At 39.1% G+C, this 60948-nt stretch overlaps 2 protein-coding genes across 2 annotated transcripts; one reads left to right on the top strand and one right to left on the bottom strand.

The window, feature by feature from the left end:
* Window positions 1-16935: 16935 nt before the first annotated feature.
* On the bottom strand, window positions 16936-19326 carry LOC141614411 (uncharacterized). Its single transcript, XM_074433157.1, has 3 exons — window positions 19221-19326; window positions 17824-19109; window positions 16936-17256 (listed from the first exon to the last, which is right to left on the bottom strand). The coding sequence occupies exons 1-3, from the start codon at window positions 19324-19326 to the stop codon at window positions 16936-16938; spliced, it is 1713 nt and encodes a 570-aa protein (XP_074289258.1).
* A 5254-nt stretch (window positions 19327-24580) lies between these two features.
* LOC141612105 (UDP-sulfoquinovose synthase, chloroplastic) lies at window positions 24581-27980 on the top strand. Its single transcript, XM_074430816.1, has 3 exons — window positions 24581-24760; window positions 26004-27084; window positions 27408-27980. Exons 2-3 carry the CDS (start codon window positions 26041-26043, stop codon window positions 27807-27809), a joined length of 1446 nt encoding a protein of 481 aa, XP_074286917.1. The 5' UTR covers window positions 24581-24760; window positions 26004-26040; the 3' UTR covers window positions 27810-27980.
* The last annotated feature ends 32968 nt before the right edge of the window (window positions 27981-60948 follow it).

Here is a 60948-nt window from a genome sequence, read left to right as displayed (position 1 = left end):
ACAACGACATCACTACTCTTTCGACATAGGTCACTATTCCCCTGAAATGCCATTCCCCTATGTCATCATCATCAACTGTCACTCTATATAGGTCGACTCATACAAGATATTACTTGAAATACTCAACACACTACGAGTTTACACTCTTCTCACTTAGCAACCACCAACAACGCGTAGCAACTACCATCAACGCGAAACATGTCACTTTAGCACCACTAAAGTACTCAACAACGCGATTTTATTACGACACATGGCACCACGACTATCAACTTCCACTTCGATGCACAAATTACTCAACGAACTAAAGTAACCAATTACAACTTCCTACAAGCAATGTGATCAAAGTAGTACAAAACTTTGTAAATAAACAACAAAACATTTTAAACGAACAACAACATAATCTCAAAATCAGCCTTTTTATTTTGCGACATTACTCTTCCCCTCTAAAAGGAACTTCGTCCCCGAAGTTCACCACCAAATTACCACACATGTTACCTATTATTTGCATCGTAACATAAATCAAAACCATATTATTCATTGTTGACATTACTCCTATTACTCGTACAACCAGTCAATCATAAAGATATATACAACCCTATTCGAACAATTAGTCACCGCCAAGCATGTATAAGTATATCATTTGAATTTGTATATACAGAATTCAGTGAAATACAACTTGTAGACAAAACGGATGTAAAATGAATGCAATAAGAATAATTACAACTTCACTATTCGTTGCAAATACGCCTTTAAAACCAAGCACGACCTCCAACAATTGAAATGAACGGTCCGAACATGTTACTACTCATTAATAACCATGTTAAACATCAAACATGCAATTATATAACAATTAAACAATTTTAATTTCTCAAAAGTTCCTGTAACAGTGCTACTCGATCGAGTAACTAGTGGTACTCGATCGAGTGCCCGCTACTCGATCGAGTGTCTTGGCTACTCGATCGATTAGTCCTGAGATCAGAATGCGTCAATTCTGTCATACCTGTAGCTACTCGACCGAGTATGGGGTACTCTTATGATTCGTGACTAAGGTCAAGTTCTCCCTCAACATGCTACTACCAAAGTTATAGTAAGTTGATCGCAAGAACAAGGTATTTGTATTCAAAGTTATAGCATGGAACCCCTTAAGAGATTAAAGATGTTGACAAGGAGCAAGCTTAGGCAATAATTCAAGTCATACGATTTCTTCCCACAACTACAATTCCAGGCAACTACAACGCCCCTTTAACAACGTTTATGCACGAAAATCACAATAGACGTTGTAGAATGTATGGCGCGATTTTTACTAAACTTAATTACAACGGGTATGGTTATATAACCGTTGTTATAAGTTTTAACAACGGGTTAAATTTGCACAACCGTTGTTAATAATTTGGCGCAAAATTGGCGCAAAGTTAGTGAAAAGTAATCACAACGGGTATTTTTAAACCCGTTGTTAAAACTTATTTAACAACGGTTGTTATTTTACAACCGTTGTTAAAACTTATTTAACAACGGTTGTTATTGAACAACCGTTGTCAATACTTTCAATACCATAAACCACACAAACACATATCTCTTACTGACCACAAAACACATACATAACCTAACACAAACACAAAACACAGACAAACACAAACACAAACACAAAGAAACACACTTTCTCATCGTCTCTTTCTCTCTTTCTCATCGTCGCTTTATCATCTCGCCGTCACTGTTGGTTTCATCGTCTCTTACTTTCTCTAATTATCAGGAAAATCTCGCCGTCACTGTTGGTTATTTCATCGTCTTTCAGCGTCATTGTTTTCTTTTTTTAATTATTTCATTTAATTTGCATGTATATATGATGGGTTTTTATCGATCATTATTATGTTATTATTCGCTTAATTAGCTCGTAAAACAAATTAAATAAAATAAAACAAAGAAGAAGCAAGATGATAGAGAGGAATGCATGATAAACTTAATTAACAATTCATTAATATATATATATATATATATATATATATATATATATATATATATATATATATATATAAATACATAAATTAAAAAAAGAATTACATTTCTAAAAATGCAATTCTTATATTTTCATAAAGAGTTTTATTCTCTTCTATGATATCCCTCCTCTCCTCCTTAGCTATTTGGAGGTTTCTGTTGGGGTTGGTGTCCTTAACAGTTAGTGCAAGGACTTATAAATCTCTAAAAGGATCAAAGGGCATACTTTTGGTATTATTATCAGTTGATCCACGTTTATCAATAACGGTTGGCTTGCTAGATAAATTTGACGTTATTGTCATACAGATGGCGGTGATCAACTGGTCCCTAAAAGTCACACCTATAGGATACGTTTGAGAGACGTGACAGTATGAAAATACAGTCATGTAGATGCCAATTTTGACTAACCAGTTAGTCCGAGTCATTTGACTAGTAATTAGTCAAAATGTGATGTTGAGATATTATATTTAATACGGATTAAATAAAATGGGCTAAGGCGAATTAAACAGTTAATTCGTAAATTAAATATAAATGGTTATATTTAATTAATGTATATTGAATAAATTATACAATATCGTCTTTGTCGGACATGGATTAATACTTCAACTAACCCGTGTTATTAGTTGATGTTTTAATAGCCGATAACCGATGACGATTTATAAAAACCGCGTCATATACATTTTAGCGATTTACGAACCGGACCATGAGCTAAAAGGAAGTGGAAGCCCACTTCCCAAGGCCCCTCTCGGTTTTGGCCGAGATTAGGAGAACAAAAGGAGAGCTTCTCCTATTGCTTAACCTGATCATTCATTTGCTAAAAATCTTTAGGGTTTCGAGAAAAGTGCCTCTCGAAATTCGGATCTCTCATCCAACGAAAACTGACAAAACCATCCTCTCAATATTGCAAGGCAATTAGAGGATTGATTCTAGCACAAGGGCATTTCTCGGACAATCTTGGGTGCATCATTTAGGAGGAGGTCTACTTTGATCTCTCATTGCCATATTGCACTAGGACCGAAGGTTATTACTTAATCTTTATTGTTTGATTGTATTTATGTTTTATGACGATAATCGCATGTTAAATTTACGTTATAATCCTTAAGTTTAAAGGGCATTATACGGATATTACCCTACAAGTGGTATCAGAGCGAGGCCACGTAAATTTTCTTTTTGGTTTTTTTCATAAAACGATTTTGAAACGATTGTATTTGTCTCAAAATCCGTGCCTTGTATACACGGCAGAAATTTTTGAAACCGTGACATGTTTTACACGGTTGTTTCATCTTATTTTCGATTTGTTTTTGTGCATATTGTTGTTTTATACGGAGATTATAACAATATTTCACGTTCTGTCAGATTATAAAATTGTTTTTATGCGTATTTCATCAAAATTGCTTTTGTTTTGGTTCGGCAAAACAGTTTTCACGAGGGTTTTGTTTTTCCAGAAATTTTTATTCTCGATCGAGCATGTTTTTGATCGATCGAGAGGTTTTTCTGTCCTGTTTTTACTCGATCGAGTCCTTGCTATACTCGATCGACCACTTTCAAAACCCCACTGCTCGATCGAGAAGTCCTCGTACTCGATCGAGCAGATTTGCTGATAAAAGTACTCGATCGACCACCAGTTTAGTCGATCGAGCACTTTCTGTTTGGCAATCCGCTCGATCGACTAGCAGTTCAGTCGATCGAGCCCTTTTTGTTCCTCGATCGAGCACTAATGTCCCTGGATCGAGGGTTTTTGTTTTGGCAGCTTTGAATTTTACTCTTTTTGTCTAAAAATTCTCTTTTGGCCATAAAATGTACATTATACGGATATTGTACACTCGCTATGATTGTGAAACGGTTCACACACGTACCATTAAGTTATTTTAAAGCGTATTTAAAGTAACGGATTGTATTAGATTAAAATTGAATGATAGAAGCGGTTTTATCACATGAATTTTAATCATTAAAAGGTGGTTTGGATAAATTTAACATAATTACGGAATTATGTCACGAATGAATTTGTTTTTTTTAGTTGATGCATTTTTATTTATCGTTAATTTTGAATGCTTGTGAATGCCTTTTATTACGTATTTATTTTTTTACAAACGGTTGTAACTTAGTGTGGCCTTAGTAGAACGTGTTACCGTAATGATGGAACACGGTCTTGGTTGTATTTTGAGATCTCGTATCTCCGTTTTGAATTTTTCACTAGTAATTACAGTTTTTAATTAGAATGTAAATAGGTTATATTTTGTAATTTTAAATGTAATTTTTGAGAAGACCAAAGATGGAGACCGGATGCTCACTCCCGCTACATGGATCAAGATGGAACATCAAGACAAGCTTCTCGGGTCCAACGGTGGATTCCAAAGTTGTTTTATGTTCTTTTTATTAGGATAGGCCACACTAGGAAAATTTTATTTACGTATTGCATTTTTCTTATTTATTTTGTAACGATAATATGCATCATATTCCGCCTAAAAACCAAACCACCTATTTATTGCATGAAAACTGACATATATAGAGGTCTCGAGTTAGTTTTCTTTGACATTCTCATGTCACACGTTTTAAAGCCATCATCTAAATTAATTTATTCACGCAGTTGCTAGTTATTCGTTCACTTAAAATGAATTATAATTTTGTTGATGGGATCTTCCTCGTATAAACCAAAATTGAGAACGGTCTTTATAGGTCAAACTCCAATGAGTCCCTTCTTCGTCGGTAGGCATAATATGACCCCTTCTACGTCGGGTAAGTTGGAACCGATTGACCTATTTTATCTCAACACTATGGTCACTCGTACGATCCTGTGATTATGGTGGACTATAGATAGGATTTACGGAAATCTATCGACCAAGAGTTCTTACGGAAGAATTAGCTAAACAGTTGGCTTATCAATTTACAGAAATTGAGTCTTGGGATCACTTGTATCATTCTTGAGGGAGATCAATTATGCAAGTGCGAGAGTCTACATGTTAAAATGAATTTTAAAATAGACTTAAATCACCTCGATGAGTTGCTTATTTCGTTCTTGTTTTTCTTTCTTTTTCGGTGTAGATCACGAACTTTTAAACCGCTAATAACAAATGGTGGTTCTACCGATAACCCAATGCCAAGTGCCACATTGGACCGTGAGTCCCGGCTTCGGATCTTCATGAATCAGATGAATCAGTCTACTCGATCAAGAATGATGGATCAAACTTCGCGGACCGGGAGGCGGCATTACGGAATCTGCCGCCGCCGACGGAAGCTCAAATATCTATTAGAGCCCATCCCGGCAAACCCAGGTCCCACGGCTAGAGCTGTTGAAATCACCAAGTTTAATGATTTCTGTATGGAAGCGGGTGCGATTAAAAACGTCCTCATTTTTGCAATGGAACCCAATTTGCATAAACGCTTCATAGCCCATGGTGCAAACAAGATTTTCACCACGCTCACCAAGGAATTCTCGAAAGCACCGAGAATAGTGACCTATGAGCATACCACTCGCTTCTTTGATGCGAGACTCGTAAGGGCCAACCAAGTTAGCCCACACATTCTCAAAGCATGATTGAGAATGTCGAGAAGTCGGAGACCTTTAATTGTAACATCAGCGAGAACATTGGTATCGACCGCATGCTTCATTCACTCCACGATGGTTTTTCGCAATTTAGAGCGAATTACTATATGAATGATTTGAAGAAAACCCCACATGAATCGCACTCCTTCTCGTGCAGACCGAGAAGGACATGAAGTTCAAGTTCAGTGGGAGCTTGAAACAGGATGTTCTCGTTGTGTCAAACAAGGGGAAAGGTAAGGGCAAAGCTCGTGCAAACCTAGCGAGAGGTAAACCGAAGTTCAAGAAGTCGGGTTCGGGTAAGAGTGGGCCTGGTGAGTCGAGCACCTCATCGGGCACGACAAAGAGCAAGAATGAAAACATGGAATGCCATCATTGCCACAAGACTGGACATTGGAGGCGTACATGTCCTGTTTATCATGAGGACTTAAAGGCAGGTCGTGTTAAACCCGTTGGTATGTCTTCTTCTTCTTCTACTTTATTCATATGATTGAGATTAACCACGCAAGTTACGGAACTTGGGTACTTGATATTGGTTGTGGTTCTCATCTGTGTAATCATGTGCAGGGGCTCCGAAACATCGAACCCCTCGTAAAGGGTGAGGTGGACCTGCGTGTCGGGAATGGAGCACGAGTGGCTGTCGTCTCGAGGGGAACATACGTGATCCAGCTTCCTAGCGGATTTGAGTTATTTTTATATAACTGCTATTATGTACCCAGTCTTTCAAAAAAACATTATTTCGGCTCGCACTTGACAAACTTGGATTTTCATTTGTAATAGAGAATAATACTTGCATTTTCTCATTACACGATATGATTTATGGCAAGGCAGTATCCATGAACGGAATTTATGTTTTAGATTAGACCACCGAAATATTACACGTAATGAATAAAAAGTTAAAGGTTGGTGACAAAGATCAAACGTATCTATGGCACTGCCGTATGGGACACATTAATGAGAAACGCGTAAAACGGCTCATCAAGAATGGAGCTATCTCGGCCTTTGATTTTCAATCATTTGGCACGTGTGAATCATGTCTCATCGGTAAGATGACTCGGATTTCCTTCAAAGGTGTTGGAATGCGCGCTGCTGACCTATTAGGACTCATACACACGGATGTATGTGGTCCTATGTCGATCACCGCACGAGAAGGCTATAGGTATTTCATCACTTTCACGGACGATTTAAGTAGATATGGCTATGTCTACTTAATGAAGCACAAAAGTGAATCCTTTGAGAAATTCAAGGAATACCGAGAATAGGGCTGTAACCTATTGGGTAGAAAGATTAAAACACAGCGTTTGGATCGTGGTGGCGAGTATCTTTCTCACCGAGTTTAATCAACACCTTAAAGATCGTGGGATTGCCCTACGCTTAACTCCACTGGAACACCTCACCTGAATGGTGTGTCCGAACGGAGAAATCGAACACTACTTGATATGGTTCGATCCATGATGAGTCACACGATATTACCTGATTCATTATGGGGTTATGCTCTTCTGTCAGCCGCTCTAATACTTAATCAAGTCCGTCTAAAGTCTGTTGACAAGACTCCATATGAACTATGGAAGGGAACGGTCCCTAACTTGTCCTTTATACGGGTTTGGGGCTGCGAGGCTTATGTCAAGTGGAGACACGAGGATAAGCTCGGCCCGCGATCGGTCAAGGTTCACGTTCGCGGATGAAACGTACTCAGTTGCAGGGGAAGCTGTGGCTAGATTGAATCCTTCGCGATGGAAATTCCCTGATAGGTTATCCTAAAGGAACACTTGGTCATTACTTCTATTCGCCAACCGAACAACGTGTTTTTGTTGCGGCTAGTGCGACATTCTTAGAGAAGGAATTTCTCGAGAATGCAAAGAGTGACAGAACCTTCGAACTGTCGGAAATTCCAGAACCAAGTACCGAGCAATCATTGGAGGAATCTATTCCTTCAATCCCGGCTTACCTGCTAAGGTTCGTCCCCTTCAATGCAAATGGCTTTACAAGATAAAGCATTCTGTGGAAGGTCAACAAGATATCTACAAAGCACGACTAGTTGCTAAAGGTTTCACCCAAGTGCCAGGTTTGCACTACGATGAGATTTTTGCACCCGTAGTCATGCTGCGTTCCATTCGGATTATCTTAGCGATTGCCGCTTTTCATGACTATGAAATTTGGCAAATGGACGTGAAAACCGCCTTCTTAAACGGTTTTTTGGAGGAAGAGTTGTACATGGTACAACCCGAAGGTTTCATCGATCCAGAACATCCTAAGAAAGTGTGCAAGCTTAAGCGTTCCATCTATGGACTTAAGCAAGCATCTCGGAGTTGGAATCATCGCTTCGACCAAGTGATAAAAGAAAATGGATTCACTCGATCGGTCGAGGAACCATGTCTATATATCAAGTCGAGTGGGAGCAAGATTGTCTTCCTAATATTGTATGTTGACGACATACTCCTGATTGGGAATGACATACCTCTCTTAACTTCGGTGAAAGTATGGTTGAAAAACCATTTCCAGATGAAAGATCTGGGTGAGGCACAAAGAATTCTGGGCATCCGTATCTATCGAGATAGATCACGACGGATGTTATCTCTCAGTCAGGAGTCTTACATAGACAAAGTCCTAGAGAGATTCAGCATGACTAACTCCAAGAAGGGGTTTCTTCCTATGGCTCCAAGGGTGCATTTGAGCAAGTCTCGGGCACCAGAGACACCGGAAGAAAAAGAGCGCATGACACGGATTCCTTATGCTTCGGCTATAGGATCAATCATGTATGCCATGATATGCACACGTCCGGACGTGGCATATGCATTGAGTATGACAAGTCGATTCCAACAGCATCTAGGTGAATCACATTGGCTGGCTATCAAAAACATTCTTAAGTACCTACGGAGGACTAAAGATTGGGCATTGACTTATGGAGGCGCACAAAAGCTATGCGCAACCGGTTACACAGATGCTAGCTTCCAAACGGATCGTGATGACTCAAAATCTCAGTCTGGATTCGTTTTTACTCTTAATGGCGCTGCAGTCAGCTGGAAGAGTTCAAACAAATGCATAAAGAGATTCTACGACCGAGTCCGAGTACTATGCCGCGTCTGAAGCTACAAAGGAAGCGATATGGATGCGTCAATTCTTACATGGGCTATCTGTAGTGCCTAGTTCGAATGACCCGATCACCATCTATTGCGACAATAGTGGTGCCATCTTCCAAGCTCAGGAGCCAAAGTCTAGCAACAAGTCTAGACATGTACAACGGAAAGCTCATCTAATCCGAGATTACGTGGAGCAAAAGGAAGTAGTGATAGAAAAGATTGCTACCGATGATAACATAGCAGATCCTCTCACTAAACCATTACGACAAGATAAGCATGAAGGGCACGTAAATTCCATGGGAATCAAACGTGTTCCTGAGTTGTAGTACTCTTTTATGGATTAGATTCATTCTCTTTTGTACTCTATACAACATCATCGTTTTGATATTTATATATTCTGTTTTTCATGTGGAATTGTACGACAATTTTGAACGCCACAAAGTGAACTGAACAAACATTATAATTTTAGTCCTTAATTGCCCACATGAGCTGATAACTCTGGCCATTATTTTGTGACGTTGGTTGATGGTGGGTTCAACGAGCCATAAGTCAACCGGTTGACTGACCAATCACAGAGGCGATTTATACGGATATTTCGTAGGATACAATTGTGACATCGACGTGGAGTCCTAAATGTTTTATAACATTCGGTGCCCGGTCGTGGATAGGACCTCCATGGTGATCCTAAGAGTCGATTCTTTTGACTATCGACTGTCTCTTGAGACTACGGCAGATTTTGGGTGACTTTGGTTTCTTTCTCACGGTCATCCGTAACAGGGGGCCAAGTAGATTTTTTCTGGGTCATTTCATGCTGTGCTTAGATCGGAAGGAGTCGAGTTGAAGGAAATATTCAGCCTTTATCGGGTACTCGATATTTCTCAGGGCCACTCGAGGAGTCAGAATCGAAATGCATGGCCATGATCGGATACGGATTCGTTTTATCAGTTAAGTTACTCTCTAGTCGGGGAAACCACTCTTGATACAGATCGATTGTAAAATACGACCTTTGCGGATCCGGATCTGCAAATTGTTTTACATTGAGTGGGAGAAATGTTTAAATGAATATGAGAATCGGTTATCGCACATACACTTGTACGGACAAGTGGGAGTTTGTTGGAGCTTGTGTCCTCCAGTTAGTGCGGATAACGTCATTGCACATACACTTGTACAGACAAGTGGGAGCTTGTTGGGGTTGGTGTCCTTAACAGTTAGTGCAAGGACTTATAAATCTCTAAAAGGATCAAAGGGCATACTTTTGGTATTATTATCAGTTGATCCACGTTTATCAATAACGGTTGGCTTGCTAGATAAGTTTGACGTTATTGTCATACAGATGGCGGTGATCAACTGGTCCCTAAAAGTCACACCTATAGGATACGTTTGAGAGACGTGACAGTATGAAAATACAGTCATGTAGATGCCAATTTTGACTAACCAGTTAGTCCGAGTCATTTGACTAGTAATTAGTCAAAATGTGATGTTGAGATATTATATTTAATACGGGTTAAATAAAATGGGCTAAGGCGAATTAAACAGTTAATTCGTAAATTAAATATAAATGGTTATATTTAATTAATGTATATTGAATAAATTATACAATATCGTCTTTGTCGGACATGTATTAATACTTCAACTAACGCGTGTTATTAGTTGATGTTTTAATAGCCGATAACCGATGACGATTTATAAAAACCGCGTCATATACATTTTAGCGATTTACGAACCGGACCATGAGCTAAAAGGAAGTGGAAGCCCACTTCCCAAGGCCCATCTCGGTTTTGGCCGAGATTAGGAGAACAAAAGGAGAGCTTCTCCTATTGCTTAACCTGATCATTCATTTGCTAAAAATCTTTAGGGTTTCGAGAAAAGTGCCTCTCGAAATTCGGATCTCTCATCCAACGAAAACTGACAAAACCATCCTCTCAATATTGCAAGGCAATTAGAGGATTGATTCTAGCACAAGGGCATTTCTCGGACAATCTTGGGTGCATCATTTAGGAGGAGGTCTACTTTGATCTCTCATTGCCATATTGCACTAGGACCGAAGGTTATTACTTAATCTTTATTGTTTGATTGTATTTATGTTTTATGACGATAATCGCATGTTAAATTTACGTTATAATCCTTAAGTTTAAAGGGCATTATACGGATATTACCCTACAGTTTCGTTCAGCAGTTGCTATATCGTCATATAGCTGCAACAACTGCTGCTCTGTCAAGCCATTTCTTTTAGCGTCCTTGAGTGCGGCTTGAGCATCCACAAGATAGCTCCTAAAACTGTCCTCGATGTGGAGCAACCGGCGGATGAAGCTGTTGTTGTTCTCGGTCATAGTAAGAGTTTTAAGGATGTAATCGTTCATTTTGTTGATGAACTTTGGAGTTGTTAGTTGGAAAGATTAATTAGGGGTTGGAGATTGTTTTAGCCGTTAGGGTTTGAAGATAGTGAGATAATGGAATGGTGGTTGAGATAATGTATGTATTTATACTAAGTAATGTGTCCTTTGAGTTGTTTTTTAATTAATATAATATATGCATGTTGAGGAAGTTGTGCCATAATCATCATATCTCCCTGCTTCAAATCTAATGTAAACCCTTCTCATTCCATATATTATCCATTCATATGCACAGTACAGGAGAGATGGCAGTAATAATGCATGCATCGGAATTATAACGGGCCCCGTAATTATGCATGCATCTAGTAATATTTAATTTAATTTTTTTTATTTTGTAAAAACAAACAACAACGGTTATGTAGAAACAACCCGTTGTCTTTAGTTATAACGACGGTTCTTTGTAAATTAACCGTTGTTATAACTTTCCCACCAAAATTGAATCACACTTTCCACAACGGGTTTTTATACTTAAAACCGTTGTTAATAGTTTTAACAACGTGTTCCTTAAGAAAACCAACCGTTGTTAAAACCTTTTACAACGGACGCTTTAACAACGTCCGCTTTTTTATATAACAACGGTTTTTAACCGTTGTTATAGCATGTATCTGTAGTAGTGTCCCCCTCTTGACATCATCGAAAAGAAAAGAACAAGAAATAAAACAACTAGAATAATATAAGTTGAGGAAAGTTGAGCAAACACAAATTAAGAAAACGAGAATAATTAGTCTAAGCACACAACATAAGATTATCCAAAACAAACCATATGAGCCGAAAAAGAGAAGCCACAATGGGCCGAATAAACAAAAGCTAAAATGGGCCGATTGGTGAAGCAATCAAAATAAAGTACTTAGGAAAACAAAAGGAAAAGGGAGATGGGCTTATGGGTGTTGGACTTGGGTAGGGTCAATATAACCGGGTCGAGTCCGGTACTCGAGAGAATAAAGACGATCAAGACATGAGCGCACATTATTTGCTTGAGCCACCAAGAAAATGTCGAAGTTGGTCATCTTCAAAGTCAAAGCCCGAGTAACTTCATAAAGTTGGCCCATTTCTTCCCTTATTTCACGCCCAATTTGCAACAAAGCTCCGCCTTGAGTTGCAAAATCCGCAACCGTGTTTGATTGACGATCCGTAGCTTTGAGAGTCACGACCAATTTTGTTTAAAAGGCCGGTTGCTCGACAACCTAACACCCTTTCCCGTTGCAATTCCCAAGACCAAGCTCTCAACCAATTTGGATTGAGCTTCCAATTTTTCATTAACCGACATTATAAAGGCATCAAGCTTTTTTTCCATGGCCTTCAACCCCTCCAATTTCTCATCCGTGTTACCCTTTGATAGAAATACCAATTCCGGACCATAAGCAGAAATTTTAATCAATTTGAAATGAGTCGAGACTAACCACCCCCTTATTCTCCAAAAGCCGAGACACCCACATACCGTAAGGCAAGTCAATAGTTGTATAAACCTTGTCCTCGGTTACTAGCATAGAGGTTTGTATGATACGGTGAAAGACTAATAACGGGAGACTCACTTTCTTTCCCTCCATCCAATGATAGACCACAACCATCTCATAGGTCGACAATTTATCCGAACCACCACGGCGAGGCATGGCGGTATTCCATCAAAAATTAAGGAGGAATTTCAATTTTGGTGACAAATTACCCGCCAACAAACGACTACCACCCTTAGCATCAACCTCAAAATAATTCTTAACAACCTCCTTCTCACCCTCGGTCAAAGGTACCCCATTCTGCACTCGGATTAATTTCGGCCCCATCATTAGGAACCGAAAACAGAGCACAAAAATCATCAATGGAGACCTTGACTTCAGTTCCACTCACAACCGCACACAGACATCCATTCTTAATCGACACAGTTGCATAAAATTGAATGACTTCAATAGGGTAAACAGGACCCGAAAACTCACTTATTGTAACCCACCCTTGAAAATTCAAGAAAGTATCAAAGAACTTTAAGGCTTCATACTTACCATACCATTTTTTGGAATAAGAACATCTGGCATGAATGTCGTAGCCAGATACATGATGAACCAGTTCCCGTTCCTCCTTGGTAAGGCGAAGACGATCAAGACCCATAACAGTAGGTTTTGGCATAGAGTGCCGAAACAGGGTCCTCTTAGCACCGTCACGAGTTATTACTTCTTCAATTTCTTCCACATCGTCTTCCTCAACATGTGCCTTATTTTTACCCTTGCTTAATCGCCTTTTCTTGCTCTCGACTTCCGGCGGACTCCGGTTTTGGTTGGGATTGAGCGGTTTCGGGTTGGCAGAGGGAGATGGGTGAGGAGATGGGGCATTGGAAGTGTTGCATGTGGGTTTGGATGAGTGTGTCTTAGTGTTTGATCGGGTTGTGGGTCGCATGGTTGATGATGGTGATGATCGAAAAGAGGAAGATGAAGGTGGAGTGTTTTGGTTTTTGAAAAGTGATGGTGATGTGAGATGAGGGAGGTGAAGGCTTTTATGGGATTTGATGAATAAGACTTGTGGTAGGTTATAATTACTAGGGTGCCGTGTGAGATGAGTTTGTTTACTTTTTTTTCTTAAAAAATAAAAGGAAATCTAATAAGAAGATTTGAAGAGTCTATATTTAGGGAAGAACATGATCGGGTAAATCTTTTGAGGAAGATAGGGTAAGATATAGTGAAGATATTGCTTAAATTTTACCAAGTTTATAGGATGCAAGATAAAAGGAAGATTTTTAATTGTTTTTTGGTCAAAGTAGAACAGGAAAATATTGTGTCGATATTTTATGGTTTGCATATGGATAAAAATATATTATACACAAAGATAGAAAATTCACGTAATATAATAAGATATTTAACATAAATATTCTTGCAACAAAATATACGGACACAGTCATACAATCTTGTCTATTTCTAGTCAGTCATTTGAGATAATAAAATAGGTATGACGAATTTAACTGCCACCGATTAAACCAATTTCCAATCGCAAAATCTCAAAATGTTTTCTAGCTAAAGCCTTTGTCAAAATATCCGCCCATTGATTTTCCGTACTACAAAATTCTAGTTTTATGTTGCCTTTATCAACATGGTCACGTAGAAAATGGTGTCTAATATCAATATGTTTGGTACGAGAATGTTGTGCGGGATTTTTAGATATAATAATAGCACTTGTATTATCACATAAAATAGGAATACATCCTACATCTATACCATAATCACATAATTGTTGCTTAAGCCATAATAATTGAGAACATACCAGTCCGACAACAATATATTCAGCTTCAGCAGTAGACAAGGCAACTGAATTTTGTTTCTTTGAACCCCATGTTATGATGCAAGGTCCAACAAATGTAGCGAATCCTGACGTACTTTTCCTATCTAGAGAGCATCCTGCATAATCTGCGTCTGAATATCCAATTAAATTGAAATTGCACTCAAGTGGATACCATAAGTACAGATTTTGTGTACCAATTAAATATCTTAGAATCCGTTTAACTGCAACCATATGTGATTCCTTGGGACACGACTGAAATCGTGCACACACACATACACTAAACATTATATCCGGGCGACTAGCAGTTAAATAGAGAAGTGAGTCAATCATACCTCGGTAAGTGGTTTCATCCACACACTTACCATCTTTATCCAGGGTTAGTTTCTTATCAGTAACCATTGGAGTATCCATGGGATTGGCATCTTGCATTCCAAATTTCTTGATTAATTCTTTGATATATTTTTGTTGATGTATCATGATACCTTCATTTGTTTGTTGAATCTGAAGTCCTAAAAAGAACTTTAATTCACCCATCATGCTCATCTCAAATTCTGATGTCATCAAATATGAAAAATACTTACAAAGTTTGTTATTGGTTGAGCCAAAAATGATATCACCAACATAAATTTGAACAACTAATAAATCAAAACCTTCTGACTTTAGAAACAAGGTTTTATCGATTGACCCTCTGTTAAAGTTACTTTGAAGTAAAAATTTGGATAGTCTATCGTACCAAGCCCTTGGGGCTTGTTTTAAACCATATAAAGCTTTGTCAAGCTTGTATACATGATTTTGAAACTTGTGATCTAGAAAGCCAGGAGGTTGCTCTACAAAAACTTCTTCATTCAGATAGTCGTTAAGGAATGCGGTCTTAACGTCCATTTGAAATAACTTCATCTTCTTTTGTGTTGCAAAGGCAATTAAGAGACGAATTGCTTCTAGCCTTGCCAATGGGGCAAATGTCTCATCATAGTCGATTCCTTCTTGTTGGTTGTAACCTTGTACCACTAATCTTGCTTTATTTCGAACTATAATCCTTGTATCATCTAATTTGTTTCTAAAAACCCATCTGGTTCCAATGATTGAACGATTTCAAGGTCTTCGTACTAAATGCCAAACTTTATTACGTTCAAATTGTTGAAGTTCTTCTTACATTGCTATAATCCAGACAATAACCCAGTCAGAGTCTGCAAGAGCTTCTTTAATATTGGAAGGTTAAATGGTGGATAGGAAGGAGTAAAATGAACAAAAGTTGTTCAACTTTCTTCGAGTTTGAACTCCTTGGTCCAAACTTCCAAGTATACTTTCCATAAGATGTGATCCTTTGTATTTCCACTTTTTGGAATTTTCAGGTACATTATCATTTGAACTTGGTTCTCCTTCTTCAAACGAGTTAGAAATGGTTCCCCCTGAATCCAGCCCTTGGGTTGTAGTAGATTCAGGTGTAACCGTAGGATCTATATTTGTGGTTATAGCTTCATCAGTTATAACCGTAGATTCCAATTTTTCTTTTTGAGAAGAATCAATAGTATCATCAACTATTGTTTCAGTTCTCTTATTCTTCTCATTTGAAGGGTTCCCTAATTCATCATTAGTACCTTCGATTTCTTTTTCTTCTTCTTCTAGCTCTGGAAGATCATCTCTAGAAAGATGTAAGTCAGGTTTATTCATATCTTCTTCCTCATCCTGTTCAGCCTTATCAAACATTATTATTTTCATCAAAAATAACATGTACACTTTATTCTATACATAGAGTTCTTTTGTTGAAAACTTTGTATGCCTTGCTATGATTAGAGTAACTAACAAATATTGCTTCATCGCTTCTAGGATCAAATTTTGTTAAACGATTTTTTCCATTATTATGGACATAACATTTGCTCCCAAAGCAACAAAAATGTGATATATTTGGCTTACGTCCTCTGAGTAATTCATAAGGAGTTTTCTTAATGATTGATCTACTCATAGCACGGTTGTGTACATAACATGCAGTACTAACAGCTTCTGCTCAAACGCTTCTAGGCAAACCACTACATAATAACATGGTTCGTGCCATATCTTCCAGTGTTCTATTCATACGTTCAACGACACCATTTTGTTGTGGGGTTCGTGGTGCAGAAAAATTATGTTCTACACCATTCTCCCTACAATATTCAATAAATGCTTGGTTATCAAATTCAGTGCCATGATCCGTACGAATAGAACCCAGATTGTGTTTATATTTGTTTTGAGCAAGCTTCATTAGTACAACAAATTCATCAAAAGTCTCATCTGTAGAACTTAAGAAGATAGGCCAAACGTACCTCGAGTAATCATCTACCAGAACAAATACGTACCTTGATCCGCCTCTACTTCTTACTTTCATTGGTCCACATATATCCATGTGCACCAATTCCAAAGGATTGCTTGTGCTAATTACCCTTTTAAGCTTAAAAGATGATCTTACATGTTTACAACGAGCACAAGAGTCACATAAGCTCTCTTGATCGAACATGATTGTGAGTAAACCCTCTACCAAGTCCCATCTTTTGAGTTTGTTTAAAATGGTTGAACTTATGTGTGCAAACCGCTTATGCCATAAACATGGATCATCTAAAGTTACTTTCATACATGTAAAAGAGTTAGTAGGAATAGCATTTAAATCAATCATGTATACATTTCTCTTTCTTTGTCCTTAAAGGATAACATTACTAGTTCCCTCAATTATGATTCGACAACCATATGAATGAAATATGACTTTGTTGCCTTTATCACATAATTGTGAGATACTTAGTAAGTTATGTTTTAGACCCTCTACAAGGTATACTTCACTAATTGCATGAGAAGGAGAAATACCTATTTTGCCAATTCCTACTACTTTACCTTTCTTATTATCTTCAAAAGTAACCTTGCCGCCATTAAAGGGTTTGAGTGAAAGAAAAAGATTTTTATCTCCAGTCATATGTCTTGAGCATCCGCTGTCGAGATACCACTTATTGTTTTCTTTCACCACGACCTGCAAAATAATTTAAAGGCAGTTTTTAGGTACCCACGCTAAGTTGGGTCCTTTGATATTAATTTCTCTATAAACTAGGTCTCTCCGAACCCAAACTTGTCTAACGGTTTTTTTCTTTTGAGGCATTCTATGATAAGATCTAGGCTTCTTAACATCATTCGTTTGAGTTTTATATGTTTCATTTGTTTTTTGTTTAGGGACATTCTTTTTGCTTTGAAAATCAAAACTCATATCATAAAACCATTGAAACTCATTATTTCGTTCTAAATTATCATTCAGTTCATCAACGGTAGAGTAATCGTTTTCAACTATTACCTCACATGTTTTGTGGGTCTCGACATTTTTACGAATATCATGTGCATGTTTTACACAATTAACTTTTATGTGACCTTTATCGCCACAGTAAGTACAAATTAAATACTCGGGTAAATCAGCATACTTTCGTTTTCTAAAATCTCGATCTGAGGGAGTAGCCTTGCATTTAGAATGATCCTTGCGACCATAACATTCATGCCCTAATCCCATTTTCATATTTTTATCTGATTGTTTTGTTAAGAAGTTTAATACCTTTGTACTTCCTTCCCATTTATCATGAACATTACAAGCATGAAGAAGTAGTTCTCTTAAGGATTGAATTTCTTCATTGCATTTTATATGATCAATCTTAATTTCCGTAGAAAAGCTACCTTCACGGAGATTTTTTAATACATCAATTTTCTCTTCATATTGTTTTGAGATATTTGCTTGATTAATCTCCTTTTCATTTAGTTGCTTATTAAGAAAATCAATTTCCTTCTTATGATCTGAGATTGTACCATTTTTGGCTGAAATCTCGGATTTTTGAAGTTCATTAAGTTTCTTCAATTCTATGATTATAGCTTCATTGGCTATAACCTTGTCTTGAAGTTGCTTAATGTTGAGTTTCAGCTCTTTGGTTATAGCTTCATTAGTTATAACCTTAGATTCAAGAGCCTTCTTCTCATTTGCCATTGCATTCAAAGCTTCGGTATCATCAACTGTAGCCTTAGATTTCAATTTTTGGGCCTTTGCCTTAAGCAATTGATTTTCTTCAGCAATGTCCATAATTTGCTCTTTTAATTCTTTTAACTCAAGACTTTGCTCATGACAATGATCCAACGATTGTTCAAAAAATTTAACTAAAGCACATTTAGATAATTTCTTAACTTGTTTCTTAAGTTCAAGATAATTTACCTCATCTTCGTCTTCATCGGAATCGGATTCTCCCATGAGACAGAATTCTGAACTTGAATCATTGTCTATATCTAAACTTATATTGCTTAAGCATAGATTTGCAACTTCTTCATCTTCGTATTCTTCATCGTCCTCTGTGTCTAGAGCTCCCCAGCATGAAGCCATCATGACTTGCTTGAATTCTTTCTTTGTTTTGTCTCTTTGGGTTTTGTCTTTTATTTTCTTCCATGTGGGGCAATCTTTGATCTTGTGATCAGAATCACCACACTTGAAGCAACCTCTATTTGCAAAAGAATTTTTTGAATCAGAAGACTTTTTGTTTGAAGACTTATTGTTGTTGAACGTTTTATTTTGTTTAAAATTGAAAAACTTCTTTCTAAACCGTTTGGCAAACAACACAGTTTCATCCTCTAGATCGGACTCATTGTTTTCACTTGCGAGCGCCATACTCTTTCGAGTGCTGGTTTCTGCTTCATCAGAATTTAAAGTGAGTTCATGAGCCATTAGGGTTCCAATGAGTTCTTGATATGAGAGGTTAGTGAGGTCACGACATTCCTCCATAACAGTGACCTTAGAACACCATTTTTTTGTTAAGCTTCTAAGAACTTTTCTAGCTATGTCTTCAGTCGGAAAAGTGCGACCTAGATTTTTTAGTTCATTTATGATACTTAAAAATCATGTTGACATGCTATCAAGTGTCTCATTAGGCTCCATAGAAAATAGTTCGTGTTTTTGTATCAAAAGATCAATACGATTTTTCTTAACAATGGACGTTCCTTCATAGGCGAATTCCAATCCATCCCATATCTCCTTGGCAGTCGTACAAGAAGAAACGTGATCAAACTCAGTTGAAGCCATACCATTTTGTAGTAGACTTATCGCTTTTGAATTTTTTTCTGCCTTCTTGTAGTCAGCCTCGATATAGTCTTCTTCTTTTTTCTCATAGGAAGGACCTTCAGTCGTTCCTACCAAAATTTTGATAGGACCATTCTGAACAATTCTCCAACATTCCCAATCAATACCTTTAATGTAGTGTGTCATCATGTTTTTCCATAAACCATAATTCTTCCCATCAAAGACGGAACATTTTAGGTATTTGGAATCCATTTCACACGTATATAGCAGCGGAAATAAAGAGACGAAAAAGTAGATCAACCCCTAGCTATTAGGCTATCAAGAGCACGAGGCTCTGATACCAATTGAAGAGTCTATATAACGATATACTCAAGAGGGGGGGTGAATTGAGTATGTAAAACTCTTGCCCACTTTTTCGACTTATTGATAATTTATTAATTACTCGAAGTTTATTAATTAAACTCGACTAATTAATTTATCGTATGTGTGAAAATGAAACAAAAAATGCGTAAATAAAGGTGACACGAAGTTTTGAAGTGGTTCAGTTTCACAAGTCGAAACCTACGTCCACTATTCTCGATTAATAACTTTAGTACCTTACTACGGATTGCAAAATTATCAATCTAACTCGTACAACTAACTATAGTTGTAACTCAATTTGAGTATCGTTAAATACTCAATTTCTATCTTACGTTAATAAGAAAGTACTACTAGATTCTACTAGTGTTCACGTTAATGAACGAGTATGAATACAATGAGTACTATTATCCTATTAATGAAACAAACAAGAATGATTGACTTAATGAGGCACACGGTTTTAGCTTTAGACACACTCAGGGTTTCGAAAATAATTTGCAAATATGAAAAGAACGAATTTGAAATATACTTAATATTTTTGCAAAGGTTTTTCTCAAATTAGTGTCACACTCTTTCTAATGAAATGCTTTAGTATTTATAGTAGTAGAAAAACCTAAAACTAGGTTAAAAGCTCGAAACCCTAGCCGCCTGCTTAGGTTCGAAAATCCTTGAGGTGGGCTAGGTCAAATTCTTTATCTTTATCTATAAAATACCCTAATTACTACTAGGATATTTTCGACTAGAAGGTGATATGGCCATAATCCATTTCACTCTAATTGAAACCCTAACAATAATTAGTTTTAATTTATAAAACTAAGATAATGTGATTAGAAACCCTAGATTACATAACAACCCATAAGTTGTATGATAAATCAGTAGGATTAATATAATCTATATTACCAATTTCATTTAGAAAAGATGTAGTATAAATATCATTTTGATTTTTGAAACACTAAGTAAGTTTAAAACATAGATTGTGCTCTCTTAAGTCGTTCATGGTTATAGGTCAAATGGCTATAACAAAGAACTTTGATAGGTAAGGTTAGAGATGAAATAACTATAACCATACTTTCTCAAAAACCATTTTGTTCATACCATTAGTAGAATGAAATCCTATATCCCTAATCTTCATGAGATCTTCAAATATAGGTTTCTTTCTTCATCTTGATCTAGAAGCTCTTCATCTTGAGCTTCCATCAAATAATATATCGTTTTGCTTGATTTAGTCTTCTGAGGTTATGAGCAAAACAATCATAACCAAACTTGATTGCCAAGCTTCAATTTCATCATGAGAATTCCATCATATGCTATAACCATAATTAGTCTTCACGGAAATTGTCAACTAAAATGTGCACCATTGAACAAACAATTACACGCACAAGTGTATAACATATTACAAATCATAATACTTGTCATTATCAAAACTTATATAAATACGGTCCAACAGTTTCAAAACAGTGTACTGTTTGAAGGGTACTCGATCGAGTAGGTGTCACTCGATCGAGTAGGGGCACTCGATCGAGTAAGTCGATTTTACGGGTTGTTTCGCCGGGTTTTGATAGCAACGTGAGAATGTTATTTAAAGTTATTTTATCAATCTAAACTATTTACACAAAAGAAAAGTTACGTAGCTTCTTCTTCTCTAATTGTTATCAAATCCTAAGGGCTAGAGTCGTCGGATCTTTGTGTTCTTTACGCCGTTGAGACCGTCACATCGTGGGTAAGATTCTAGTATGATTTTTATGACGTTTCATTGCTTTGGGGTTGAAACCCTAATTGGGTATTTTGGGGGTTTTGGGAGTATTGTGATTGTTAGATAGTAATTATATGATTGTTTGATTATAGGAGGTGATTTCGTAAAAGAGTGGTTTTGAATAGCTGATTGTGACGATCTTGGTGAATTGCTTTTCCAGGTAGGGTTTGCCTACTCGGTTATTAATTACATTGTATTTGATAGTTGATTGGTGATGGTTGTGATATTGTTGATCTTTATCATATTGGTATTGTAATTGGTAATTTTTGTTGTATAGTTGGTTGGATGTGTTTGTCTGTGGTTCGCGAGGCGCGTCCTCGGCTGAGTGGAGTCACTTGCGGGAGTGGCTTCACGCCCTTGATTTGCCCCTTGTGGTTCCCGTCACAAGGGGGATGTGCACATTAAGGAACCTGGGTTTCGCTCGGAGTTGATGAGCGGGATTTGGTGGGAACGGCTGCGATCCCCCATTGGCGGTGTGGAATATCTGTTGCGATGGATATTCTGGCAGGGCTACACACTTTAGTGTGTAGTCAGGTGTGTGGAGATGTGACGGAGTTGGGTGATCGTATATATTGTTATCTTGCTTATCTTGTATTGTGTAATCAGTAACTGATCCCGTTAATTGTTTTAAAAACTGTGATGATTCATTCGGGGATGGTGAGCAGTTATTGAGTAGGTATGAGATTGATTGCGCGAGGGATAGTTGGGATGGAGTCGCCACGTGTCACTAGAGTCTTCGGCTGTGTCATTGAACTTATATTTCTCTTTAGTTGGTTTGATATTTTGGAACAGTTGTATTACACTTTACAGTTTTGGGATTTTGTTATGTAATCACTTAAACTCATTTATTTAAGTATGTTCTTTTATGGTCAATTTGATATACATTGTCTCGGGTAACCGAGATGGTAGCACTTCCATGCATTAGGTGGTCTTGGTAAGGCACTTTGGTGTATGGGGGTGTTACACAAACACCAACAACCACCGGACCATTCAGGCGAATCCTACGACCGCCTGTATATCTAACTCCTTCAACAACAAAATAATCAAAACCCTAAATGTATATTTCCTTTTTCTTTAAATAAATATTCGTTACATCGACTAAATGACATGTATTAAATAAAAATTATTGATAAAACGTCAAAATTAATTCCGATATTTGCGAATTAAGATCCAGCCTCCTTATACTAAAAGAATAAGAGATCTCCCAAATTTTCTCGCCTAAATGAATTTGGCTATAATTAGGCTTTCATTATATCATATCTGTAATTGGGCTTTTATTATCATATCTGTAATTGAGCTTTCATTATATGATTTTGGTTTTTTTTTTTTTCAAAAACTGCCTTACATTTAAGGGTCTTTGTAAAAGTAACTACCTTACTTTATTTTTTTTTGTCAATTGCTACCTTTTGTATTTTTGATTTGTATTTTTAGTACCTATTTTAACTTTCCGGCAAAAAAAAGTCAATACTCAGGCATTGACTTAGTTCACACATGAGAGCTTATGTTTATGTACTTGTTTTCTTTATATCCCTCCTTCCCCTGCTTTTCTAACTCCTATTTCCCCTCTTTTTTACTTTCCTTTTTCTCCCTCCTATTTCATTTTCCCTTCTTCTCTTCAAGATAGAAAAACTTTTGAGGAGAATTTGTGAAGACTTGAATCCAAGTACAATGACACTTATAAAGACTTGGAGATATTGAAAAAGGAGATGAAGAAGTACAAATTACTTATTGTTAAAAGTAGGATTTTTCTTAAAAATTAATACCTGTCAAATGCTAGAAGTAAACTCGAGTAGCTGAGAACGTGGATGATGATGATGATCAAGACAAATGCAAGGACTTGATGAATGATTAATAAAGGTTTATACTTGTTTTGTTGAGAGAGAGGTAAGATGAGGGAAGTGTAGAGTTAGAGGCGACAATGAAAGAGTGAAAGTGAAAAGGGGTTGATTAGGGTTAAAAGGTCAAAATGTAAAACAAACACATAAGCTCTCACGTGTGAACTAAGTCAATGCCTGAGATTTGACTTTTTTTGTCGGAAAGTTAGAATAGGTACTAAAAATACAAATCAAAAATATAAAAGGTAGCATTTGACAAAAAAAATAAAGGTAGTAATATACAAAGACCCCTAAATGTAAGGTAGTTTTTGACAAAAAAACCCTATTATTTTTACAACTGGAATATACTAAACTTTTCCTTTTCCACCGATTAATACAAAACATTAATAATAATAAATTTTACAATTAAAATTGATTGTATAATTGTTATTCGTAATTGTTAAATCCTACACACGATTTTGCTATATCCCGCACATTTTTCTGTTCTTTTCCACTACTGCCCTTTATCATAAAAACAATAAAAAATTAAAAAAAAATAAAAATACCCCAATCCCATCCCGACACCCCCTCCCCTACCCTTGCTCCGGCCACCCTTCCCCCAACCTCCTCGCCCAGCGGCGACCTCCATCGCCGTCGACCCCTTCGCCCATCGCCGACCACCCTCCTCATGTCTTCGACCCCAGCCCCGTATCTTCACATGACCGTCGTCGGCCACGAACGTCGTTGCTCCAATCGCCTTCTTTCTTCTCCGTCACTAACAACCTCCCCTGACTTCATCGTCGTCGACCATGCTTCTCCGCCGCCGATCAGTTGGTGGGGCGGCTGATGGGTGCAAATAATTGGGGTAGGGGATGAGGGTGGTGGTCCATCGGCTGGTAACTAGATTTGGGGTAAATCTTTTTTTTTTAGGGTTTTGATTTGCCTTTCATGTAGGTGAGAAATGAAAGAGGTAGACTCGGAAAATGCGTAAAAATGTGCGAGATTAAGTAAAAACGTGTGCGGGATTTAGCAAGTCCCTTGTTATTTTCTATTCCTATCTAAAAACGCGCGCATTCGCGCGGGATCGACACTAGTAATTAATGAACTATTGAAGAATTGGTTTAGTTTTGAGAGGAAGACAAGTTCTTTTGATTTGTTTTTAAGAGGAAGGGTAAAGTTGGAATATAAAGACAATGTGTGCAGGATTTAGCCATTACTTCTATATTTCTAATATGTATATCCGATCCGAACTAACAATTGAATTGGATATCCGATTCGTGATATGCCTTGGGTGACACAAGATTATGCCGGGAATATCCGGGTTATGATGGTTAGATACCTGCGCGTATTATCAACAAACACAAGCTCATAACTCACGCACTTCTTGATGTTATTTTCCTACCATTATCGATCACTACTTTCAAAATTCAACTCACTTCCTCTATCCTTTATTTTTAGGGACACTTACTTTTAATCTCTCTCCCCTTTAACCCCCTCCCCCATTGAATTACAGGTACGCTAATTTTCTGCTTTAATTTTATGGTTCAACCATATAATTAGCTCCTTAATCCTCTTTATTTTGCTGCATTTTTGCTCTTATTTTGCTGTAATTGCACTCAAATTAGCTAGATTTGAAATGGGTTACCCAATGATTTCATATTTAGTTATGTCTGTTAAATGTTTGATGAATTTATGAGTAATTGTATCTTGTATATCTGCTATGTGATGTCTAGTGACCTTGCAATGCTTTTTGTCTGTAATTCGAGACTCCCTCCCTCTCGTTCATTTGTTTACCTTTGATTAAAATACCCGATCACAGGTAAACAATTGATTGGGACGGCGGGAGTCAAGGAATATATCAGGGTATATTTATGAGTGCACATAAAAAGATAAGTAAGAGTAAGTTTTTAACTATCTCGGGTAAATTCTACAAACTCTACTGGATCCTAACCCTCTTATGTCTTTTCAAAATGTTGTAGTGTCTGCAACAATAGTTCCTATTCAACTATCACAAATTCTCATTTAAGACGGGCATATCCGTCTTAAGTTTTGTTTTAAGAGGCTAGATTGATTTGAAATTTGTTGTAATCTGTTTCTTAAGACTGAGTTTATGTTTCTGATCCAAACTGAATTTATTGTCTCCATTTTAGTACGGTGGTTAGTCGATGTCAATCGTGACCATTAAAGTCTTTTAACTTGGAGATGCAATATAACGTTTGCCTCTTTGCTCAATCAAAAGTTCAAAACAACTATATTCATATTATCGCTTTCAAAAACTTGCAACTGTTGTAAACTGTGTGGAAATGTTGGTCAGTTGATCAATTGAGTCATGTATGTGCATGTTTTAAAGATTTAGTATAAGGCACAATTGAAGGAAGGGTTCCAAACTATGATGTTAATGATACTTATCATTTATTAATATCTTCCTTCTTTTCACCTCAAGCCTTGACCTGATATCCTGTTCTTGAACATTATATGCTTGTAAATCTCCTTATATTCAGACAGTTCTGCGGTGTCCTCTCATAGTAGCTCATTTGATGCAAGATCGATGAGAGTTCATCAATAATGTGACTTGTATTTGTTGGATAATCCTGTTGTTCTGAATTGAGTTCGTTGATTAATCACAGATAAGATCAGCTATAACGTAGAAGTGTCACTACCCTACTTGCCTATAACGAATGTCTCGCTCAAAGCCTTAATTATATCAGTAGTAGTTAGTCTTTTGTGAATGTAATTGAAATTTCTCCAATATGCAGATATAGCTTGCTCATTGGTGGACTATTAAACCTTACCATGGCTCATCTTCTTTCAACTTCTTGCTCGGCAAAACTACCGCCGAGTCATAATTTTTCTTCCAAGTGTTGGAATATAGGATCAGTGAAACTCCGCTTACCAATTACTCTTTCTACTTCAAAATCCTCGTTTCCAAGTCTTGTCCACCGAAGAATGAATTCCCAAAGATTAAACACTGTTCAAGCAACCACTCTTCCTCTAGACCAAGCAACTACAAGCCAATCTGGGTCTTCCAATAAAACCATTGACAATGCTTCCGGTCGCAAGCGAGTTATGATTATTGGCGGAGATGGTTATTGTGGTTGGGCGACAGCCCTTCACTTGTCGAATAAAAATTATGAGGTCGCCATTGTTGACAACCTTGTTCGTCGGTTATTCGACCATCAACTCGGTCTTGATTCCCTAACACCGATTGCATCTATTCAGAATCGAATAAGGCGTTGGAAGTCCTTAACTGGTAAAGACATTGAACTTCACGTTGGTGATATCTGTGACTTTGAGTTCCTCGCAGAGACCTTCAAGTCATTTGAGCCGGATTCTGTTGTCCACTTTGGAGAACAGCGGTCAGCCCCATACTCTATGATTGACCGGTCAAGAGCGGTATACACTCAGCACAATAATGTAATAGGAACACTCAATGTTCTCTTTGCTATAAAGGAGTTTAGGGAAGAATGTCACCTAGTTAAGCTTGGGACCATGGGGGAATATGGAACTCCAAATATTGATATTGAAGAAGGTTACATAACTATTACTCATAATGGAAGAACTGATACCTTGCCTTACCCGAAGCAGGCTAGCTCTTTCTATCATTTGAGCAAGGTCCATGACTCACATAATATTGCCTTTACTTGCAAGGCTTGGGGTATTAGAGCTACTGATTTAAATCAAGGCGTGGTTTATGGAGTGAGAACGGACGAGACTGCCATGCATGAAGAATTATCTAACAGATTTGATTATGACGCTGTTTTTGGAACGGCATTGAATCGGTTTTGTGTTCAAGCTGCTGTTGGTCATCCATTAACTGTCTATGGAAAAGGGGGTCAGGTATAATTCTTTCACTTGAGTTTTCTATTAAGCACTCCGTAGAATTAATATTCAAGGTTTGATTAACAGTTCTCTCCATTTCCAATAGAGCCATAAAATCACTATTCCTTGGTTTTGGATTGCCGCGGAATGAAGCATAATGACTCATTAACTAGCAGCACAATGCTTTTTTACATTGTGAAACAGCAGTTATCTGATGCTCTTGTTATGGATCAGAAGTGCATATTAATTTGCCAAGTTATAACATATTTTCCCTGGTTTACATCCATCTCAGTACAAACTATAAATGCCTAGCTTCATGTTTACTCTGTTGATTTCTACAGACAAGGGGATATCTGGATATAAGAGACACTGTCCAATGTGTAGAGTTGGCTATAGCAAATCCGGCCACACCTGGTGAATTCCGAGTCTTCAATCAATTTACAGAGCAGTTTTCAGTAAGAGAACTTGCTGCCCTTGTAACAAAAGCAGGAGAAAAGCTCGGATTAAAAGTAGAAACCACATCAGTACCAAACCCTAGAGTGGAAGCTGAGGAGCATTACTACAATGCAAAGCACACTAAGCTGATAGAGCTAGGCCTGAAGCCTCACCTTCTTTCAGATTCGCTCCTTGATTCTGTCCTCAACTTTGCTGTTCAGTACAAAGACCGCGTGGATACTAAACAGATTATGCCTAGTGTATCATGGAAAAAGGCGGGAGCCAAGCCGCAAACTCTTCGTACTTGATTTTATAAAGAATGATAAAGTATATCGCAGGGAAGAGTGTAGATTCAGAGTTATCAGTGGGTGTATGTTTGCAGTTTAGTCCCTGTAGTTGCATGTCTTGTTACTTATAGTCCCGAAAGAAATTTGCAAGAAAGACTGATGGTTTCTAATAAAAGGTCATTGTTGCAATAAGAGTATGCTGTAACTTGCATATAATTGTGGTTCTTCTGCAATATCTGATATACGAACCCCTCTGGCCAAGTGGCCAGCAATGTTACTTGTAACTCCTCAATAAAAGACATAAGGCAGAAGCTAGGAGATTTGAGCTTGAGTAGACTGGCTCTTGAAGCTCATCGAGCTTAGAAAATTGAATCTCGAGACCGACTCGAGAAAAAGGATCAAGATCTATGTGAAGCATCATTCTATCATTGTTCTTTTTTTCATTTTTCCAATCCAACCGCAAAAGATATATTGAAATAAAATATAATATTTGAAATGATATCCAAAAGTTTTTTTTTTTTTTTTTTTTTTTTTTTTTTTTTTTTTTTTTTTTTTTGCAACCGTAAAGAAAGGGGTTATATAGAATTTGCATAAATGCACTTACACAAAATCTCATTATAGACGACACATATCCGTCTATAACTAAAGATGAGCCAAATACAATACCACATTCCTAATAGGACAAGCAACAAGTGGGGTAGTGGGGGCAAAAAATGTAACCACTTTCAAGCTATTTGACCTGTCTTTAACTATAGAATGATATATCCGTCTATAGCAAGACTAGCTGATGCACTTATACTACTAATATCGTAAGCTAAGACAAACAAGTAACTACATCGGTTAACAGACGCGTGTTGGTGGCGTACGGCTGACTGAACACGGAAATCAACATCTTCATCTTCAACCTTCTTGAAGGGATGAACCGAGCTGGTCAAATGATAGACCAAATCTTCATTTTCTTAATAGACAAAGATTCGGAGAAATACCTGCAACAAGACCCAAAAAAGTGTCTCGGAGGCTATGGTACACATCATCCGGACCCCAACGGGACCCTTGATCCATCGAGAGAGAGCCAAGTACACTTACGCCACACGGACGTAGAAAGGGAAAGCGGAACACGGACCAGGGAAATCTGCCTCCAAAGGAAAGAAAACTCCTGCACTTTGGGACACCATCACTTCGGACAAGAGGCTCGTAGCCCAGTAAAGCGAGTAGGAAAATAACTGGTAATAACGAAAAACACATGGACATCCCCTGACCAAAACCATCTCTGAAGGCAGGGTAGAGATGGGCACAACACTAACCCGATGTAAAGTTACAATCGTCATTATTAACCTAACAAATAAAGCAAACAACCCACAGATGAGGGGACAGGACACCCCCAAACAACCATGAAGGAGTCGGAAAGATAAACCTATAAGAGGTTATTACTCGGTTTAAAGAAACACGAGAACACAAAGATAAACCATTCAAAAGACGAGAAGACCACCGCCTCCGACCCCAACCAACGTCACCACCAAAACCCGAAATCCACCCTACCCAACACGCCTCAAACAGACAGAAACGAACCCACCAGCCATGACCTCACTCCAACCAAGAAGAAGACGAACTCGACAAGCCATCCTCGAAAGACACGACATACCCAACATTCACCATAGCCTAATAACATACCGAGACTCCAAATTCCAAATGAACCCCCCAGGACCATCGGCAGACATGCAATACTACCAACCAAAAAAACGACACAGACTGACACTAAAAACCGGAAATGGGACCGATTGGTGGGGGAGGGGGCGAGGGGGAGGGGAAACACCAAATCGTCCCAAAACCACCACCACAAACAGAAAACGCCACCAAGATGAGCTATACTCATCGACCAGTCCAACGACCTTTCAAGAAAACGGGAACTTACCAGGGTGGGGAAAGAGGTGAGGGAGAGGGAAAGTGTAATACTTCAGATTTATGAGCTGTTAGGTACTCTATCGAATAGGACTTCCTCTGTCGATTAAGTTAGTTTTGCATTCTTTAGTACATTCTGCCTGATGGGTACTCGATCGAGTAGGCGGTACTCGATCGAGTAGGCGGTACTCGATCGAGTACCTTAGTTACTCGATCGAGTAAGTCGAGTTTTACGAGTTTTTGGCCGAGTTTTGTTAGAAACGCGTGAAGAGTATATAAAGAGTTTTCGTCACTTCCTTTTCACTTTTACCTTATTCTAAACCTTTATACAAAAGAAAAACAATACAACGTCGAAATCTCTTCTCTCATTGCTATCAAATCAAGGGGCTAGGATTGTCGGATTTCAGAGTTCTTTATATTTTTGTGATCGTCGTATTGTGGGTAAGATCCTTGTACTGTTTTATGTCAATTAGTTAATGTTGATCTAACCCTAATTGGGTGATTTGGGGGTTTTGGGTAGAAATCGGTTTATGATGTGTAATTGTTAATTATTGTTGTAGGTGACGATGTGGTACTTTATTATATTTGTGTGATTGGCTGTAGTTATAGTGGATTGCGAAAAGGTAGGGTTTCCTTACTCAGTTATTGTGTAAATGATTATAAGATGGTTGTTGATTGACTGGCATGTATTATATTGTAAATTGTTTTGGTATTATTGGTATTGTAATTGGTTGTTGTTGATTGTCTGTGGTTCGCGATGTGCGCCCTCGGCAAAGTGGAGACACTTGCGGGAGTGGCTTCACGCCCTTGATTTGCCCCTTGTGGTTCCCGTCATAAGGGGGATGTGCACATTAAGGAATATCGGTTATTCGCTCGATGGAGATGAGCGGGGCTTAGGTGGGAACGGCTGCGGTCCCCCACTGGCGGTGTGGAATATCTTTTGCGATGGATATTCTGGTAGGGCTACACACTTTAGTGTGTAGTTAGATGATTGGTGATGTGACGGTGTTGAAGAATTGTGATTGTGTATCTGTTTGTTGTATTGTCTTATATTGTTTATGGAGTAACTAACCCGTTTAAATGTTTTGAAAACTCTGTGGGGATCCATTCGGAGATGCTAAGCAGTTGTTTAGCAGGTACCTCTCGGATGTGCGCGGGATTGGCTGGGGATGGAGTCACCACGAGTCAGACAGTAGTCTTCCGCTGTTGTGTCATGACATTTTGTTTACTTAGTTGGATTTTTGGTTTGGAACAGTTGTATCGTACTTTTCAGTTTTGGTTTTGATGTAATCACTTTAAACTTATTTACTTAAAGTACGTTTCTTGATGATAACTTTTGATTACTGATGTAAAATCTACTCGAAACTATGGAATAGAACTGTTTGTGAACTGTTCGTTTTAGATTATCAAGTATGCAACGGAATTTAAACTGTTTATTTTGTTTTTTTATATGATTTGAACGAAAATATAAAAGGATATGATGTGATCACTCTCTCCTCCCTCTCAAGGAACTTGATTGCAACACACGACTGGTTTTGTGACTCCTGATACCATCGTTTCAGTACCAAAAATAAATACCTAAGTACTACTAACAGAAGTTAGCGGTAAGTAGGGTCAATCTCCACAGGGAGGCGGTCACTATCTACTTGTCTACTCGGTCTGTCTAAGGTCACAAAGGGGGTTTTGATTGTTTTGACTAAACTAACGAGATTAAGGCAAGAGAAATAGAGATAAGAGAAATTAAGTAGAGGGAAAGGAAACTAGGATGTCGGTTCATCAATGAACGTCAATTAATTGCAGTTAAAGTCACAGATTAGTCGATGTGTCAGTCTAAGGGGCAATGAATATCTCCTTCCGGTCTCAATTCGCCCTAAAATACTATTAGCTTAGCTTCCGCCCTCACCAAAGCATTCTATTGTTCACTGCGGGTCTCACCGCTTCCAACCTTCCGGTCTAGGTCAAGGCTTACCAAAATTAAAAAGGCTAAAGGCATCGATTCAATTAGCAAGATACAATTATAAGCAGTGATTAACAACATAGACATAGCAACAACGACAAATCTATGAACTAATTAGCAATTAACACCGGTCCATTGAATCCCCTAATCCTAGCAAGGAGAAATTAGCTAGACATGATAAAGGAAAGAACAGAAATAAAGGGAAGAGAAATAATGAACATTAAATAAAAGAGAAAAGGGAAAGATAAAATTACAGAGAAAAGATCCGGAAAAAGAGAAGAACAAAGTATCCAACAGCAAACAGAAGAAAAGTAGTGTATGTCATGGTGGGAGAGATACAAATGACGTCTCATCCTTTCTATTTATAGAAAATGGGATTTTTATTTGACCTAATAACGAATTAAGACTAAAAAGCCCGAGCCCAATAGCAAACCACTCGATCGAGCCATTTGAAACTACTCGATCGAGTAAAACCAAGCTAAAACCTCTCGATCGAGTACTTTAGGTACTTGATCGAACACTTATTAAATAAGCACTACTCGATCGAGTAGAAAAATGAGTCGATCGAACATAATTGTACTCGATCGAGCACTTTCCACTGCACAATTCCTGCTTCGCGCACTGAACTTCAAACGGCTGTCATTTCTTCGTTACTTGGGAAAACAGGGCGTTTACGGTGGAGTTGGAAAGCTAAGAGGACAAGATTTCATCTCCAATTAGAATCACCTGAAAATCAGTTGTAGAACTCGAGATATGGCTTTTCAAAGTGGGCACTAGTAATTTGAAGTTCTTCCTTTGCTCGCCTAGCTATCTTACTCCTTTGCGCATCTCAAAATAGTAGTTTACAAGCTCCGACTCAACTCATCTCCTAAATGCATGCATAGGGAAATGTTTTAGGCTTGAATATGTTCATTTCCAGTTCATACCTGCAAATAATACAAGACAAACCAAAGTAGACAATTCGGGGGACATTTGTAGCTAAATACTACAAAAATGCATAGAAATGCGTGCAAATGAAGTATGAAATACCTATATAAAATGCACGCATCAAATCTCCCCAAACCAAACCTTTCATTGTCCCCAAGCAAACTATATGCAAAACTAATGGAACGGAAAAAGAAAGCTCAGAGTTAGCTATAACTTGTCTACTTATACCAATTTAATGCAGTCAAAAATTATGAGTTATAGCCACAGCAGTCAATACGCAAACGAGTTATAAGATGTCCATAAATAAAGTTGACCTATCGACCTTGCAAGACCAACAAAATCGGACTCTCACGGGTCACTCTTATCTCATGAAGCAAAGGTTGAATTATATATGTAAGAGAGAAAGAGAATACAGTCACTCACCTAAACTGTAACCTACATAGCATGCATGCAACAAAAATGATAGATGATTCAAGTATTACACATACATTTCAACCAACAATGTCCGTCACAGCCGAGGGCTTACAAAAAGTATAGGAAAGTGAGGTTAAGGTGAGAAAAGGTAAAACAGATTATGGAAATATGGAGGTAAAGCGTCAAGCTAGCTCCTAAACATGACCATATAAGACCATCCAAAACCCAGCTGTCTAGAAAATAAAGCTCAAGTGCCCTTCATTGTCACACTTCTCACTATCCAATACACTATCTCCTCAAAAATATAGAATAAAACGGAGGAGTGAGACCGTCACAAGGTAAAAGTGAGCACATACGGTCTCATGGTCAAACCAACTCAAAATAACTTATAACTTTTTTCTTCTTTTTCTTTCACTGTGAATACGTGAATTTCAATTTTTTTCATTTTTTTTTCATTTTTTTTCTTTTAATCCACGTTTTTTTTTCAATTTCTCTTTTTTTTTTCATTTCATTCTTCCTTCCTTCATTTTCACCAACTCCAACAAGATAAACACGGGCCTAACCGCAGACGGAAAAACATATCGCAAAAGACATACTAAACTAGCTTGACTAGGCAGGCTCAGTTTTGGATGTAGCTAATGGGTCAAAAAGACTAAAATTGGCTTAAGTGGAGCTAAATGGGTGAAAAATGTAAGAAGAGGGAAAATTTGCTAGCACCTCCCTGCATGTGACACCGACCACAAACCCGAATGTATGCGATTGACAAGAAATCGAATGTCATAAATGTACAAAAAATGATAAACATGTTATGCAAGGAGTACTACTCTCAATTACTATGCAAACTGGTCATGGATGTCACCAGTTATATGGCTCTAAATCTCAGAAATTATAGAGTAGGTTGCCAATTTATCAAGTCAAGTCTACACAGTCAGCTATATTTTTGACATTAACTCGTAGATATGCGCAAGACTAAACTAATAACTGTTAATTAGATGCAAGGCTCAAGTGACAAGACAAGTTAATGTGCACTTTCATCACGGAAATCTACCATTCCGACTCAACCTATGTGCAAAAATAAACGTGAATATTTTTGATTTTTTGTCAAATTTTTTTAAAATTTTTATGAGATTTTTGATTTTTATGAAAATAAACAACAATACAAACAGAAATTAAACGTGACAACAGAAATGCAATAAAAACAATATGCAGACACAGATAGGGATGCATAACCTCCCCAAACCAAACCGTACAATGTCCTCATTGTACCCAAAAAAATAAGGAAAGGAAATGCAAACTAAAAAGAAGAGAGTGGAGATGCGGAAAACTCAAAAAAATACACGAAGAAGGGACCTCCCCAAACCAGCCAGCAACGTGGGGGGGTCACAAACAGCTGCAGGACATCATCACAGGAAGCGAATCAAGGCAAACCAACTCAATCGAGAGAGAAGATTGCTTGATCGAGTGCAATGGGTACTAGAAGTGTTCGATCGAGAAAGTATGGCACTCGATCGAGAAGACACATTATTAAACACACAACAAAAACCGAAACGTTAGAAAAACAACTAAAAAGCGTAAATTCCGGGTTTTCTCCCGGATAGCGCTAGTTTCAGACAGGTCCCAGCTCGACCTTCTTTTCTTCCTCCAGCCATCTTAATCTATCCCAGTCAAAACAGCTCAAAGCGCGCAGTAGCCGATCAAACAGCTGCGCATGTGCTACACAAAATTGTAAGTATCACCATAGTATAACAGTAGCATAGGAAAATAAAATATATAAACGTTTGAGTCTAACAAATTTCCTATGACAGCTCCTAAATTTGTCAACAAAATAAAGGAGCTCGGGAGCAATTATCAATAATTTAGAGTATCGTTTCAGATTAACAAAATTAAGATGACACGAACGGTGAAAAACTGTTAAATTAACTAACCAACTGGGAGGGGGTATAGCATTAAAAGAAAAAACACGAGTCATACGAGGTAGTGTACTATTAATATTAACAACAATAAAATTATCGCTAACTACCTCAGGTGGGTTGCTCTCAATGTGGGAATGATTGACAAAAGAATATATTACCTCATCCGTGCTAGGAGCAATTACCGACTCAGCTGTCTTCTCGTCACCCTCCTTTGTGGATATCGTCCCGTAAATCGCAGCCTCAAGCGCATCCAGCTCGGCCTTGAAAAGGGGCGATTCACCGTAACCATTATCATCATCAAAATCGTCATCTAGAACAAGCCTAAGTGACGTTGCATTGCTCTCTCTGGCCAAATCAGTCGATCGAGTGGAATTATTACTCGATCGAAAGCTTTCCTCTTGATAATCACTCGATCGAGTACATGAAAAAGCTCGATCGAGTACTTCCTCTAAGCAAATTGTTCGATCGAGTGGTATAAATCATTCGATCGAACATTTCTTCAGGAATTTCACTCGATCGACCAATATAATCCATTCGATCGAGTGATTCTTGCTGATCAGTGCATAAATCTTCGTGTAAGGCTTCATTATCTGATAGAACTTCGTAATCCGAGTCATCCCAGTCATCAGCAACACTAGGCAACGCGGGTCCTTCGTGGGAAAAACAACTCTCTGCGTAGGTAACGCAGACTTCCTCTGGCTGCCCAATATTCGACTCAGCAGCTAACTGAGCTATTTCAGACTCGAGCTCATCAATTTGCGCAAAAATTTGTCTATCATGTTCTTGCACTTGGAGTGCAAGCGCCTTCACTAAAGACTTCAACTCAGCAATCTCTTCTTTCCGCTTATCAGGAGGAGGCGCTTGTTGTCGCGGTGGCCAGATAAATGGAGGCTGTTGATAGCCTCGTTGATATGGTAGATGTGGCGGCGCAATTACAACAGATTTATTAGCTTGTCTATGTTGCTTGAACGCATAAACCTCGTCATTTTCAGCTAAGCAAAGAGCTCCATTGTGCTCAGCAACACCACATCTCCCACAATAAATCACCTACGGCGCCATATAATGGAACATGGATGACGGGTCAAAGGTGCTCATGCCTTCCCTTTGACGATCTTTTACCTAGAATTGTCTAGGTAGGACCTGTGGGGCCTATCAAAACAGCACTAAAGGAAAAGATTAGAACGGCCTCAAGGGATAAATCCCTTGAGGCTAAAGACAGACAAATTAAACAAACAAATAAAGTAGTTGCCTCCCCGGCAACGGCGCAAAATTTGATACCGTCGTTTCAGTACCAAAAATAAATACCTAAGTACTACTAACAGAAGTCAGCGGTAAGTAAGGTCGATCTCCACAGGGAGGCGGTCACTATCTACTTGTCTACTCGGTCTGTCTAAGGTCACAAAGGGGGTTTTGATTGTTTTGACTAAACTAACGAGATTAAGGCAAGAGAAATAGAGATAAGAGAAATTAAGCAGAGGGAAAGGAAACTAGGATGTCGGTTCATCAATGAACGTCAATTAATTGCAGTTAAAGTCACAGATTAGTCGATGTGTCGGTCTAAGGGGCAATGAATATCTTCTTCTGGTCTCAATTCGCCCTAAAATACTATTAGCTTAGCTTCCGCCCTCACCAAAGCATTCTATTGTTCACTGCGGGTCTCACCCCTTCCAACCTTTCGGTCTAGGTCAAGGCTTACCAAAATTAAAAAAGGCTAAAGGCATCGATTCAATTAGCAAGATACAATTATAAGCAGTGATTAACAACATAGACATAGCACCAACGACAAATCTATGAACTAATTAGCAATTAACACCGGTCCATTGAATCCCCTAATCCTAGCAGGGAGAAATTAGCTAGACATGATAAAGGAAAGAACAGAAATAAAGGGAAGAGAAATAACGAACATTAAATAAAAGAGAAAAGGGAAAGATAAAATTACAGAGAAAAGATCCAGAAAAAGAGAAGAACAAAGTATCCAGTAGTAAACAGAAGAAAAGTAGTGTATGTCGTGGTGGGAGAGATACAAATGACATCTCATCCTTCCTATTTATAGAAAATAGGATTTTTATTTGACCTAATAACGAATTAAGACTAAAAAGCCCGAGCCCAATAGTAAACCACTCGATCGAGCCATTTGAAACTACTCGATCGAGCAATACCAAGCTAAAACCTCTCGATTGAGTACTTTAGGTTCTCGATCGAACACTTATTAAATAGTCACTACTCGATCGAGTAGAAAAAGGAGTCGATCGAACTTAATTGTACTCGATCGAGCACTTTCGAGCGCACAATTCCTGCTTCGTGCACTGAACTTCAAACGGCTGCCATATCTTTGTTACTTAGGAAAACAGGGCGTTTCCAGTAGAGTTGGAAAGCTAAGAGGACAAGCTTTCATCTCCAATTGGAATCACCTGAAAATCAGTTGTAGAACTAGAGATATGGCTTTTCAAAGTAGGCACTAGTAATTTGAAGTTCTTCCTTTGCTCGCCTAGATATCTTACTCCTTTGCGCATCTCAAAATAGTTGTTTGCAAGCTCCGACTCAACTCATCTCCTAAATGCATGCATAGGGACATGTTTTAGGCTTGAATATGCTCATTTCTGGTTCATACCTGCAAATAATACAAGACAAACCAAAGTAGACAATTCGGGGGACATTTGTTGCTAAATACTACACAAAATGCATAGAAATGCGTGCAAATGAAGTATGAAATACCTATATAAAATGCACGCATCAACTCTCAGCTCGCAAGGATTGACTCACACTCTAATCTCTCCCTCGCAAGAAAGAAATAAGACACTTAAAACTCGCAAGCAATAAGCAACAAGAAAACTTGTATTGATTCTCAAACTCGGATGATTGTAAAAACTAAATACATAAGACCCCTATTTATACTAAATAGACCGACCTTAAACACCCTAAACTTCCCTAAATCACACGCCTAAACTGATAATGAAACCGACCCTTAATATGGCAAATTGCCTTATTATAATCTTGATAAGAATAGGAAAGAAACAATAAGGAAATCACAATACCACCTTAAATTTATTGACTAGAATTAGGAAATCAGAAATAAGGAAACTAATAATCCTAGAGTTTCCATCAGAACCGACCTAGACAGCCCTCGGGTTGCGTGTTGGTTAGACCGACTCCAACCCGTCTCCATTGCTTCTCCATGTTATCATATTCACGATACTTGAGCCTATTTTGAAACCTTCATAAATGTGAGTTACATTTCGACTAATCAAGACTTTATTTTCATTTTCTTCAAGTGTCTCCCGCATCATTCTCCCCTTCTTTTTGAGAATTTTACCTCAAATTATCGTCATCTAGGTATGGTGATAGATTTCCAACATTGAACGTCGCACTTACACCTCCATACTCACTCGGCAATTCTAGTTTGTAGGCATTAGTCCCATAGCTCTCAAGTATCTTGAATGGTCCATCGGCTCTCGGCATCAACTTATTCTTCCTTTTGGATAGAAAACGTTCCTTCCTCAAGTGTAACCATACTAAGTCTCCAACTTTGAAAACAGATTGCTTTCGATGTTTATTTGCCTTCACCTTGTATCTAGCATTAGCTTTCTCGATTTGTTCTTTAACTTGCTCACAAACTCGAAAAAATGCAGCTTGTCTTTCCTTTGCTTCGAAACTCATCACATCCTTCTTTGGTATAGGGACCAAATCAACAGAAAGATACAGATTCACCCCATAAACAATCTCGAATGGTGATCTTCCAGTAGTCATTGACGGCGTGCGATTGTATGCAAACTCGGAATGAGCTAATTTAACATTCCAATCTTTCGTACTCTTGCTAACCAAACCCCGTAACAAGCTTCCCAAAGTTCTATTAGTCACCTTGGTTTGTCCATCTGTTTGTGGATGATGAGAAGTACTAAACAACAACTTCAGTCCAACCAATCTCCGTAATGTCTTCCAAAAGTAGCTTAAGAACTTAACATCTCGATCCGACACAATAGTAAGTGGAATACCATGTAATCGCACAATCTCTTTGTAATAAAGTTCAGCAACATTGCTAGCATCATCGGTTTTATGACATGGGATGAAATGCGCCATCTTTGAAAATTGATCCACAACAACCATAATCGAATCCTTTCCTCTTTGAGTTCTAAGTAAGCCAAGTATAAAGTTCATACTTACCTCATTCCACGGTTGTGTTGGTACGGGCAGGGGCGTATAAAGTCCCTTATTGAACGTACTCTTCGCTTTTTGGCACACCAGACACTTAGCCACAATCTCTTGCACATACTTTATCATATTTGGCCAATAAAAATACTCACTCACAATGTCATTAGTCTTGTTTACTCCAAAGTGTCCAGCTATTGCAACACCATGAGCTTCACGAACAAAAAGCTCTCGAATTGAACCATTAGGAATACATAGTCGATTGTCCTTGAATAGATAACCGTCTTGAACAGTATATAACCCCGTTGGCTCTATAATCTCCTTAACAAACTCTGGATCAGCTTTGTACAGTTCCTTGATATGTTCAAATCCAAGCATTCTTACATCCAACTCGATCAATAAAGTATGTCTTCGGGACAACGCATCCGCAACAACATTAGAAGCTCCCGTCTAATACTTTGATGAGAAAGTAAAAGATTGTAGAAACTCAACCCATTTGGCATGTCTTGGATTTAACTTTTGTTGCCCATGAATATGCTTCAATGCTTCATGATCCGAATGTAACACAAACGGTTTAGGCCGCAAATAATGACCCCAATGATCCAATGCTCTCATAATTGCATAGAACTCCTTATCATAAGTCGAATAATTCAATCGAGCAACACCCAACTTCTCACTAAAGTATGCTACTGGTAGTTTATCTTGCACCAAAACAGCCCCAATCCCAACTCCACTCGCATCACACTCAGCTTTGAACAATTTATTGAAATTAAGAAGTGTTAAAACAGGTGCGGAGCTTAATTTAGATTTTACCTCTTCAAATGCCTTCTCTGCACTAGGAGTCCATACAAATTCACCCTTCTTCGTCAACTCGGTTATAGGTGCCATGATTGTACTGAAATTTTGAATAAATCTTCGATCAACCGACGCCAAACCATGGAAACTACGAACCTCAGTTGTTGATTTAGGAACCGGCCATGCTTTGATTGCCTCCACCTTGGACGGATCCATGCTCATACCACTTTCATCCAGTATATAGCCTAAGAACACCACGCTTGGCACCATGAATGTGCACTTCGCCATCTTGCCATATAGCTTCTGTTTTCATAGCATTTTAAACACTTCACGGAGGTGTTCAATATGTTCCTCCTTGGTCTTGCTATAAATAAGAATGTCATCGAGATACACCACAACGAACTTGTTTAAGAATGGCCTCAAAACTTCATTCATCAACCTCATAAATGAACTAGGATCATTGCAAAGACCAAATGGCATAACGAGCCACTCGTACAAACCTTGCTTAGTATTGAATGTTGTTTTCCATTCGTCACCTTCACGAATTCTCATTTGATGATAACCACTTCGTAAATCAAGCTTCGAAAATACTTGTCATCCACTCAACTCGTCTAACATATCATCCAACCTCAGCATAGGAAATCAACTCCTATTAATCAACTCTTGCACTTGCCTTTGTAATTCTTTTGCTTCTTCGGGATTACAACGATAAGATGGTTTATTTGGCAATTGAGCTCCTGGAATTAAGTCAATTTGATGTTCAATACCTCCCAAAGGAGGTAATCCAACTGACAACTCTTCGGAAAATACATCGCAAAACTCTTTTAACAGCCCTTGAACTTAACGACAACTACTTTCATCATTGGCCTCCAAATCTTGAACCATAAGAACATAGGTTTGTTCTCCACGTGATAGAACCTCTTGAACCTCATGATCCTCCATGAACAAGCTCCCCTTGTTTGATTTTAGCTCCTTGATTTTATTAGGTGATAAAGGCTTCAAATTGAATGTGGTTTTGCCCTTGGTCACGCTATATATTTTAGTTCTTCCATCGTGCTCAACCTTTCGATCAAACTGCCAAGGTCGTCCAAATAGAATATTGTGAACCCCCGCAATATCGCTAAGAAAATACGATAATAAAATGCGGAATTTAAGGAAATTTTTGAAACTTTTAATGTTTAAAGCGCGGGTTCATAAAAACCTAAAACATAAATAAAGAATGCGGAAATAAAATTAAGCTTATACAAACGTGATAGTCAAAGGTGAGGGAAAATATATCCCTCGAATGACAAAACGATAAAAGGTGAGTCTAAGCAATTCTAATAAACCGACTACTAGTCCAAGGTGCTTGCTAGCTCACACGTCTAACCCCACGAATGCATCTTCACAACCTGTCATTCATGTAAACATGAAAGCCACAGTCAGTGGAAGTAACTCAAGGTTCTCCCAGCCACAAAATGTCAAAATGAACATAACAAAGAAATCAATTAAGTACGTCATGTAAGATATTTACAAAAGATATGAACATCAAGTTTATATTTAAACATGGCAGTTAAATGAGATAGAACAAGATAGATCAACATTAGCATAATAGAGACTCAACTATTCATGTGAAATGATTAAATAATATGAAAGACAAGAATACAGTCATTTATACAAAAGCACGCATTTTAAGGAAATATAACATAGATATGAGGTTTAGAATCCGAATCATATGAAGTAGATAAATGAGAGATCAATCAATACAAAATACGAAAATGGGAACTAGCTATATATAACCATTACTTTTAAAACCTCTTTAACAACCAATTGCACTGGACGTGGCTACTAAGGACACATTCATACTTATGGCTTGCATCTCACCATAAGAACGGATGGGAACATCAATCCCGGTGATCATATCGCAACTAGAAGGCTAGCATCTCACCTCTAGTATCCGATAGGACCAAGACTCTCACATCCAAACAATGACAATATCTATAACCATGGAAGGCCTTTACTACTCATTAACTATAATTTCCCTGGTAGGACGACAATGATAATCACAAAGACTCAGTCCTAGTCTAAATCTGGCCAGACTCTCGAGAAGTACAGTTCCCGATTTGACATGCGGCATGACAGTTCGCATCCAAGACTCGTACAACAGATCCGGAAGTCGAGAACTCACAATCGGCCGGACAGTCCGAAAGAGACGGAAGATATGAGCTAAAACCATACTTGGCAGATCGGCACAAGTAGGGCGTAAAGATAAGTCAAGCAGTAAGGTATAGCATAAAGGCATTATTACAAGAATACGACTCTTCACAAGTAATTATTTATAATGATTATTTCATACTTGTAACATATAAATAAATATTTCATTTCATAATTAAACATGCCGGTTAAATAAAATATAACAAGCGGTAGTTCATAATTTACGTCATGTGAAATTACGGAATAAAATGGAAACAAGCAGAAGTGACTCATTCATGAGCCCACTACAAAACATAAGATTGGCCCAACACTTAAATCATATGACAAGTCCAACAAATGAGACATAATAACCCAACAAATAAATCAAATGAGCCGAACTTTTAAAGTCAAATGAGCTCAACTTTGGGTTCACATAAACCCGCCCCAAGCACCCATTTTGGGACCAAAAATTACGACGGAAAAATAATTAAATGACGAGATTCCACAATTATAAATCATGAGAGAAAATATATGTAAAGAAACGATATTTAATGAATTGCGTTATATAAAACACGAGACGAAAATTCAAATATTTCAAATAGCTAAATTGCGCCAAACGAACTATGACACGACTCAAAGGACTATTTGGGCAGCCCCCATTTCCCGCCTCAACAGCCACCATCACTCCTCCTAATCAACCACCCAACCCAGCCACTGTAACCACCCGAGTCAGCCACCTAAAAACCACCAAAAGCAGGCCAAAAGAGACGCCAAAGCAGACCACCAGACCCGCCAAAAACAGACCAAAATGCATGCCATAACGGGTCACCAAAACAGGCTGCAAACACCCTTCCACGGCTGAAAAACAGAGTACAAGACAGACCAAACAACTCTAAGTTAAGATGGAATCGAAAGCAAAGTTGAGACAGAAACAAGCACGAATAAAATGTGAATAATAACCATTTAATCCATCCTAACCATACTCGAGAACTGTCGTGTAAAACAGGTCATTTTCTGAGACGGAAATTCAATAGATTACATGTTCTAGCAACCAAATTTTACCCAAATCGCTAACCAGCTCAACCGTCCAAAATAGCCATTTCGTGACACAATTCGACTCAAATTTCCAAGCATGAACAAGTCGGAGATTAATACTTTACAAACTCTAGCAAACCCATTCTTTTCCTTTCCAAGCCGTCCTCAGCTTAGCCGATCAAAACAGCCCGTTACGAGACAAATTTAAGACAAATTTCTAAGCATAAACAAGACAGAAATTTCCCATGTAAACCACCCCAATGCATACACATACACGTCCATGTGACCATAAGGCATAAACATTCCTCAAATAAACATGGAAATCTTTTAGCAATCCGACACATTCAACCCGCCCAAAACAGTCCAAGAAAAAGATGCAAAGATTCACACGTTAACACTACTAGTAACAACTACAACATATACACATCAAATCTTGACATAAAGTCGGGTAACCTATCACCGTTACCTCGAAAGCTCTTTTTGTTCACCTAAATGGTCCAGAAGGCACAAGTCTTCCTCCGGGTCTTCAATTCCTTCACCTAGAACGAGAAAGACGGGATCTTTAAGCTCGAAACCGAAATTCCCATAAGACGGATCATTTTGAAAACTCAACAAAAACGGGACTTTCTTACCTAGAAAGCTGAAGGACAGAAAGAGGAAGAGATTGGTGCAAAAATCAAAGGAAACGGTTGAGAAATGAGGGAGAAAAATGAGGTTGAAGGAGGAGTTTTAATGAAGTCTACGGTTTGTATGTATACTGCATTATTGTAGCTGATATTTGAAAAAAAATAGAAAGGAATGGGCGAAGGGGTTCACCGGGTGACTGAGTGAGGATGAGTGAGAAATAAAAAAAAAAAGATTATTTAAGTTAGGTGTAAAAAGGTAGGTATGTGTTGTCGATTTTTAGTTGATCCGGATTAGACTAGTCTCACATGAGAAACGTGACGGTCTTTTGCTAGACGGAAATACGTCTCAAGTTTACTACTATAACTTAAGACGGAGTTTATTATTATTATTACCACGAATATTACTATCCGACTATATATTTATTTTTATATAAATTAAACCTTAAAAATATAATTTTATAAATATTAGGCTTAAAATATAATTAATTAAAATAATAATTTAAAAATATAAATAAAACAATGGAATGGTCAATTAAACTATAAATGTTAAAAATGGAAAATTCGCGGGTGTTACATATATGGCACGCACTCATAGGAATCACGTCGCACCAAATATCATCATTATAAGGTCCCAAGCTTAAAGAAACCAATGCTTGCTTCCTTACTTGAATTCCATTGTCTCCATTCAACCAATGCAATTTATACGGTCTATCATGATTCTTGGTTTGTAATTTCAACTCATCAACTAACTCCTTTGATACAACATTGGTACATGAACCACTATAAATGATTAGATTGCAAATTTTAGCATGTACCTTGCAACGAGTGTTAAAATATTTGCTCCCTTTGTTCAGCTTCAACCGGAATTGTTTCCACATGAAGATTATGAATCACCAAACACTCATCTTCACTCAATGGATCAACATCATAGGACTCGCCTTCTTCTTCGTTCTCCTCAATATCAGACAGTTCTATGGACTGTTCAGTTTGAACAAATTCTGGAACCATGTTGCGCAATTCTCGAGCGGTGAGTGCTCGCTTTTGTGGGCATTCACACTACTAAGTAAATGCGGATTGGTGACGGATGAATCCGTCAGTAAATAGCTTTTCCCGTCACAAAAGCGGGTTTGTGACGGATTACCCGTCACAAGCCGTCGTCACTCCCTGTGGTCACAAAGAGCGGGTTTGTGACGGAAAGTCCGTCACAAAAAATTTATGTGGCGGAGTTGTGACGGATAGTCCCTTACATACTCTCCTACAGTTCAAACCAAAATTCAATGAAAAGTCAATGTTTGTGGCGGACTTCAAATATCAATTTTTGTAACGGACTTTCCGTCACAAATTTTTTTGTGACGGACTTTCCGTCACAAATATCAATTTATGTGACGGACTTTCCGTCACAAAATGTGATATTTGTGACGGAAAGTCCGTCGCAAAAATTGATATTTGCAACGGATAGTCCGTCACATACTAATGTAGTATTTTAAAAAAAACAGCAGCATTTAAATAAAAACAGCATTGTTTCAGAAATGAACCTGCAATGTATCATACAAACCCGTCGACCGTAAAGCGGGAATCAGTTTCAAGGTCGACCGCAAGAGCGGGAATTAATCAACAACACGTTTCATACCAACATCCAACCATAGGAAAGTTTCTCTTTTATATAGAAATTTTATGAAATCTAAAACAACATTCTAACTACAAAAAAAACTATAAATTTTATCAAACCCGCCTCTTGATACGGCTCTCCCACTCAGCCCTAAGGGGGATATCCAGGTTGTTCGGCCCAAACACTGTCCTGAATTTTTTTTTTTTAAAAAAGTAGTTATTAGTAGATTATAAAAAAAAATTATAAGCTAGTATGATCCGAGGATGGGGTCCAATATTAGACAATAAAAAATTATAACCATTGTCGTGTAGAAAGTGTATAAGATTAACTTGATTCATAATGATAAATACAAAAGGTATATATACAAACTAGAAGGAAGACTAACCTATAAAACCCTAGATACACAATATATAAAAGATATGATACACAAGATATATGCTAAATATTACAAGCAAGCCATATCAAAATAATATCATAATCATAGATTATGTATTATCTCTAACACGCTCCCGCAAGATGGGCGTTCCGAAGGAAAGACCAATCTTGTGCAAAAGAGGAGATAAACTGGGACGAGCAAGAGGCTTGGTGAGAGCGTCGGCGAGCTGATCCTTGGCCGAAATGTGTTGCACCCGTAATAACCCTTTATTAACCTGTTCACGCACAAAGTAAAAGGATAGGGCGACATGCTTCATACTAGAGTGAAACACCGGATTTGCCGAATAATTAGTAGCACCCAAATTATCGCAATATATGACAGGGGGTGATGTTACTTGAAAATGCAGCTCGGCAAGAAGAGAACGAAGCCACAGGAGTTCAGTCGTGGCAGTGGCGACGGCACGAAACTCAGCCTCGGTAGAAGACAGAGCAAGAGCTCGCTGTTTTCGAGAGGTCCATGAGATTGGGTTCCGTCCAAGATACACTATAAAACCGGTGGTAGAGACAAGATCGTCTTTATCACCAGCCCAGTCAGCGTCACAAAAGGAGTGCAGGGACAAGGGGTGTCACGGTGAAGATGAATACCGACTGAGAGCGAACCAGATAGATACCGAAGAAGCCGTTTCAAGGCGAACCAATGAGACTCTTGAGGGTCCTGCAAGAATTGGGCAAGTTTGTTTACGGCAAAGGCAATGTCGGGGCGGGTGAGGGAAAGGTATTGGAGGCTTCCAACGATGGCACGGTAGTCAGAAGGGTTCGAGATAGAGTGGCCAGTGGTGAGAGTAAGGGGCGGGTAAGGGCTCATGGGGTTGGTTGTGGGTTTACAATCTAGCATATTGGTGCGGACAAGAATGTCATAAATGTATTTGGTTTGAGTTAGACGGAGGCCAGACGAGGTGGGAGTAACTTCAACTCCGAGAAAATAAGACGAGAATCCTAGATCTTTGAGAGAGAAGCGATTAGAGAAGGAAGTAAAGAAATGGTCAAGGTGAGACGATGGAGGGCCTGTGACGATAATATCATCAACATAAACCAAGAGATAAATGATAGATGAATTTTTGTGATATAGAAAAAGAGAGGGATCATTAATTGATTGAGAGAAACCAAAGGATAGTAAATAATTTTTCAGCTCGGTGTACCAAGCTCGAGGAGCTTGTTTGAGACCGTAAATAGCTTTAGATAATTTACAAACATAATCGGGGTATTGAGAATTAATAAAACCGGGAGGTTGAGACATAAAAACGGTTTCAGTCAACGTACCTTGAAGGAAAGCATTGTTGATATCGAGTTGTTTGAGGGACCAACCACGGACGAGTGCTAGCGTGAGAATGAGGCGAACCGTGACGGGTTTGACAACGGGACTAAAGGTCTCAGAATAGTCAACACCCGGGCGTTGGTGAAATCCTTTAGCAACAAGACGAGCTTTGTATTTGTGAATGGTGTTGTCCGAGTTATATTTGACCCGAAAAACCCATTTACAACCAACTACATTGTAGGATGGATTAGGGGGAACTACAGTCCAGGTCTTATTTGCAAGAAGGGCCGAATGCTCATCGGCCATGGCAGCTTGCCATTTTGGGTCAGAGAGAGCGGATTTTAAAGTGACAGGAGGAAGAGAGGAGGCAGACAGCTGAGCAAGTTTCGCATATTTAGGATTGGGGCATCTAATGTTGTTCATAAGACGAGTGGTGACACGAGTATCGGGGGCAGCAGTGGGAATGGTTTCGTGAGCAGAGGGAGAGGGGAGGGGGTCCGTGGTGGGAGAAGTAGTTGCAGGAGAGGTAGGGGTGACTGTGGGAGAGACGTGTGGAGTGGGAGTCGGTGAACCAGGAGGTGTACCAGGGGGCGTACCAGGGGGTGTTCCAGGGGGTGTTTGAGGGGGTGTAGGGGTGGACGAATCAGGTGTTTGGGTGGAGGAGGTGGGCAGGAGAGGGATGGATATGGAGCACCATTGTGTGGGTGTGTAAATCGTGGAGGAAGGGGCAGGAGAGCATAGGGAAGTGTAGGGGAATGAGGACTCAACAAACTTAACATGACGCGATGTGTAGAGCCGATTGGTGGTCGGGTCAAGACAATGAAAGGCACTCTGTGTAGCGGAGTACCCAACAAAGATACACGGAATAGATTTGGGGTCTAGTTTGTGAGTGGTGTAGGGGCGAAGCCACGGGTTGCATAGACACCCAAAACTTCACAATTTTGAATAGTTGGGAGAGACACCAAAGAGTTTAGCATAGGGAGAGATATGGTTAAGGACGGGAGTGGGCATACGGTTGATTAAGTAAACCGCAGTGACTAGAGCATAGGTCCAATAAGATAGGGGAAGGGAAGCATGGGAAAAAAGGGCAAGGCCCGTTTCAACAATGTGACGATGACGTCGCTCCGCCATACCATTATGTTCGGGGGTGTGGGGAGGAGACGTGAGATGGGTAATACCTTGATTGGTAATTGTAGGTGTGAGTTTTAAGTACTCACCTCCGTTGTCGGAGAAAATTTGGATTATAGAACGATTAAAAAATTTCTCAACAAGTGCACGAAACCGTGTAAAAACAGTGAATGTGTCGGACTTTTTCTTAAGGGGATATAGCCATATATAACGAGTATAGTGATCAACGAAAACTACATAGTATTTGTAGCCATCAATCGAGTGAAGTGGGGAGGTCCAAACATCAGAAAATATTAATTCAAGAGGATTACTGGAATGCAAAGTAGATTGAGAGAAAGCAAGTTTGTGACTTTTATTGATCGCACACGCATTACAATTGAAATTTAAATCATGCTTAAAACGAAGGGAAGCAGAACGACTAATAGACTCGAGGATAGTAGAGGCCGGATGTCCGAGCCTATGATGCCAAAAGGAGCCAGGGGTGATGCGTGTGAGATGGGCAGAAGGGGAGGACGGGACACACCATTCATAGAGGCCATCTTTAAGTCGGCCTTGCAGTAGCACTCGACCCGTTAGTTGGTCCTGAAAAGTACAAAGAGTAGAGGTAAAATTAGCAATTGCATTATTGTCAACACAAAATTGTGATACTGATAGTATATTTTTAGATATGGAAGGGGCATGAAGAACATTATTGAAGTGGATTAAAGTAGAGGAAGAGGAGACAATGAAAGAACCAATATTAGCAATGTGAAGGGGAGAGCCATCGCCTATCAAAAGATCATCATTCCCGTCATAAGGAGCATGAAGGGCAAGGTTATTGAGGTCGTGGGTGATATGGTGGGTAGCCCCACTGTCAACAATAAAGGTCGAGGCAGGGTTGGGGTTCACAGCAGCGGTATTAGCACGGGGTTGGTAGGTGCGGGTTTGGTTCGAGGGAGTGGAGCGAGGAGGGACAGTAATGTGGGGATAAAGAGATTTAAAGGTGGGACAAATTTCAAGGAAGTGCCCAGAGACATGGCACCATTGACACTTCCCCTTGAAAGGTGGGGCAGAGGTGTTGGAGGCAGGGGAGGCAGCGGAATGGGATGCGGGTGAGGGGAGGATACCAGGGGCAGCAGAGGGGGGAGGGCGAGTATGTGGGTAGGAGCGATTTTTGTGGTGGTAAGCAACATGGGCAGAGGCAGGGGTGTGAGGGGAGGAGGAGGCAGTGGTGGTGTGTTTAAGGGAAAGGTCGAATTGCAGGAGTTTCTCGTGGAGAGCGTCAAACGAAATGGGGGTATCACGATTTCGCACAGCCTCAATAAGGGATCGATAGGTTTCAAAATCGAGTCCATTGAGAACCTTGAAAACGACATCTTCGTTGTCCATGGTTTTCCCCAAGCTAGCAAGCTCATCGACACAAGAGCGAATGGCCCGCATATACTCGGTGGCAGAGAGAGTAGCTTTAGAAATCGAATCGAGCCGATCCTTAATTTGAAGGATATGACCTCGAGACGGATTGGCATAGGTGGACTTAAGAGTAGTCCATATTTCGGCAGTGGTGGTGGCACCAAGGAGCAAGTTGGTGATGCTAGTCGAGATAGTTCCTCGAAGAGCACCACTGAGAAGTTTGTCCTGACGGAGCCAGGTGAAGTGAGCAGGGTTAGAGGTGTCGACAAGTTTGTCGTCCTTGATTGTGACGGGTGGGCATGGATGGGTTCCATCCAGAAATTTGATGAGATCGTAGCCAATAAGCAAGTCTTCGATTTGACGAGACCAAGCGCGGTACGTCGAAGGTGAGAGCTCGATAACATTGGCGAAGTTAACGGCGAAAATTGGATTTTTGGGGTCGGCGGGATTAGGCAAGACTTGTGCTTGTCCGGCCATTGAGAAAGGAGGAAAGTTGTCGTGAAGAGGAGAGAAAAGAAGGGTGGATCTTTTATGGCTCTGATACCATGTAGAAAGTGTATAAGATTAACTTGATTCATAATGATAAATACAAAAGGTATATATACAAACTAGAAGGAAGACTAACCTATAAAACCCTAGATACACAATATATAAAAGATATGATACACAAGATATATGCTAAATATTACAAGCAAGCCATATCAAAATAATATCATAATCATAGATTACGTATTATCTCTAACATGTCGTTGATATACTTTTATTTTCAATCACCATCGTGTTCAACCATTCAACTATACAGAATTTCAGACACTAATCATTAACATCTATGAACATCTTAAGGCCCTTATCCTTAGTCGGTTGTAATCACTAACAGATGTACTAATTACATTGCACCACTACTAAACAAACCCTAAATCATTATCGTGGAGCACCTGTGACATGCTGAAGAATAAGCATATAATTCTCATCCGACCACAAACAAAGAAAAATTAAGACTCCAACCAATGGGAAGATTCTAATGTAAATCCTAATTCCTACATGAATGAAAACAATGGAGGACACAACTTTGATTGCATGGCCAGTCCATTATAAATGAGCATCATCATATTTTGCTGATGTCAATGTAATATTCTACTATCTTGTACTCCCACTGTCCCGGTCATTTGTTGTCCTTTGATTTTGGCACAAAAACGAAGAAAAGAGGAAAGGGCCAATAGCTAAATGACAAGTGGAACAAATTGAGTGTGAAAGATAAAATTACTCATCAAGTTCATTCTTAAAATAGAAAGGACAACAAATGACTGAGACACCCAAAAATGAAAAAGGACAACAAATGACCGGGACGGAGGGAGTATGAAACATGACAGAAAAAAAAAAAAAAAAAAAGCCTTAGACTAAAGTAAGGAAGTGGAAAATAAGTAAGAGCACACGAATGTGAACACAGTGATTTGATACAATGTTCTTGGTTGCATGTTACACGATTAACATGGTATTGTAAACTATCAATGCTTTAGTTGAACAACAGATCTTACCAGTTTAACAATCAACGCTTTCTCATGGCGCATATGAGATATTTTATCACGTAACTGCTCAGCGGTAACAAATTGCTCCCCTTCGGCATAGCCTCTATTCCCACCAAGTAATCATGTGTCCATGTGATAGAAGTTTGCATCTCCCACAAAGAACGGTTCTGAGCTGATGATGCTTCTTTTTCTATGTCCAAAAGAGAAGTAATACAGTAAGTTTGGAATGCATTCGAGTAGTACATGACAAGCACATCATTTCTAATATTCGAGTAGTACATGACAATGTCAATCTCACATTCTTAACCAAACCCCTACATTAGCTGGCCCTAAATCATCTTTAAACTAAATCATCTTTAAACTAAAGCTTTGCTATAATGCTACCATATCAAAACTCCTACATCAAATACCAAAAACAACTACAATCTTCTTGTCTTATGACTTGAACTATTACTGCTACTTGCGAATCCGTTTTAATGATCAAGCCAGCAATTCACTTCGTCACCAACTGATATTATTTGAATCTATACTTAAAAACTAATCAAAACCCTCCTACTACCCTTTATATATAACTTATTGATCAAACATTATACAAATGCATCCTTGTTAAGAAATATGACAAAACCAAGCTTCTAACTACTGACTTTGCAACAGGAATCATCCTCGCACCGATGTCGGTACGACGGCAACAAGCAACTCAAACCATCATCAACGTAATTTCCTTCAACAAGTAACCACTAGTATAAAACATAGCTTATAAGACGCACATGGCCTCGACAACCTTTTGTCATAACGACAACAAAATAGAGGTAAAGGACGACTCAAAGCCAAGCCTCAATCCTAACTTGATTTCAAGACCTGACACTACTGACTACTATGACACAAAGTCAATCCATGGTACTTGAGTTAATCTCTACTGTTACTCACATAATGAATACGGATATAAATGCAAGCTAACTATTAAATCGAGACCGATAACAAACGAGGAATTAAATACAATACAAAATCCGATCTTAAATCGCCATATAACCAAAGCTCTCATTCAACTCAATCTGATTCCGTTAATATATACCATCTCACTTATCCAACCATATTTCTAATTTTACCAGAACTATGGAAAACTTTTGCACTACTATAATTAAACTCTGACTCACCCATCTCACAATCAAACCTAGCAATATAAAATAAAATAGTAGTACTTGTTAATCATAATACGATAAAACAATCATTGTTTACTATAATCACTACTACAAACATTGTTTTGTTATCAAATCTACACATAATAGCATATACCCATACATCCTCAAACAATAGTAATAGTAATAGGAGCGGTAAAATCGTGTTACCTTTTAACACTCTAAATAATTAGAAATTGCTTGAAGGTAAATTCCAACCACTGAAAGTATAATTTGACAAACTGGTCTCGGATAACTAGCTAACTGGAACAAGAAATAAATGGATTTGCCCAAGGTGGTGAACAACACCAAGGCAAACTGGTCTCAACACTTTATCAAACACAATTTTGCAACAAAGTTACCAAACTTTCACACTTAATTAACACAGAAATTCTCGCAAATTGCAAGGTAAGGGGGCATGGGCTCCACTCAGCCGAGGGCATGAAGCCACTCCCGCAAGTGACTCCACTCAGCCGAGGGCGCACCTCGCGAACTATAGACAAACAACCACAACCAATTACAGAATCAACAATACCAAATCAATTACGATATAACCAAATGCCATTAACCAACAACCAACAACCATTTCATAATCATGTAAACAATAACTGAGTAGGAAACTCTACCTAGAATGCAATCGCCACAATCGACACAACAGCAGATCAGAAACGCTCCTCTATGAAATCACCTCCTATCAACATATAATCATACAATCACGATTTAATACCAATAATACTCCCAAAAACCTCCAAATTGCCCAATTAGGGTTTAAGCCAAAGTTAACGAAACAATATAAAAACTGTACCAGTATCTGACCCACAACACGATGGTCTCAAAGGTGTAAAGAACTCTGCAATCCGACAATTCTTGCCCCTTGGATTTTATAGCAATGTGAGAGAGGATTCAACGTAACTTGTTTTCTTTTGTGAAATGTTTAGAATAAAGTAAAAAGAAACTGGTGAAAATACTTTATATACCAATCTCACGTTGCTTTTAAAACCCGGCCAAAAACCCGTAAGAACCAACATACTCGATCGAGTAACTGAGGTACTCGATCGAGTAGCCCCTACTCGATTGAGTACCCAACAGACAGAACACTATCCAGAATGTAAAACTCACTTAGTCGACAGAGTAAGCCCTATTCGATGGAGTACCCAACAGCTCATAAAACTGTAGTATTACAAGTAACTTATGGAATAAGAGATGTTATTTAGTGTGGACACGGGGGGCCCACGGGGTCACTTGGGAAAACAAACGTTTGCATTTGTGGAGTCGCCACCAATTTATTGTAGAAAATTGGAAACCGTTCGAATACTTCGCGTCATGTCAAGACACAAAGTAATGACATAGACACTAAGAACCCGTTACCCTTAGCATTCTACGTCTAGAATGACTCTCGTAGATGCCAATGAACACGGATGTTCACAGAGATCTGGAGTAAGGGGTGAGGGTACGTATTAGGAAGCCCTTTTGATCGAACACCTAATCCCAACCGCCTCGATAGCGGCCTCTACTAATGATGAGGGAAAATCATCTATAGCTGATATGTTGTCGATTATATGCATGCAATGCAACATCCAACAAATTAATCCTAGCATGTGAAGGTTAACTAAGTCGGTGGACACATAATTAAACATACATTAGGGTCGAAGTAGGGATTTAACGTTGATTACAAGTGGAAGCAAACAAACAATAATTGTAGATACCCGGTATCTACTGAGACTCCAACAAACACCCGATGATTATCGGACTACAACATGTTTTGGAATCGCGGCGTTTGATCGACAGTTTGTGTACAACTTTACGTCGGAAAACTTAAAACGATTTCGAAAATAAAACATCTCAAAACATTTCAAAAATACCTGGAGTGTTTAATGCACAACGACGGGGTCGCAATGACACTAACTTGAGTCAAAACCGACACCGGACCAAAAACCGACTCGAAAATTCAAATCCTGACACCAACAACGAGTCAAACTGAGTCAACCACAAAAAACCAAACATTTCAAACCTTCTACCTTAAGTTTTCCCGGATTCATGTTGGTCAAGTACCAAACATGTGACTACAAAACCTAGGATAGAACAAATCATGATTGCGTTTGTTGTGAAAGTGACAACACAACTCGAAGAACCGCGACGTGGCTCGCGCCTCTTTGAGCAGCCCAAGTGGCCACGTCACTCAAAACTCACACAACCACTCATTCTCCTATAAATACCCCTCAAATGCCATCCATTTGAGACTTATGCGAGTGTCCGCCCCCTCTTTTCTCCCTTAAAATTCTCGACTCGACTTCTTAAGTCCCAATCCGACGCGTATTTACGACCTACCGATCGTAAATAAGAGCCTTAAACATTGTTTGGTACCGTCATCGTGCATTAAATCACTTGACCGACCACTTCGACCACTACACCATCACTAAGCTTAAAACACTCTTTTTACTTACCAAAACGGTTTTAAACCGAGTTTTTTCCGATCAAACGAGTTGTACACTTACGTCGGTCACTCGCCATAACCAAACATGTAAGTATGAGGGTGTAAAAATCCTCATTTATTATGTTTTCATTTGTTTCATGACTCTAACATGCTAAAACATGCATAACATGAACCAAAACATGGAATAAACGAGCCAAAACTGATTTTTGGTCTGAGGCAGAAGCCCCTTAGGTCGCCAACTAGCCCGCGCCTAAATGGGGTATTCAGACCAGAGATCAACCGTGTTTGTTCTCGTCATTTCCCTTAATCCATTTTCCATATTTGTAATCGGTTTTCACCATTTCAAGTATTTTCGAACCCTTTTTATTTTATTTCACATATTTTAACCATAAAGCATTTTTCACCCTTGGTTCCTCATACCATGACGGTTAAATCCGTATTTCGGTGATAATATTTGGTTAATGACATTTAGAAGGTATTTTAAAGCCTTTTATTTCATTTCTTTACATTTTCAAACAAACATATTAGTCACTAACACAAAGTCATCCTTGGTTCTACATACCATGCCGGATTTTAACCCGGGTACGATGATGAGTATCGACTAATTACATTTAAATGGACTTAAAACAATTAGTCCATAATTATTTTCAAAACTATTCATGTCAAGTTTGTCAAATCGAACCCGACACCGAATATTATCAAAATAATGATGATTATTCGAGTCTAGTTCTTCAAATCAACAAATGCGGTCTAAACGACCCCTTCAAATCAAACTGGGTTCAAATACCCATTTTCAACACGTTTTACAACGTTTCCTAAAAGGTCAGAACACGGCACATAAACCGTGGGCTAACCCGCGCCTGAACAGGCTCTCCGTTTCTCATTTTCAAAACCAGAGGGAGGCCCCTTACACCGTCGGCTGGCTCGCGCCTCATATAGTCGTCTGGTACAGGGCCTGTTCCCTTCCAGCATTAGTCTAGGACGATCCCGACTCCAGTTAACTCGGATATAGGACGGATTAGATGACTCATCAAAACCACACTTGCAAAATGCCTTACTAAGACAAATGGATCATGTTATGCACCCTAAACCTAATACAGTAAATGGATGTTTAATTTCCGTCTTGCATGCAAATCAATCATTAATCCAACTCGACATCTTATACTTGATACTTGGATTAAATCAACCGACTTAGAAAGCTCTCACATGTTAGGTTTAAATCATTGGATGCGCATTCATGCATTTAAACCATTTTATCAACTTTTGCATTCAACCAACCAAGATCGGTCAGTAGAGGCCGCTAAACGCGGGCGGGATTGGGTATCTGATTAAAGGGCTTCCGATTACGTACCTTCACCTCTTACTCAGAAACTTTGGATAGTGGTTGACCTTATCCAGGGCGTACGAGAGTCATTATAGAGATAGGATGCTAAAGAGGGACGATTTCCTTATCTTTAGTACCTATGTCAAACGCTGCTTTGTGCTTCGATTTGACCGAGGTATAAAGTGGATTTCGAACGGGTTCCAGGCATCCCATAAATGGTTGGTGGTGACTCCGAACATCTCTAATCATTTCGAGACCCTTACCAAGATGAAACCGACCGATCTAAAACGATCCGGTCGAAAGCATTTTTTACGCCGCCGAGCGTGGCTTTCAAAGAGACCGTTGCGCGTCCACAGATCGAAGTGGGCTCGCAGGTGGCCCATGACCGCAGATCGGTAGGTGGCCCAAATCCACAGACCGAGACGTGGCCCATGTCCACAATAATAAAGATACAATAAAATACAATAATTAAAATTACAATAAATTCCAATGGTTTGACTGATTTCTGTCGAAAATACACTTAAAACGGATAATTTGAGAAAAGAAAGAGAAAAATAAATTAAGGGTAGAAAACGAACAGATTAGTAATGATATTAAGATTAATAGCCGATTGATACATAAGCTAATGAACTAGGTCAAAGCAGAAACGGAAGTTCAGAGACAGAATTCACCTCAGAACAGGCGCAGTAGAGCTGCGTCCCTTGGAAGAGGCGCAGTGGTCATTGCGTCTGTTCCTAAGGCGAGTTCTGGCTGTGAAGCCGGAACTGCATATCGTTAATGTTCGTGGGTAATTTAATGATCAATTAATGATAGGTGGCTCGGATGAAAGTGATTTAAGAGATTATTTACATGCGAAAGGGTCATAAAAGCAATAAAGAACGAACTCAAATTAATTAGAACGAATTAAAGACTAATTACAAATGAATTAATTACAAACTTTGGCCAACATAAATTAATTAGGTTCGCTAATACGATTTAATCAGGTTTATTTACACAAGTTCAATTAGATTAGGTGATAACAGACGAAAATATACAAAAGATGAATTTCAGAGACTTGATATGAACGAATCGAATCTCTAAAACCCGGATTTGATTTTAATGACGAAAACCCGCAAATATTGGTTATTTGGGATTTAAGTCGGAAATTAAAAGTGAGAAGTTACTAATTATATGCTAAAATTATTATACGAATGAATAATAAAGAAAAATAAAGAAAACGGAATAAAAAAGACGAATCAACGAAGAATAAGGGGAGAAGAAGGAAAGCAGAAACAGCGGCAACCTCAGGAAGAGGCGCATCATATGCTGCAACTCTTCAAAGAGGCGCAGCAGTTGCTGTGTTTCTTCTCGACGTCTGCCCTCTATTAATCCGAAAAAAGGGTTTAATAAAAGGTTTTATAAATCGGTTTTAAATATGTTTTCGACGTAAATCTTACAATATTTTATACAATAAAAGGGTACAATAATAAAACATGGGATTTACACCCTCAGACTTACACGTTTGACGAAAAGAGATTAACTAAGTTCACGATTAGTGATTGCTCGACTCGAATGTACGACGAAAGTGCCCTCTTAAGAGGAAATAAGCTAAATTGATTAAGTTGATTGAGTGGAGTTGGTCAAATTGGTCGGTCATGCAAAACGAGGCTGGTACTCAGAAGGATCCGAGCTTACGTGGTCGAAAGTTCAAGCACGTAGACGCCAATAAGCAAGAGCACGGTCTTTGAATGCAAAGGGAGAAGACAAGGGCGGACACTCGCGTGAGAAATATGAGGACGAAGCTCCCTATTTATATTAATCACACGGAGGAATTAGGGTTTCGGTAAAACTTTGGAAACAAATCTCGAAAAGATCTTAAAATACGCAGAAAGGAGCTGGGGAAGAGGCGCAACAACCACTGCGGCTCTTGGAAGAGACGCAACAGGTGCTGCGTCCTTTCCCCAGGAGTTTCCTCCTGCGGAAGAAAGATTTTCCGCGTTTCTGTTATGGAATTGCGGTAGATCTCAACTTCCTTATTGCTTTAAAATATAATTTCGGGATATATTTTGCCAAAAGATTAAAATATTGAAATATGGAATAGAAATATCCGGAATATTCCATAACATTCTGACTCGGCATTTTAATGGTTTATTAGAAAATGAAGACGGTTTTTGACACGGACTCCAAATGAACTCTAATTGCTGTCAAAACGACCGTAACAGCGCGTAGATGACGACCAAGGGGTAGATACAAGTATTTGAGCTATCACTTGACAATAAACTTACGAATTGTCATAAATCGTTTCGTGTACCAAACATGCGGCCCAATCATCACCGGGTGGCTTGCGAGAGGTGCAGAAACGGGGTATCTACATTTAGTAACATGTGAAACCTGTCTTTAAACTGTTCTAACTTGAGATGCATATATGATATTAATGTGATTCCACTTAGAGGTGATAGCTTGTCTTTTACGATTCTAACGATAGGTCGCACGCCCAAAATAACCAAGAAACGAGTGAGATATGACCGTTTTCCGAAAACTGGACAGTGTTGAGAACTGCGTAGGGTACTCGGCCGAGTAGCCCTTACTCGATCGAGTACACCTCTTGGTACTACAGAGCCCACACTTTGACTGAGGCTTGGACAAGGCGAAAGTCAAAGTATAGATATCAGGTCAATCGAAGATTACAACCTGACGACTATGGCGACGCGAGGCGGCTCTTTCAAAACCCGAGAAAAGCACACGCCCTTTTTTCGAGACACTTTCAAGATCCCGAGGACCATGCACCGTCCCCGAGACCTCTTCAAACATTTTATACTCGATTTTCAAAACATACAATTTTGAATTTCAAAACCGTCTTGGGAAACAATGCACTGTTTTCCGAGCCGACTCAAACTCAAACCGTCTTTTGCAGATAAACTTAAGACGACCCCTTTCAACCGATCGACTTGCGGAGATTTCTATCTTCGGAAGCAGTCCATTAAAGCGACAAATGAATCTTTTTGAAAATTTCTATTTTCAAAAACTTCAGTCCACCATTCCAATTCCGCCTCGTGTCTAACAAGTCAAAGCAAACGTACTTATGGGTCTTTACTTATGAGTCGTCTCACCACGAGACCCGTCCAATGGCGTCACGCCGTCATGTTAGAATCGTGTCAAAGGTTCGGCCAAACACCGTCACGTCATAAATCGAGTCAGCACCGAGGGACCACACACGGTCGCCCCGTCTTGTTGAGTCTGATCTTTGTCCCGTCCTCCGTGTTGTCTGCGTTCAGTCTTGGAACCGTGTCGGATAGAGTTGTAATGTGAGTCGTTTTTCTGCCTCAGAGCCATGGCCCCGTCTTCAGCTTCGTCCAACAACAATGACAACAACAGAGATGTCACAACTGATCAGCTAGCCAGCCTGCTTACCGCTCTTAAGGTCACCTGGATCGCGTCGAGACCCGTATCGACGCCCTGGAGAAAAAGGAAATTGAGGAACATAATACCCCACCTCTGACTGAAACTGAGAAGAGGCTGAAACTCTTGGAAGAACAGCTCCTAGCCAGGGGTAACAATATCCATCTTGAGAACAACCGAAGGTTCGAACCTATTGGGGACCAATTACCTGACAACTTCACCCTGACTGATGTGCCTATGTTCAAGGGAGTGGAGGACCCACTCAACCCTATCTGTGCTTTCAAGGACTACATGTCCATTAAGGGGGTCAAACAAGAACTTTTTACCCGGATCTTCCCATCCTCTTTGGAGCCGATCCCTCGCCAATGGCACTACTCCCTTGATCCGAAAAACCTTACTACTTGGGATGAGATCGCAGTTGAGTTTGCCAAACAGTATGCCGACAATGTCGAGATCCAGGCCAATACCCGTACTCTCGAAGTGCTAACCCAGAACGACAAAGAGGGGTTCACTGAGTTCCTAACCCGTTGGAGGAGGGTGAGTACTCAATTGGTCAGTAAGCCAAGTGAATCGACTTTGGTGGAAAAGTTTGTCAACAATCTCCGCCCGGTTTATGCCAACCTACTGAGGTATCAGAATATCCAGACCTTCCAAGATCTGCAGATTCTTGGGACGCGTATTGAGAACGACCTCCGAAAGGGTGTCTTAGCCAAGACTACTGGCAGAGGTTACCAAGGATCCACCTAAAGCGAATCTCGCCCTTACGGCCAGATAAACTGAACGCCCCCAGAGAGTGTTCACCATCATAGGGTCGACTTATGAAAGTGCCCTGAAAAGGCTCATGGACCAAGGGAAGTTACAACCGATCGGACCCACCCCTGATCCGACCGATGCCAAGAAATCCCGGTTTTGGAACCCCAATGCTTACTGTCAGTATCATCGAGGGAAAGGGCACGATACCGAAACTTGGTTCACGCTCAAGCACCTTATTCAAGACATGATTGAGAAGGGAGATTTGCTATTACCCCCACCAACTAAGCCGAATAACAAGACAAATCCTTTGGGGATCCATGTTATCTTTGATGATGAGCCAACCCTGGACTCCTCTCACCTAATCCTGCCAATTGACGACGAGGTTAATGCTTTGGAAAAGGATCCTTCAAATGGAGTGTTTGTGTTTAGTGCTGCCACTATGCTCACTATGTTTCAGCAAGTTGAAGAGGCCATAGTCAGCCTCTCTAAGAGAATCACCCAACTCGACGACGCCTACCATCGACTCATCTTCAATCCCCCAACACCGCACCCGAGGGAGAATTTCCCAAACATTCAAAACTACCCACCTCAGGATGGATTGCTCCCGCGACCATTCTGGCATAGACCTCACGAAAATCACCCTCAAAATAACTACCCTCATAAAAATCACCCCCACAAAAACCATCCTCACAAGAATATTCCCCACAAGAACTACCCACCAGGAAATACCCCTCCAAGGTCTTAACGGCATATGGAGAGATGATGTTGAGGATGTCTATATCATCCCAGGGAAGGAGAAGCGGGCGAAAGAAATCGGACATCTCACCCGGTCCGGACGTCCCTATCAGAATCCGAACAATCCAACGGTCG

This window comes from Silene latifolia, chromosome 11, assembly GCF_048544455.1.
Source record: "Silene latifolia isolate original U9 population chromosome 11, ASM4854445v1, whole genome shotgun sequence".
NCBI lineage: Eukaryota > Viridiplantae > Streptophyta > Magnoliopsida > Caryophyllales > Caryophyllaceae > Silene > Silene latifolia.
Note: the sequence above shows the minus strand (reverse complement) of the source record. Positions and strands in the feature narration are given on the sequence as shown.

Bases quoted from the DNA above. Each gene is read 5' to 3' on its own strand.
- LOC141614411 (XM_074433157.1), bottom strand. From the start codon at position 19,326: ATGGCTTCAACTGAGTTTGATCACGTTTCTTCTTGTACGACTGCCAAG. The intron at 19,110-19,220 runs GTATTGATCTTT...TAAAAAATCTAG, and splicing joins GTCCATTGTTAAGAAAAATC to GTCGCACTTTTCCGACTGAA. The intron at 17,257-17,823 runs GTATTAAACTTC...ATTATTTTGCAG, and splicing joins AATGGGAAGGAAGTACAAAG to GTCGTGGTGAAAGAAAACAA.
- LOC141612105 (XM_074430816.1), top strand. From the start codon at position 26,041: ATGGCTCATCTTCTTTCAACTTCTTGCTCGGCAAAACTACCGCCGAGT. The intron at 27,085-27,407 runs GTATAATTCTTT...TGATTTCTACAG, and splicing joins TCTATGGAAAAGGGGGTCAG to ACAAGGGGATATCTGGATAT.